The following is a 52687-nucleotide window of genomic DNA, read 5'->3' on the forward strand; positions in this document are numbered from 1 at the left end:
CCTAAGTACATGTATAAATTCATTAATAAGTACTAAGTACTGTACTTGTACCCCAGTTTGGGGCAAGTCATAGTCAAGTCAGCACACTGACACACTGACAGCTGTTGTTGACTGTTGGGCTGCAGTTTGCCATGTTATGATTTGAGCATATTTTTTATGCTAAATGCAGTACCTCTGAGGGTTTCTGGACAATATTTGTCATTGTTTTGTGTTGTTAATTGATTTCCATTAATAAATATATACATACATTTGCATAAAACAAGCATATTTGTCTATTCTCATGTTGATAAGAGTATTAAATACTTGATAAATCTCCCTTTAAGGCAAAAAATGTATGATTAATTTGATTTAATTAATCATGATTAACTATGGACAACGGACTATACGCACACTGACACACTGACAGCTGTTGTTGCTTGTTGGGCGTGAGTTTGCCATGTAAAGATTTTTTACGCTAAATGCAGTACCTGTGAGGGTTTCTCATTGTTTTGTGTTGTTAATTGATATCCAATAATAAATATATACATATAATTGCGTAAAGCAAGCATATTTGCCCACTCCCATGTTGATAGGAGTATTAAATACTTGACAAATTTCCCTTTAAAGAACTTTTTGAACAGATAAAAAATGTATGATTAATTTGCGATTAATCACGATTATCTATGGACAATCATGCGATTAATCGCAATTAAATATTTTAACCGACTGACAGCCCTAATCGGAACCTTTCGTTTAGGGACTTTTAGGACTAAATAACTTAAATATATTACATGTATAATATGTGTCTGTAACATCTTTATGTTTTGTGGTTTCGGAGTGCCACATCCTCAGGATAGAGTTTCTTGATGGGAAATAGCTCCGGTCATATGAGCAGTGTGTGGTATTTTTGTGAGCGTGACCACAGTCAGAGATGTAATTCCTCTTGGCTCTGCCTGACTGTCTGCCTTTTGAACAGGCTGAAATGCAGAGAAGTTGCCAAGCGCAACAGTAATGAACGAGGCTGTGATTAGTTTCCTAACACAGCTGCTGATAGGAAGCATGTAGGCTAGGACAAAAAGAGACATCCATAATGTATGCGTGTTTAAATTAAATTTCCTGTTTCATCGCTGAGAAGTTGCTCTTATTATGGATTTGATTTGCATATCTTGAGGTACTTAAGCACGAGGTGACAAGGAAAGGTAAGTGTGAGCATGAATCATTCCCACGACTGAAATTAAAACTTCACTTTGATGATAATGAAAAATAGACTCAGTGGCTCCATTTATTGCGTATACTTTCCTCACATTCAGTTCTCTTAAACGCATATGATTTTACCAGTTAGTTCCCTGCTATATTCCATCCAAGCTATCTGATACATTCATGTCCGACCCACGTCCCACATACACTCACAACTCAAATGTCATCCTATTCTGTCCTAAATGTCAGTGCAAATGAAAGTCCTTTCAAAAGTGGGGCTTCGAGACAGGAGACTGTCACTTGGCTGCCGTGTAAATCCCACGCTGGTATCAAATTCGTACATACATTTGCAGCCATAATCTTCACACTCTGCACCCACTGTGAAGACGTCTTGTGTATACAGTCACTGTGCACCCAGCAGGATGTCTTTGCCGTCATTCAATGTGGAGCCACGAAATAAATACCAGAATTGTCAGTGGAGCTAGAAATGATTTCATGACCTTGAAGTAGATGGAGAGGTTACAGAGAGATGGGATTTCTGCATGTCTGTTTCAGCAATTGTGGGTGAAAAAACACACTCAATTCATACATGTGGTTTACCAGAGCTCATTGATTTATTTGTTTGTTCTCTGGCGCTCCATTTAATCATTTTTACAGCGGAAAGGTTGTTCATTAAGTACACAGCAGTTAAAAAAAACACCACCTGCTCCTCTGGTGTTTCAGTCAGATGGCATACCATCAATAGTGTCAAAATAAATCAGAAACATAAACAAATGTCGCAGCAAATTATGTTACAGGCTCCCACAGGATGTCACACATTTATCTGTTTAGGAGCTCATCAAATTTAACCAACATCTAATTTGTTAAAATAGATCTGCAGTTCAGAAAGTTCTTTCTTTGAAACTTCTCCACATCTTGAACAGAGTTATGGGCAAGCAAGTCTGACGGAGATGTGCACTACTCATTTAAAGCAGACTGTCATCAGATAAGAGCAACCCCTAATCCGACTCGGCCGTTACAGTCAGCGCTGCAGTGGATTCATCCGTAGATAAAACACCTCTAATTGACAGGAATCTGATTGTGTCGTTCCACTGCACCATTTGTCTGCTTCTCAATGTAAGACAGTGAGTCAAAACTGATCCTAGTGGTAAAATAAAAGGATATACTAACATCGCTTTGTAATTCCTGCTGCTCATGAATCAAGGTGTAGGCTGAGGTGAACCAAACGGGTTTAAATAGGGATGAATAAAGTTATGAACAATTGAACTATTGACTTAAGTTTTAACTTAATGCTTTTATTTCTGTTATAGAGAGTGCTACAGGGATGACACATTTTAGTTGGCCAACCCGGAAGTTAGAATCGCACGTGTTCCCTCGACAAAAAGATAAATGGATTTTTAATTTATACTAATACTACTTCTACTTTATTGTCCTACCAACATCAACAACATAACGTAAATAGATTGTATTTAGGATCAAATATACCCTTGTTTAGTCTAGAATATATTTACATACAACATATATTTATATTTTTTTACCCCTATCAGGAGCTTTAGCCCCATAATTTATTATATCTTCAACTGTGCAATACTGACTTAACAGTACAATAATTTAGTGCATTCATTCAGTTTTATTTCATTTATTGTCATTTATTTAAATGACTTTTTGTTGTTGTTTGTTGTTATTTTTCTTGTTCCTGTTTGTTTTTTTTGTTTTTTTTCATTTTCTTTTTTCTGTAGCTGCTTGCCAATTCTGTATTGATTAGTACATGGACATTTGTGATTATATACAGTATATATATCTATATCTATATATAGATATAGATATATTTTACTCTATTGGTGATCTATCAATTTGTAACCTCACCCTATATAATTTTGCTTAAACACCAATAAAAAATTGATCACAAAAAAATAATTTAGTGCATTCATTCAGTTTTGCAATAATCTGGTTTACTCCGGCATTAACACTGCATTTATTTATACAGAACATTTAAACTAATATTCTTATTTTACACTATCCTTTAATTTTTATAAATGCGTGCAGTAATATCATTTGCATAGATCCTATTTTTTATTATTATTATTTGCACTGCTGTTATATATATTTCTTATTTATATTTTCTTATGATTTCTCTTTTTTTATTATATATTTATATTTATATTCTAGAACTCAATTTCCCCCCGGGGATCAATAAAGTATTTCTGATTCTGATATTTATTTCCTTGCAGGAGAGAGGGAAGTTCGTCCCAAAGTGGCTGCTGTATTGATACTCCATCATCTGAAAGAAGGGTGCTTCATTGAGCTGTGAGTGAGTGACTACAGACGGAGTGGGAGGGTGCACGGACCGGATGGAATTGGGCCTTAACGTTCTAAACAGTAACCGGAAGTTCTGCAGTGCAATTAGCGCGTGGATAAAAATGTTTGGAGAGTGTCAGCCTCAGTGACGTCATGTTGAGCTAGAAGTAGTTTCCTCATGAAACATCATTGAGCTTCACTATAGTTGAGAAACAGTAGGAACTCTATAGTCTAAACAGTTATTGAAGTTTCTCTGCAGGAGCCTCAACCAGAAGAGCTGCTTTCATCTTAATTAGTTGGGTAAGCTAAGCTAACTTTAGCTTCTCAGTTCTGTTCTGCTAGTTTTGTTCATCATTTTACTGTGGTTTGTGAATATCAAGTGTCTATAGTGCACTTGATTTTTAATCTGTAAGTTTCTTAGTAATATTCACCATATTACTAAAAGAGAAAACATGTGAATCATCTTCTAATGTGCAGTTCTTAATCACTTATTCCTCATGTTGTTAGAGATAATTAAAGGTCTCATATCATGCTCATTTTCAGGTTCATACTTGTATTTAATTTTTCTACTGGAACATGTTTACATGCTATAATGTTAAAAAAAAAAACATTTATTTTCCTCATACTGTCAGCCTGAATATACCTGTATTTACCCCTCTGTCTGAAACGCTCCGTTTTAGTGCATTTCAAATGAATTGCAACAGAATTGCAACAGAATTGCGTTACTAGGCAACAGTTTGGGTCCATGTTTACTTCCTGTCAGCTGATGTGTATGGTTTACATACACTGCAACAGGAAATAAACTGGGACACATTTAGAATGTTTATGTTTAAACCTGTGTAATGATCTATATATTGTATATTTGTGACATCACAAATGGACAGAAATCCTAACGGCTTGTTTCAAACGCACAATTTTCTGAATACGGGCTGTGTGTGTGTTTCTCCGTATATTGAGCGTTTTGATAGTTTAACAGTATTTATATAGCACTTAAACCTGTTTTATAATATAAAAGACCTGAAAAGCTCACTTTTTACAATATGGGACCTTTAAGTGATTTGTCAAGCAGTATTTTTGTTAAGAAATAGTGAACTACGAAATTTTGTTCTACTGTTACTGCTAAGAGTTTTTGCCAGAGTTATTGTGTTTACTCAATTGGTGAAACGGGTGCTGTGGTTCTACAGAAAAATACAATTTAGCTTTCACTGAGAGAGTAAGGTTTGTAGGTTTAATGTGTAAGATATATGTGTTTCATTGCTTACTCACATATTGGCTAATCTGAGACATTTTATTTTATATTTTCATGTTTGATAATTCTATTGTGTCAATACTGCATATGCTAAGCATATTTTGTTCGAACAAAATAATTATAATATTTGAGAATTTGGAAGTCCAACTAGAGAGTAACATAATCTTCAGTATGTTATTTACATTCAGTCAGCGCTGACTTTGATGTTGTTATGATCTAGTATGATATTGTACAACATAAGAGAAACTTTTATGAAATATGAAGGAAAGCAGAACAGAGACTATGAGCCTGTTTGTAAATATCTGCAGGTCTTTTTATTGAGTGAGAAGATCCAGTAAAGAAGATCTAATGATTCCAGTAGATGGCGAGCCTCACAGGTTGATTTCCAGGAACCCGGATCTACGTTGCCACTGAAACAGCCGGATAAACTATCTGCTTTGTGGTAGGATCGTGCCAGTCACACAGACTGGTACCAGCTTGAACACACAATATACTTAGAGAGTGCATTCTGACTCATCCGACACAGGACAGTTTTCTTTGGGTTTAAAGGGCCCAGTTTTTAATTTTTCATATCCAAGTAAATGTTGCATTTGTTTTGCTATTCATAGGCAAACTTTCAGTTAACTGAAGTCACTTGTGTTGTCGTGTTTATGGTTATTGCACTCAGAACTTAGCTCCTTCTGAACCTAGAGCAAAGAGTACCTACCCGGGAGTGGCTTACAAAATTATCAAACTTTATCGGCATAAATACTACTACAAACAACTGGATCATTGGTCTGGAGCAGTATTACACAATAAGCAGTGTAAGGAATTACAAATTCCTTTAAACAATCCGACCCACTATGGGAGGTTTGCTTGTTTGCTGTCTTACCAGGATGGTTGGATACAGTCAGTGGGCAGAGGACCTGGAGGTGTGGAGAGGCAGCTAACCTCCACCTAAAGAGTATGAATACATTTTCTGGTAGAAGTCCAAAGTTGTCTTATTTACATGTTGTGTCATCTTAGCTAAAATGCCAACATTAACATCCAGCTTCCAGAGTGCTGTTTGCAGTCACTGGGGGCTGTAGGCTGCTTTTTCAATCACAACATTTTCTATTTCTACATGTGTTAAATACAAAATATGTGACCTGTGGTACGGAGGCTTTGGAGCTGTTTAAAGGCAGATAGAAAGCAAATAGATCAGATAAATGTAACTAATTACTTCTGCTGCTATTACTTTTTCAATAAGTAATAAGTGAGTAATTGACTACATTTTTCCAGTAACTTGCCTAAGATTGTTCTATATCAGCGGCCAGCCTGATGTTGCCAATAAACAACAGCAAATGTGTAATATAAGTTTACCCAAAGAGATAATAATAATAATAATAAGATAAAATAATTGGTTGTAACGCTGTAACTGAGTCCGGTGATTTGTTTAGAAGACGAAACTGTTGGACGGAAATTCCTGGACTCTTTTTCACAGAGACCTCTTTGACATGTCACAGGCAGAAAAGCACAGGTGTAAATAATAAAATTTAATGATGGCTGAATTCCATTTAGCTGCTCCTGGTGCTGAGCATGCTGGCTCCCTGTCATGGCTTACAGGGACACTAATAGAACAGAGCCGTCGTTAATGTTGCTAGTAACACCCGTGCTGTGTGTGTGAGGAACGAGATGATGAAACCGGTGCATTCAGACATATTTTGGCAGTGATGTGAGTGTTTGGAGCACACTGAACATACAGTGGAGAAGTGAGTTATGCTGCAGGAGTGGAGAAGGAGTATTTAGAATAAATCTGTATTGTCATTGTGCTTAGAACAATGAAAATCTGTTTAGCGTTTCTTCAGCAGCGTGCCAAGTAGATAAAGTAATTCAACAAATAAAAATGAAAGCAGTACACATACCAAGACAAGCTGTGAAAACGAGATAAAATTACCAGTGCAATGTTGGTTAAGTAGCAGCATATACGGTGGTATATGCACTACTGCAGTATGTGTAATATGATAGTGAAGTGTGTAGTACGTAATGAGTGTTGGGGGTTGGGTCGGTGGGGTAATTGCTCACAGCAGTCAGTCTTTGGCAGTGGAGGGTGAACAGAGGTTTTTCATACTGTGGTGTAGTATTGACTAATGTTGCAGCGGGGGAGAAACTTTAAAAGGTTGATGTCTCAAAACCTGAAAGTAAAACTAAAAACTAACTGGTTAGTGAGAAGATACATGTTTGGGATCTGACCGCTTGTGTGGTTGCACTGAGGAAAAACACATGATGTAGTATGTTAATGTGTGTGTGAGACTGGCTCAGAGGTTGGAGTGTTAGGTGTTTGCTGGACTTGGCCTCCACCAGGCATCGTGACGTGCCCGACACCTGACCTAAAGGTCGCAGGCCAGACTTCTCCTTTCCTGCGATGAGCTGTTAACTGACCTCAGGGGCAGTTGGTCAGGCTAGAAGAGTGTGTTTCTCTCAGTGTGTGTGTCTGTGTTTGTGTGTTTGAACCTCAGTACCTGTGATCTGATTCACCCTGACAAGGCAACAGGACCGAGCAATAAAAATGTCTATTTTCTCTCTCTCTCGTTCGCTCCCTGGCTGCATGCTTCAGGCGAAAAGGGGGAGATGATTAAACAGAACAAACCCACTGGAAGAATGACATTCCCAAAGAGTATTATTAGGAGTCTAAATCCCCCTTTTGTATGTTATACTCATAATAATTCGTCAGGAACAGTTTGGTGCCGTTTGGCTCAGAGTGCTGCAGCAAGATCATTCACCCAGTAGATGAATGCATATAACCAAAATTCAAGCATTTCAACATCGTCTGTACGTGGTAGAGTAGATTTTTACAATCTTAATGACCACCTATGGGATTGGCCTCCAGCTTTTGACATGCTAACCCCATATGAGCTTGAGGAGACCGCGCCTCGACTCTGGAGAAAGCTGTTGGAGTAGATCAGGCAAGCTAGGTCCTTATATTTGTTTGAATCGAAGAAGAGAGAACGTTTTATTCTTTCTATTCTTTGTCTCTTTTTGCCCTGATTTGTGTCTTGTGTATTTCATACATTGTCATTATATTGAAGTGTCAGGGCTAAGCTTCTGTTTTTCTGAAAGCTAAATCCCTGTCGATCTTTGTTAATCCCAGAAAATCTAAAGTTTAACAACACAAAGAATATACTGTCCTGACCTGACCCTGTCAGATGGTTCGTTACACAGAACCATCTGAGAAGCCGTCATTGGAAAAGGGCAGGCACTTTCAAAAAATACTTGGCAGGTGATTGGATGAACTATCTGTCAATCAAACTAGATGAAAACATAGCCTCCAGTACCTGCTCTTCTGTCAATGAAGAGATACTCTCCAGTTCTGATATAACTGATTGCTGTTGCAGCATCCACACTAACCTCTTTAGGAGCCACCATTGTTGTTTAGTCGCCTCTCTGTGTCGTCGATTGTCTCACGAGGGTTTCACATACATGCCTGATCCACACCCGTAGCTGCAGTGGTTCCTCATAGGGCGCTGATTGGTCCGTCTCTGACTTTGCCGGACACAAACTAATTACTTGAAGCCAGCCAAGATGGATTTTCATGTGACATTTGATCCTGCAACTCTGATCTTGTGACATCGTGAGAATCCAGCTGCTGTGCAAGGTAATTCTGTCCACCAAGTATAAAAATATATAATAATGTTGTTGGGAAATGGGTTAAAAAGAAAGTTCATCTTGCAGCAGACAAAATATTTTTTTATCCAGATGGACAGAAGGTTCTTTTAGGATTCTAGAGCCATGCTAGCTAGGCTATGTCGCATTTATTGCATTTGTTTTAATTCCATTTGTTAAATTGCATTTTATCGAATCTGATTTATCTTTATTAATTCAACTGTAATCTTAACATTTCTTGGTTTTGTCTTTTGTAAAGCATTTTATATCTTGTGTTCTAATTATTATTATTTATTTTCCTCTCTTCTAGGCTCAAAATGCAATTATCTCCCTCTCCTGTTTTTCCACCTCCTGAATCGCTGCTCTCAGTCTCTCCGTTTTTCTTCCTGCCTGGATGTTTAGAGAGACTCCCTAAGCCGTACGCCCGGCAGCCCACTGAATTGTGAATCCAAACAGCCGGAGCAGCAGCAGATAGACAGTGACTGAGAAGAGGGAGGGAGGGAGGTAGTGAGAGATAAAGAGCGAGAGAGCAGGGAGAGGGAGAGAGAGAGAGAGATGAAAAGCATGCTAAGCGAGAGAGAGGCGCTCACACTGAAGGAGGCAGAGGCAACAGCTACAGCAACAGCACGCTCCTTCCCCATCCTCCCTCTCCTCTCTCATAATCCCACATCCACGCCAGGGGAGATGGAGGGCGCCCTGACCCGCTGAGGAGCACTGTTTGAAGGAGAGGAAAATCTCACATGAGCCCCCCCTCCTGTGAGTGCCAGGATCATATTTTTGGGACAATAACCAACAAGGAGTGAAAGGAGTTGTGTACACAAACGAGCCTGCCGGCGGGAGGGAGGGAGGGGGATGAGTGGCAGGTTTGGTACAGCTGCTGATGCCAGGGTCTGAGAGTGAGACGGAGACGGACTGAGGAGCGGAGGGGCTGGCACGTGTGGAGCAGTGTCGGCAACTTGTGGGCCAGGAGGAGAGGAAAATAGATTCGCATACGCACACAGCTGGACAGATGAGGAGGCATCAGGGACCACGCTTCAGTCCTGGGTATGTCCACTTACATCACATACACTCATACATGTACATTTCATCCTCAATGTCGCTGCGTTTTTACCAATAGAGCTCAGAAACACTTGAAACGCAACAGTGCGTGTTTGCAGATCTTCAGGGTTGACGACTACCCACCCTGACAAGTCTCCCTACTTGCCCTCAGATACTTGCAGCAAAGGAAGGAGGGTGAGGAGGAGAGATTATGTGTGTGTGCGCCTGGTCATGCTTTCTTACCATCTACATCCTGTTATAGCATTATTGTATAGCACTGGAGGCATTTCATAATGGGTTTCGTAAGCTGTCAGAGTGATGCATGTAAATAAACCTCCACTGGTGGAATGCTGCCATGTTTCACGTCACCCCACAAATTAAACAATCGCTCTCATCTCAACACTTGTTTTTCGTGGCTGCAACATCGCTCATTACATTAACTTTTCAATGTGAGTTATTTGCAGTCATAAATAGTACACAGTAAAAAATCTGATAGGTGTAACTTGTTAAATCTGAAGCCAGGACTTGTTGTGCACTCTGCTCCGAGACATGTATTGCTCTGCTTACCCATGCTGCACTGCAGGATGCCATGTGTGGTAACATGACATGCCATGTGTCATGTCACGTTGTGGCAGAGTGCATATGGCTTATGGCAGTAGGTTTGCATGAGGTGTATCAGCCCTCTCTGTCTCTCTCTTCCTCTTTTTCCACCATCTTCCTCTTTTTTCTGTTTCCAATTATAGGCTGTCACCTCTCTCCCTTTCCTCCTGATCCTATCTGCTGTTTCATTCTCTTGCTAAGCAATTACCTTTACCTGACTCTGCCCCTCCGGACAGCATGGCTGGCTAGTTTCCTGTCCGCCTTTTCAACAATCAGAGTGAAGGATGGGTGGTGATTTCATGGCCATTTTCTTATGGTCGGCCCAACCTGAGCAAAGAGCGACCTCAGTTAAGCCTGAACACGACAGCCACTTCATATTATTGCTGCTCTCATAGATCCAGTAAAGATATGTAAATAGGAAATAGCTGTGGGGGCTTTCCAGTGTGCAGAAGAATTATGCCTCTAATCATGCAATCAGCTCATTATTTCCTGCTCCTCATTAACTTGTTTGGGTTTCTAACTTTATCGCTGCTCACAGTCTCGTCTTCCTGAAAACAAAGCAAAAAAAAACTCGCCCAGACAGAGCTGGCGGGCACATCGCTCCCAGCATATGGGCAAACTTGCTGTTGGTGTCTGAGAGAGGAAAGACTTGCCAGAGAGCTCAAACCCGTCCAATCACAACTTTTCTTCCCCACTGATTCTTTCCACTCCTTTATGTATCCAAACCTCTGTCTCTCTGGCTTTATCTGTTTATTTTTCTCTATCTACTTTCCTTAAACCTCACTTGTTATGATCCCACTTTATAACCTCTTTACTACAACAATACATCTCCTACAGAAACACACATATTTACATAAAAACAGGCACACTCCCACACACCAGTATAACCCTTTTAGCGCAGCAGTGTGACAGCTACCTGAAGGATAGCAGCGCTGTCCTTTTTGCTGCCAAGCCTGTAAAATTGCGTGAAAAGACACAGATGGAGTTAGGGACTTGAAACAAGGTATTGTAGGATTACTGATGAGAAGGATGTGAGGAAGAGGACTTAATTAACAGAAAGAGGAAGATGGGATTGGTGACAGAATTAAATAAAAGAAGATTGAGGCGATAGTGAAATAAGATGAGGAGTCAAAGGGAAAGAGAGAGTTGGGACGGTGACTGAAAAATGGGAGAACGTGGGTGAAAATGTTTGGTCTCGGTGTTGACACATGCGGATTGCTGATATATTTTTGCTGTGAATGAACACTGTTGCAAAGTGATAGTTTTTAACCGCCCCCGGGAAAGAAGGTGAAGAAAGAAAGAGAGAGGAGAGATAGAGATCATCACAGGAAGCAGAGGGTGTTTGATTTATTCATAAAAGTATTCTGCTGCTTCTCCTTGAAAGAAAATTCTGGTTTATTGAGAACTACCTTTGCAAAGGTGCACCATATTTGTCTGAACTTTTCTGAATTTTCCGAACTAATTTCCTTTCTGGTCAAGGTCACCGTGGCCTCACGTCTGTCCCATTCTACAGATATCTCAGGAACGCCTGGAGCGAATTTCTTCAAATTTGGCACAAACGTCCACTTGGACTGTTGAACTGATTTGATTTTGGTGGTCAAAGGTCAAGGTCACTGTGACCTCACAAAACATGTTTTGGCCATAACTCAATAATTCATATGCTAATTATAACAATTTCATACAAAGGATAAGGATAAAATTATGAAGTGATGACATTTTGGACAGACATGGATGTAAACCGCAACTTGACTGATTGGCGAAGGCATTTTTGTTCTGCATTGTGGCTCTTTCCTGTAACAAATCAGAGCTAGCTTAACACAGACTGAATTCAAAATCTTGGCAAAATTCAATCTTGGCACAGCTTGAGATACATAACATTTGATGGGCATAAATGCATATTTAAAACTGCTCTGATCAATATTTTTCTATTAATAATGTATCACACGACTATGTGTAATGTAATAGGTGTCTTTCGCATTGATGAATCCAACAGAGCATTATCCCCAACAAAACGTTTTAGTGTCTCTCAGCACATTGTTTGGTTTTACGGCCCGAGCAAAGTAGAGATTTCTGGCACAACTTCACCTACTTCCCAAGGTGCATGGAGAAGAGATAAAGTCTCCAGCAACACTTGTAAGACAGGTGCGTTTCAGTTTTAGGCCTTCATCAGGGTCATCTCTTTGGTCTCATGGTCCGCAACTAAGCTCTAAAAAACAATTGTAACACCAAACAGCAGACAGACACAGTTAGCAACTAACTGGTGAATATAGTGGAGTATTTAGCAGCTACAGAGTTGGGCTGTCCCCTCTTATTCGATTAGTCAACTAATCGGTTGTTTTGGTCTTAGTCGACTAAGATTTCTTTAGTCGATTAGTTGTTTTTTATGCTTTTTTCATGCTGAATGACAAAAAAACGTATGAGCACTTCTCTGCTACACACAAGATTTAAAGTGGTGCTTTTGTGTGATTCCTTGTGGAGAATCTCACAACTAATCGATTAGTCGAGAAAATCGTATGAGTGTTAGTCGACTAAAAATATCTTTGAAGAATGTGATGTCATGTGTACCAAAACATGACTCCAAATGAATGATAGCGTTTATGCAGAGCTCTGTGTTGTTGTACTGTTTGTAATGAGCACCAAATGTTTATATGAACTGCTTAATGTCACAGACAGCTCATGGACATTTAGGATTTGACAGTATATTTAACGTGTGACTCAACAAATGGTTCCATTAGGTTAAAATTGAACCATAAAGCCCATCTATAAACCGTGATGAATGTTTACAACAGACATTCACAATAATTTCACATTTTGCTTTTGTTTTCTCTTCCAAAAATGTTTTTCTAATGTGGAAGTTTGTTTAAAATCTACTGCAACTACGTCTAGTATCAAGAGCACAAACATTTCAAGATTCAAGAGATTCAATATAGATACAGATATTGTTTGTCACATATACATACAAGTACGTATAGTGAAATGTGGTGTCAAACTCTCAGGCAGTGCACAGTGCGAGTACAAGAAATTATAAAAGCTAAATAAACAAAATTCAAGATAAAAATATACCGAAATGAGCAAAATTGACAAAATAGCAAACATATACAAGATAGTTATTAAAAGATGTTTAGTTGTTCCACATTGTTAATTCTATTCAAAAACCTGTGTGATCATTTGAGTGCTTGTGACTCTTGCCCTGTGTTATTTCTTTTTAGCAATGTTAAATTGGTGAGTACCGTTTTATTAGAACTGAAAGGAATGACGGTCAAATCTATGAAAAACGCATGAAACCTGAATTAAACGCCTCAGCAGAGTGAGGAGTTCAGGAAACATGCGAGATCCTGAAACACAGAAGGTTAAGACCTCGGGGAGAAAAAATGTGAAGGTGATGGGAGGGTAGAAGGAGCTGTGATGGGCTGCGTAGTGAGAGGATTTGATTGGGAAGGTGACCGGAGGTATGTGGGCGTGTTGAAGGGGCTTTTGATCTCAGTGTGGCATGTGCACACGTGTATGTGTGTGAGGATGATGGTTGACCTTGAGTAAAATGCTGTAAGGGTCTTAAAGGATGTCCTCTGTGTAGGATTGCTGCTATTAGATTGCTGGATGGTGGTTGAGGTGCATGCGTGGACAAAGGCACAACGCCCACGGCTGTCTACCAACACACACACACACACACACACACAATAAAACACAAGTCTTTATTAAACTGTGGAGTTACAGTACAGAGCGTTGTGGTTGCCTCAGAGGTCGCTCACAAAACTGAATTTAATGGTCTTGCTTCCAGTATCATTCAGCACAGCATCACGAGTGTGTCCAGAGAACGATTTTGAAATTGAAATTATTTTGACTGATATTGCATTTACAATATGATTTTTGATATTAGAGGGAATGATAATTTTTACATCATTATTCTCATTTTCATTGAAAAACATATTAGAATGATTGTGGCGTGATTTTTGCGGAGATCTGTACCAAACATAGATGTTTTCTTTAGTCTGTAGAATATGATGTGTAGGCCTGAAGCACAACAATATTTCATTTAAAATGGTAGTTTGACACATTTCACCTTTAACAAATATTGCAACTCCTGCAATTGGAAAATTGCTATAGGCCATATTGCAATTTTGATAAAACTTCGGTTAAATGTGCAGCCCTTCACAGAGGTTATCAGGCTTTTAAAGTGCTGTGCCGCTGGTGTTGTCGCACATGTACAGTGTGGAATAAAGGGCACGATCCCAGTCAATAATGAACAAGTGGGCTTCTGTCTCAGGGCAAATAACTAGCAGCTGGGAACTACGAGTATTCTGCAGTCTCACCGCTCTATTACGACCTCCTGACCTCCTTCTCCACCTCCTCTTCCTCTCGACGTTTTCTCTTCATTTCACTCCTTCCCTCACTATAAATTATTCTCTCTCGCACTTTCCCTGTTTTCCTAATTCTGCCCTTTCACTTTCCATTTCGCTTACTTTAATTTACTTTCCCGGCTGCATTTTCTCAGACGTGACCCCCCTGCCTTGAGATCCCATTGTTCATTCTTCCGCTCACTGTCTGTCTGTCGGCCTGCCTAACTTTCCCTCTTCATCTCTCTCTCTCTCTCTCTCGGCTGCGGGAGTCTGATAGGAGAGTTTTAAGGTCACCTGGTATCTCTCGCCTAACGCTCGTAATAAATTAGCATTTAGCTTTGCTTCATTATTCAGTCTGACACAACCATCCCTGGAGTCATTCTCAATCTCGTTCAAATAAACTCTCAAATTGAATTTGGTGATGATTGAATCTTTCCTTTCAAATTACTAAAATGCTACCTGCTCAGAGACACAAAGTCCTTCCCATTTTCCTGTTAAAGAGCTCAACACCACTGTGACCAGAGACTGCTCAGCCAGGTAAAGATTCATTTAAAAGGGTCTCAACTCACTGATTTTCAATCTGATATCCTTTTTAAAAAACGTTTTAATTTAATTGGCTACAGTTACACCATGGCTTTGTCTAATTCAGAAGAAAGCTTCTTACTTTGACACCTCACTCTGAGCCTTCCTAATAAGGTTTCTTATTCAACTGCAGAAAGCAGAAAAATAAACTATTTGAATAAACATAACTGCAGTTAATGTTATACTCTGCCAACAGCCATTATTATCAAACTGCCTCTACAAAGCAGAGTAAAAAAAGTCATGGAAATACACTGGCTTAGTGAAAAATCCAGTTTGGTTCTTACAATGGAGACAACAGAGCAGGCAATTTATTGACCTTCATGCTCTGCCTTGAACAGACACTGCTATGTTGTTGCAAGCTGGCAAGACTACTCTGATTCCCTGTTCAATCAGTAAATGTAATTTCACTGGTTTTCAAGCAGCAGATGATGGCGCTAAAATAAGTTGATCAATACTATTTACTATCTTAACAAAAATGTGAAGAGGCATGCTGTTTTTGGACCAACAGGGACCAATCTCACAGCCATACTTCTGTCTTCTCTTTCATTATACGGAAAATGGATAACTCAGTGTGTCTAAATCTGAATATCTCCAGACCTCTAATGGTTGTGACCTCTTCCCAGGCTATGCTGTGACCAGTTTTGGTCTGGCAGTCACAGACATTCGGAACACAAGATTTCTGCATACTTGCCAACCCTCCGTATTTTCCCGAGAGACTCACGTTTTTCATTGCCTCCCGGGGGCACAATTCTCCTGTATTTCTCCCGATTCATGGCAAATTTCCACACCTTTTTTTTTCCTTTTCATTATCTCAACATGCCTCTGGCATTGTACAGTGTGCATCTGTTTCCACCCGGACGGCAACAGAGCTACACCTATGTCTTTTCTCGGCGAAGGAGAGCTGCTCGCGACACCACAGCGCGGTTTGAGCTGCGCTCACTACCCGTCACAGCATCACAGCAAAGTCGTCATGGTGTGGCGCAAGCCATTGGAAATAAGAGCACAGTGGTGCAGTTGTCGCATTGTGTCTGAAAGGGCCTTCAGTGAGTGAGAGAAGAAGAGAGAAATAGAGAGAACTAAGAGAAAGAAATACTCAAGCGGGGGCAACAAAAAATTAATGAATGAATGAAAACTGATGAATATTAGTTTATACCAGAGATTCACACAGTTCATGTCAAAGGGGCAAATTATTCTGTTTTCTTCCCTGTGAATTAAAAGTAGGCCTTAAATAGGCCTATGCCTATTTAACATAACATTCTGTTGCAGTGTACTTGGGACTATTATTATAGTATTACGATACTATTTTCATTCTTTAAAAGTCACCAGAATGCAGGAAACTCTCAAAAACTCAAATTCTTGCTAAACATGAGAATCATGTAACTTGAAAAGTCTCACTTCCTACCGCAAAATGTGACCTAAATTAAAAGCTTATTAGAGTTAGAGAGAAAGAACCTTTTCCTCTTAAAATGATCTGATTATGGGTGTTGGCACAGTAGCCTGGATGATAAATGTCTATAGAAAAGGTGAGAGTGTGTTACAGTAATTATATCTACCTCTCGTCACCTGTTGCAATGAGAGGAGTCAGGTCCAACAACTTTGTGTGTGTGCGTGCGTGCGTGCGTGCGTGCGTGCGTGCGTGTCAGACCTCTCATTACCTGCCCTGCTTGAATTAAGGGTCATGTTCCTCAGACTTCATTAAATGTTGATGTGGGTCATGAAGTTTGTGGCTCTGCTCACCTGTGCTTCTTCCCGTCCCTCCGCAGATGTTAATGCAGGTCAGTGAGATTACCCTTTATATATGTGTGTGTGCGTGTGCGTGTGCGTGTGCGTGTGTGTGTGTGTGTGTGTGAGAAAGTGAGTGAGAGTGAACCCGTGCCCATATCTGCTACTGTTAATTGAATGTTAATGCAGGTTAAGTAGTATCACCTTACGTTTTAATAATGCAACTCAATTAATGACCACACGCAGGATGCAGGAGTTCTACTTTCTTCACTCTACTTTCACTTTTTCTCTTCCGCTGTGTGTGTACACACACCTTAATGTGTGTTAGGGATGTTGATACCACGTTAAAAACAAATTACCTTTGCATACAAATTTTTTGCTCTTTTAATCCCTGATGATCTGCTTTAAGATTACATTTGAACACATCATGATAACGTTATAATTTACCTTTGCCTAATACTATTTTTTACTGAAAAGAGCTTGAACGCATCATAATGTTAGCTGTTGTTAAATAATGTTAGCTGTTAGCTCCGTTATTTAGCCAAGCAGGACTGTGCTGCTCACCAGCTGCTAACAGCTAACGTTACTCGCTGTCCTCCTGACGATTTCAACACGGATGTGTTGTTCCCAATGTAGCATCATCAGGGGAATGTTCTAGCTTCCCCGTGATGACATTAATCTCTAGCCTTGCTCCCCGGTACCTGCATTACTGTAGAAAAACGAGTGCCTTCACATTTTCAGACTTTTGGCATTGACTTGGTACCGAAATATCGGTTCTTGTGACATTCCTAGTGTGTGTGTGTGTGTGTACACGTGTGTCTGTGTGTGTGTGTGTGTGTGTGTGTGTGTGTGTGTGTGTGTGTGTGATAGAAAACTTGTAGTAATTTCGATGGTGGTTTGGTTTGAATTGGTGTGATAACCTACTGTAGTTTTTTTAATCTTAATACACTTAAATTTGCTTTTATTTAAATGATGGTCCTGATGGCATGAGTATGTAAATGTGTGTGTGTGTGTGTGTGTGTGTGTGTGTGTGTGTGTGTGTGTGTGTGTGTGTATTGCCATCTAATGCCATCTGTAGAACAGACCTTTAGGGCAGGGGGGACGTTATTCATTAACTTTAGCTGCATGACTTCTAGGCAAGAGCAGTACCAAAGTGTGTGTGTGTGTATGTGTGTGTATATGCGTGTGTGTGTGTGTGTGTGTGCTCTTTACACACACAAGGTCAATCAGTCTCACTTGTACGCTTCACTTTTTCTCCCCTCCTCTCTCTTGTATTTCTCTCCGTCGCTCTCTTTCGCTGTTTCAACTGTGATTCTGAGTGGATGAACAGCTTTCTGATCCGTAAGGACTCTGTTAATGAATGCTGTATTGCTATTGATTTCTTCTCTGATCCCTCAGTTTGTTTTCAGACGCAATACAAACCACGTACGTATGTGGAGAGGAGGGCTCAGCTGATAGCTGTGATGGAGTGTTGTGACCCGGTCCTGCAAATTGGATTTTAATGATTCAAGTATCATTTTCTTGAACACTGCTCTCTGCTCCCCGCAGAAATTATAATGTGCTGCCCTCTATGAAAAATGGAGAGAAAGGGTCAGGAAAGAAATGTTTTGGCATTCGAGCTGAAATGATGTTAAAATACATTAAAGGCCATTTTACATCCCTGTGATAAAATTGCTTATTTTGGCATTAAAGTTACATCACATGGATGCTTAAAACCGTGGCTCTCAAATGTCAGTACACTGCTGCTGTAGCATCTTTATAGTTTGTATTTCCTTACACAAAAGGTGGGGGAGGGAATTCAACTCGACTTTAACAGATCCTCAAATCCAATGATTGTCAGTGTAAGATTTATTTAATTTTAATCTGGTTATACATTCCTTCGTTAAACATCCTCCACTCTGCTGTGGGAATAATTTGTTTGGGTGAATGTAGATGGACAGACTGTAATGTCCTTCAGCACTGACCCCCTATTCTATACATGCACACACACAATCACAGACTCACACACACACATTTCGCTCCGAGGGAGCACAGATTCAGACATTATTTCTGCCTCACTGCTACACAAACAGGCTTGCAGAAGCCCGGGGACGGTTCACCATTGGTGTGTGTGTGTGTACACACACATGGACACACATAGGCACACATGTGCGTCACCCTCCCTGCAGGACTGGAGGCATGTGGAAGTCACTTGGGGATGCCAGCACAAATTTGTCGCTTTGTCCTTTATATGTGTCACATATAACAAAGAGGCCCGGAGTCGAGTGACTGTATAAATGTATACAGTGTCTGTTAAGGCTCTAAAGGTTAGTCGCCTCTTTAAAATGAAATCACTCTTTGCTTGGCTTCTCCTCTCGTTTATACAGAAAAACTCACTCGAATCATGTGCTCCATTGCGTGTTGACCTCTTGTGTTTTGCACCAGTTAAATTGGTCGGAGACTTGTTGCCCCTTAGCAAGGCAGTCGGGGTATTTTTATAGCATTTGAAAACAAATTGCAGAGAAGAGAGGCTGCATCAACGGAGAACTTCCTATTTCGCCGGAAACGTAAAACAAAGACGGAGAAGGAGGGCTGCGTTATTAATGTGCATTCACAGACATAAGTGGATGAACTTGCGTGACTTGACTGCGTGGAGTCGTGTGTCCCCTGACTCAGTGTGTTTCAGCTGCTTGTTAAAGTGACTATTTGTTTAGAGAGGACAAAAGCCTGTGGCAAGCTGCTTTTCTTCGTCGCTGTCTTCTTGTCCCTACTTCTGTTATTTTCTGGTACCTTGTTTTCTGCACACTAACTGTATTGACCCGTTTTTAAGACGACCCCTTCCAGCAGCTGTTTTTGGAAAAAGTTTTTGAGGATAAGAAACAGCTTATTATACGAGTCCTGTTGGGAAAGATTCCCCGAGATACTATTACGCCAGAGGAGAAGATAGTCCTCATTCCTAAAACCTTTTCTCCTGTAAAAGTGAAACATGCAATACTTCCATTTAAAGGTTCTCTGTACAATATTCAGAGCATTAATATAGCGTCAAACAACTATTTGCTATGTAAAGATATAGAGGAGTAGTAAGGTGTCACTCTCCCTCTGTATGTGTTGTAATCCGAGCTTCTTCTTGCTCTGTTGATTGCCGCTCGTGCCTTTTGGCATGTTTGTGCATGTGAGCATGCCTCTCTGGCTAGCTCACGGCCGCCGTCAATGTGCTCATACGGCGGTTACAGCTGATCACTGCGTCCAGACGGACGACGCCGTTTTGAAAGCGTAGCACCCACACTCCGGTTCCCCCCCAGGGCCGCCATGTTGAGAGCCGTGCGGAGGCAATAGAAATGCTCCCAATCTCATATTTAGCACATTTAAGTACAATGTGTGCTCTCACATTCTCCTGTCAGACTCTTGAATCGGTCATAATCATTTTCTCTGGTTGTTGACATTTTTTGTTGTTGTTTTGAGCTCCTCATCATGATGATCTGTGACGGTGGTAATTCTTGCTTATTCGACAGATGATTCGGTCTCAGCCCATTTTTGACGTGAAGATACTTTTGACTTGTTTTCACTTATCAGGAATTTATTGCCTTTGTGAGCTTTAAGAAACTCCCACTGGTTAGAATGGACTAGCTAGATATACTATAGGCTAAATGCACTTGAAGAAACTTGCTAGCCTATAGCAACATTAAGGCTACAAGTAACCCATAATGCAACACTGTGTCTCATTCAAGAAGAATATGTGATTTTGTGAATACATAAATGTCTACTCCCCGAATGTGAAATATGATCTCATATCTGTGCCAGTACAATATTCATCAACTTTTGATTCACTCTTCTCCTCTTTGGTTTCGCTTGCAGCCTGTCAGCTTCACTCTCAGCTGATCCCGGGTTAATATGCTGCGTCAGCTGCACCTTCATGTGTGTGTGGATTTTTACCGAGAAGCTACTTTAACGCATTTATCTCCGTTTTCCATTTGAGAGTTTCTATTTCCTCGATCTCCTGTTTCATCCTTGTTTAACACTTCCCGGCACTCTCAACCTGACCTCATCCCTCCACCTTCTCCCGCCTCCATCCCCTCCTCCGTCTATTCCTCCCTCCTTTTAAACATCGAGTCATGAATTTATTATGTGAATCAAAATAGAGCAATGACTCTTTGTCCCCATCCCTGCATGTCATTGGTCTAGAATGAATAATTCAGCCACTGTGGTTGAAGTTGGGATCAGGGAAAAAAAAAGGGAATTATTTTGGAGCCGCACTATTCAGGCTATTTTCGAACGGCGAGCTGTCAGCGCCTTTCCTGCAGCGCTCACTCTTTCTTCTCCCTCTCTTGTTGCTCTCTATCATTCCTCCCACCAGTTCACTCGCTATCACAAGAAGATAGATCGCATTCTTCTCTGTCTTCTCTGTCCTTGGGAAGGACTGCGTACTAAGCAGATAGGATGGGATTGGCATTGGATAAAGTCAGCCTAGTTCTTTGTGGGCTTGTTCCTTTTGTATCTAAACAGTGTGTGTACATTTGTTGTGCTTTTTTTTTTCTTGGCTGTCTTTACAATATGTTTGTTGAAAGGTTTGTGCATTTTCCAGTACCCATCCTGCAGGTTGTTTGTCAGTATGTAAGTGGTGATTACGGATGCTGTTCTGCAGTTTTTTGCTGAATAGCTTTGATGGCATAACATGCAACAGACAGTTTATTTCACCAGCTTTCAACTCAAAGGCAGCCATTGATCTCGTTACGGAGAGCTTGCCGTCTCACTCTCTTTGACTCGCTTTCGATGTTTGCCGTTTTTAGATGTGGAGTGACACTTATTGAATGCCCCAAAAGGAGTTCCACAAGCTCTCAGTTTGCATTTTGCGAAGAGGAAATCACAGGGGGGAGGCTAAAGTGCTTATCGCTTCACATCAGACGGCCTGTTTGGGATGCAAAATGGTGCCGCAGGGGATCTGAGGACCCTGCGACGGTGCAACAGAGGCCACCAAACGGTCAACCACCTACACGTCCATACATGATCTTCACATGGACAACAAGCCCGACACATGTGGTGCACAACAATCACGCGCCTGGATACACACACATGGATGCAGATGCACACTTGGATGATTATTCTTGGCCTCCTGGGGCATCATTGAAACTTTTCAGCCGTGACCTCGCTAAGAGGGAGAGAGGGAGCGAGATGAGCATTAGAGGGAGCGAAAATGAGAGTCCTTGAATTTTAACCGGATGCTCCCTGGGGAGAACTCCCATCATCTCTGTGTGTCTTCAATGCCAGAGTCCCACAGCAGGCAAGGACCCTGACTGCTCCGGTATTCTGTCAGGGAGGCTCGTCTGCCATCGTTCACTTTCTAGCTGCTTTTTGGGAGAAAAATCATTTGATGAATCAGTAGCAAAGGGTTTCTCTTATCCGGTTTTAGCGCTGGATAATGACATTCCTCCAGCGGTAGCCAATTCTTCCAAAGCAGAGGATGTACCAGAGGATAAATGTCACTATCAGTTATCAGTAATGTGATCAGGGCTCCAGCTACATCATCCCACTGGTAGTGTGTGTGTTTTAAAGGGGATTTCTTGCAATGTGGGGTTTTATTTTAGTAGTTCTGGCCACCCTTTCTGTCAGTTCTGATAACATTGCACTCACCCAGGTAATTGTTGAGATCTGAGAACAAAGCGACATCGCTATCTTGAAGACAAATAAAGTAACAAATCTGCCAGATTAACTGTCTAGTAACATCAGCACCGAGGCTTGAGGCTGTACCAGCTGCTCACAGGACGTACTATATGCTTCAACATATATGAAGCACCACCATGCGGGCCTTGTCTGAGCCCCAGGCAGTTCAGCTCATCATCCAGTTGCGTAATTTGACTTGAGCTGGGTGGTGGGAGGTCGTGGGGGCCTGTGTCCTCTAGCACTGCACACAGCTTGCCATTACACAGACAGAAACTAAACATTATAATCCAGTAATAATGTAACTCGACCTCACACAAATTCCAACAAAGGCTATTTTACTTGTATCGTACCCCTAAAGGTATCCTGCTTGACATACAACAAGTGTTAATGAATAATCCAAAAGGGAAAGTCCTGAATTCTGGGAAATTCAAAATGGCAGCCATCCACCCCAGTGACAATGATTATATAATATTTGAAAGGGTTACAATCAGAGATGGGCAGTATTTCTGTTACTTGTATTTAAAATACAATTAGTTTGGAGTATTTTGGAATTGGTATTTGACAGGGCTGTATTGGACCAGATCTGGGTAGAATCAGACCAAACCCATTCTCATCACTGATATACTGTATGTGTTTTGTTTTTTGTTTGTTTTGCTTTTATGGAAAAAATACAGGATGGTCAAGTCTAGCACACACAACAATGTGAGCTTGTACGGTCACCGAAATTTGCCTAAAAAGGCGTTTTTAGTAGGATCATATTTAGGTGATCTTCAAAACGTTCCCTTCATACAATTCCTTAGGACGTTTTTTTCTCTCATTCAGAACATACAGAGGACACAAAATCTATTGAGTTTGTTTATGCTGCAGTTTGTGTGAGGTTCATCCACCTTTTTTAGGTAAAATGCGTGGACTATAAAGCTACTTTAGGGATGTGGCAAACATTCATTGTCCTTCAGGATCCCAACAAAAAGAGTTGTCCGCTATTTTGCAGGACATTTGTGCGTTTGAGATTGAAAGTTCATCCTTGACCTTGGAAACTGTGGCTGACAAAGTAATCTCATTAGTAGCTGTTCTGGAGCTTTGGGTTGTATCACTTGATCTTCCAGTTCATTCTTGACCTTGGAAAAGTTGTTTTTCCCCTTTCATTCTCAATTTTTAAGTTACTCCCTACCTGGGAGTTTGTTTAAAGCCTGTCTGATTGGGGCTGCTCTGGTGGCCTAGAGGTTAAGGCATCACCGTGAACGCAATGTCTCCAGTTTGAGTCCGTCGGGGAACCTTTGTTGCATATTGTTCTCTATCTCTCTAAATCTAAGCAATTACTTTGGTGAGCACGATGCTATTTTTACCGATAGTAATAGTGTCGACCAAAACTATGAAAATACAATCCAGATTATATAAACTCGGAAAGTGTGTGAACACATATATGTAAGCGCAGACATGGACAGGCTAATAGAGGCTGTCACAGTGCAGATAGTCTGCTGTCAATCAACAAAACGACCCTGAACTCTCCCCAAACCTGGCCCCCCTTCTCTTTCTACCTCTCTCTTCCTCTAACTCGTCATCCCTTTTATTTCCAGCTCTCGTCTATTTTCCCATCTTGTGTTTATCATTTTACCTTCTTCTCACTCCTCCAACATCCCTTATTTGTTCTACCGCTTTTATGACCTTTCCAGAAACTTCCTCCCCTGTGATCCCACTTCTCCTCCTCCTCCTCCTCCTCCTCCTCCTCACAATGATCTGTTTCTTATCATCACCTTGCTCTGCAGTGTTTACAAAGCCTTCACAACCATATGTGTGCATACAAACGTGTGTATATTTGGACTCGTGTATCCTCCTCTGGGATCTCTGGTGAGAAGAGGATCCAGGAAATGTGATGATCACCTAATGTCCTGTGAAGCACCATCTTCTTACACACACATAGCTGCACAGCACAAACACGCACAAACACACGGACGCACACATATGCTCTGTTGGTGTTGTACAACCACAAGCCGAACGGTTTTATCAGTGCTCAGGGATTGTCGCCTTTGTTTCCTCAGCACAAAGGATTCAGCTTTCTCCTGCCTTCTTTTATTCTGCATCTCCATCCTTGTCACTCTCCATTTCTCTCCCCACGTCATCCATTCCCATTTTTTTTCCGCCTTCACCTCTATTTCTCTGTGTTTCACACCCCCACCCCCTCTTTCTGCCCCTTCATCCCCACATCTGAAACGGTAGCGACCGCTCCTATTGGTTGCGCCGACAGAATCAGAGAAACGGGCAGCCAATAAGCTTTCGGGCTAACAGGGTCACTATTATCCATGAAGCACTGCAATTACTCTGCTGCCTACATCCCTGCCATGTATGCATATGCAATGCTCTCCCCGTCCTTGTACCTATATTATACATATTGCACATTTCTACTGTACATGAACATCCTTCTTGGTTTATTTACAACAGCTTGACTGAGAGTGAAAGGTCATTTTGATATGCTGGGGGAGCATTTGATGTCAAGTTATTCCATTTTCCACATTTTTTTTGTGCATTTTTTGACAAGATGCAATTTTAGAAAATAGAACGAGAAACTGCGTTAGAGTCTGAGTGTGATTTAACATACATTTGCAATCAGTTTATGCATTCAGGTCAAAGCTATGTACATATTCATTGTCAATTCTCCCCCATGTGAATCCGGCACCCTGCTGCTCTTCAAAGACTGGGGATGGGAAGCTGTCACACTCCTCCCCTCCCCCTTCTTTCTCCAACTCATTCCTTTTCTCCCTGTTTACTTGCCACTCAGACAGTTATATATTTGTACCAGTCAGTCAGACAGAAGGAGGCTGCGTTCTGCTGTGCAAATTACGCAAGTTTTCCTCCTTTCTTCTTTGGACAGATGTGGCCTTTTCACTCAGTAAAATGCCACTGACGTCTTCTTGCGTTATAAACTGAGAATATTGAAAATTTCTCACTGTTTGTTATTGCGCAACATCAGGATTCCAGGGCCTCTCTTCTGGCGTCTGACTGAGCGTCAGACCTAATTTGCATCATTAGATTCTCTCAACTGTGGAATAGCTTTGACCTTCCTCCATCATTAGTGACAGAGTGAGACGGACCGAATGTCCCTCTTACCTCCCCCTCCCCGCTCGCTCTTTCCCTCCTTTTTCATTCATTTCACTCACTTCTCTCCTGTCCTCCATGTCCATCATCTCCTCCCCTGATACCCAAATCTATCACTCGCTCACATCGTGGTCATATTGTGCAGCGCTGCACTTATCTATTTCAATCTCCTCCCTTCAATTTCTTTTCATCACACTTCTTCCTGCAGTCGTCCTATTCGCGGCGGTATATCGAGGAGGCGTTGGCTGTCTTGGTTTTAAATTCCCTGTTTGGCTTTCACCTATCTAACGAGCTGGAGAATTGAATTCATTTCTTTTCTTCTCAATACTGAAGGGATATAAAAACACACTCCCACAACTCATAGACACTCACAAACACGCGCACACACACACTCTGAGATGTACAGGGTGAAAAGGAGGCCGTTGCCTTTCAGGTGAGATGTCTCCAGGGAAATGTTTTCCTTAGCAGCAATCGCCCGGCTATCATCGCAATCTGCGGCTGCTCCGTTGGCCCCGAGAAGAAGACGTGATTTCACTTCCCAATGACCAACCCTTGGGATTACCCCTCCATTTTGTCATCCGGAAATTCATTAGCCTTTAGAAAGGAAATGACACCAGAAATGAACTCCCTTCATATCCCGTCTAGAAGCCCGGTAATCAGTACTGCGATGACGGTCTTCCTGTTTGCGTGAAGGAGAGGTTTGTCTTCTTTGGCAACGATATGAGACCTCATTTATCAGCATGACCCACACGATACTCCGCTGACATGTACAAATTAATATTCTGCGAGCATTTCACAAACGTGAGGAAATACCGTCATATAGAGCTCGCGGCTGTGACCAAGCTTTTTGGAAGCACGTGTCAGATAATTAATGAGTCATTTCAATCCACGCCAGTAATAAGGCCACAGATCCCCAAAGGGCAAGACTATTTCAAGGCTGTTCAGCCGCTTGTCAGACTGTGTGCCACTCAAAATGACTGGTGTCTGCATGTGTGAAGGTGTTTTTTTTCTTTCTCAGAGACAGGTCACGTTTGATTAAATGATTTTATCCCCCTGCTATTCTTAACTCTTTCTCTCTAACTTGCACTCTAGCTAATAGTGTAATATAATGTGTAGTGTAGTATAATCTGTGCACTTGTTGGTTAATTACACCTCTGGATGAACAATTGACGCTCTAAATGCTTTTCCTGAATACACTTTGAAAAAGCCATGTAAACACAAGCTTATTCGCGTGCGCGCACAGGCACAATTTGTGCAGCTTTGTGTAGCTTCAGTAGTGCACGTACCCGACTTAATGACTTGTAATTCTTCTATCTGCCTACCAGCTGGCGGTCGTCCAAACGTCTGATCTGCAGAGCGAGCTCATCGTCGTTCCTGAAAAGACATTATGGTGCACATATAGCACCGTATCACACAGACCGGCACACATGCCATTTCAACACATCACAGCGACGCTGCTCGGATCTGAACCGAGAACAAAAAGATGATTTTGTACATGTTTCAGGATGTGGTAATGGGCTCCGTAGTTACTCCAGCCTGCTCGCTAATGAGGCAAAGTCCCATCCTGGATAACAGGACTACACTTGTAGTGACATACTGTAACTGCTGAATGCAGATGAATGAGACAAGCAAAATCCCTTAAATCCCTACTTGTGAGCCGTATCACAGACAACTTTCCATGGTCTTGTGATAGATAGTTTTTCTCATTCACTCTTAAACCCAAAAGCGTGTGTCCATGTATGTATGCTTTGAGTGTGTATATACATGTGAGTCAGACCTGCCTGTGAAATAAGTGAATGTATGTTTGAAGCCTAAACAGACCTAAATTTAGTGATGATGTGTGGGAGCCTTTTGTTGGGATGTAAACCAATCTGTTCCCCTTTTAGCCCTGGCATTTCACTAATGTCTGCCGACTAAGACGAAATGGAGATTTATGATAACGACGTAACCCCTGAACCTCCAGATCACATGACTTCATTAAGAGTTGGAGGGGTGAAAGTGACGTCACATGGTAGAAATAACGTACGTAGGTGTGCTAGAACTGAAAACTTATTGACGTAACACCTGAGCAGAGACCATATGGTTGCAGGCAAGGTTACCCATCTAATGAGCTGGAGTCCTGGGCCGCCCTCTGTTGTTTGTTTACTACACTATATGTATCTGCCTGTGTGTGTGTGTGTGTATGTGTGTGTGTGTGTTCCTGTGTCTCTTCTCATGTGTCTGTGCTCTCAGTGTGTGTAGCCATGTGCTCAGGTTTGAGCCAGAGAAAAGCAGGTCAAAACACTGCAGGGTGTGAGAATCATCAGAACAGCTACCGCTAATTAAACGTGCCAGGCCTTCGAGTAAAACAAAAGGATCCATGTTGTGATCCACTATATGTGAGCGCTGAGTGAAATGCTCTTTGTTTCCAACATAGTACGAGTTAAGATGGTCAGAGTAACTATTAACCCCTTCAGACCCACTGTCTGCTGTAGACAGACGTCAAATATTTATTGGTCTCCACCAATGAAAATGGTCACATACTCCAGACTAAAATATCTCAAAAACTATCAGATGGATTGCTGTGAAATTTTGTACAGACATTCATGGTCCCCAGAGGATGCATCCTTAGGACTTTGGTGATCCTCTAATATTTTTTCCTCTAGCGCCACCATCACGTTCATATTTCTAGTGAAATGTCGCGACAACACAAAATTTTAATTTGCCCAAAACTGATATTTCAATCAGCATCAGCTCTACTTTATGTTTAGTGCTAATTACCAGAGTTAGCATGCTAACACGCTGAACTGGTGAACAATTGGATGGTAAAAATGATACCTGCTAAACATGATGTTAGCATATGTCACTGTGAGCATGTTAGCATATGTCGATGCAACACTGTGCCCTAAGTATAGCCTTACAGAGCCGCTAGCATGGCTGTAGACTCTGTAGACAGTTTAGTTGGGGTTTAACAGTATATTGATCTGGATTGATTCAGTGATCAATGATCCAATATCATCGATGCAAAATGAAAACATCGATACATATCGTCATCTTTAAAGATACACCTTAATTCTGAAATTCCCATGACACGTCTGTGTCGCCATTTCCGTCCAAGCGTACTTCCTTCCTACAGAGCCCAGTGATCCAATTGTCAAATAATATTTTAGTTGAATTTTGGAGTTGATATAAATGTAACTGATTGTGTTAAATGGGCATAATGACATCGTCTAATATCAGTCGCAGGCCCCTGAATTGAATCAAATCGCAATCGTATTGTGTCAGACTTTGTGATATCAGCAAATATCGTATTGATGTCCAAAGAATCGATGTAATATTGTATCGTGATGAAATTTATGATTTACACCCCTACTGTTTAGATCAGTTACTGTAATAAATGCTTCTTGAATTACTGTAATATTACTGTAAAAAAATGTAATTCATCATATTAAAAGTTATTGTTGATGTTTTTAATATGGAGAATGCAGGATTTCGTCAATTGTACATCCCACTGGACATCGCAGTTGGCTGATGATAGAATTATTCTGATGGTTTATGTAGTTACTACGATCATTTCAAACACAAAACAAGATTTTTATACCATGTTAATGTTCATGTTGTCAATAGTGGTGAGGTTCATTAGCTGATTGTAAATCAAAAACTTTCACCTTAAGCACTTTGATTTGGGGAATGAGAAGGAAAATTCTGGCAGGACTAGATTAATTTAGACACAAGTCTGGATGGGTTTAACTTCAGGTCTGCGTCGCTCCTTTGTTGACACCTGTTGTGTGTATATGAATCACTGGGAAAACAATATAAATATGTGTATTTTAAAGTGTCTAATAATCTTTTTCTTTATTTATGTCAGCGTGTGTTTGTTCCATAAGGGTCAGTAATGCAAGATTGCAACAGAAAGGCAACAGATGGGACACAACAGGGTTATAGATAAATTCATAGATGTTTGTTCTACTTTAGAAGAGAACAAACAGCGTTTGAAGTGATTCATTGGATGCTGCAGTGTTTTGTTTTTGTTTTTCCCTTTAATCCCACCATCCCTCCGTGTATATTCATCACAACTGTCAAACACAAGACTCCCTTCAGCTGTCAGATTACACCCAGAAAGAAAAAGAGATAACAAAGACGGAGGGAGAGAGAGAGAGAGAGAGTGTAGGATTCCAGTTTAATCTATTTTGGGTGCACAGGGGATTTCACATAAAGGTTGAAATACCAATGCTGTGAAAGCTGAGACACTGAGAACTATCTAGCACTTAGTTTTGTGATCGCGAATACTTTCTACCAATTTTCATTTTTGACAATTGTCAGTTATTACTGTAATGTGACTGACTACACAGGATCAGCTGCAACAGAATAGATGGTTGTTTCGAGAGGTGGATGGTTTAGCGAAGCGTTCACTGAGTTTCTCTTTCTGGTCTCGTTCGCAGTGAGCACAGAGAAAAATAATTACAGCAGAAAAAAAACAGATATAAAGATACAGTCACTTCAGAGGATTGAAACATGCCCACACACACACGCACACACACACTCTCCATTGATGTTTGTCATGGATTTGATGCTCTGGACTGCACAGCACTGTTGCTCATTATGACAGAGAGGAAAATAACAAAGCCAGTATTGAGTGGGTGCAAAATCAAGCAGGGAACAAAGTAACACAAGACATCAAAGAAGTGAAGCAAAAATATTGGATCTTTCTGTATTTGCATGTTCTCAGTGACACATTTGATGCGACATCTTACCCGCTGGATTATGATAGGAACAGCGAGAACAGCAAGATCTCGATACCAATCAAGTGTGCATCACATATTGACTTGCTGGTTATACTGGCTGAAGAAAACAAGGGAGTGAAACACAGAGACATTCAAAACCAGTTAACAGAAGTTAACTTCTGTCTTATAATTTATTCAAATTGAGTTTGTTCTCTCCAAAACGTAAGTATTGACCTTGCATTTGTAGATTTCATCATCCATCATTGTCAGCAAATCTAATTTATTTCACATTTCTTATCACGTGTTTAAGGTGTTATTGACCTGAGACCACATTCATAGACCGTACGTAATATTACAGGAAGATAAACATTTTGAGTGTGTTTCTATGTACAGTACAGAGCGGTCTCACTCATGGTAGGCTAATTATACAGTGTTCATGCTAATATTCAAGTCATGGCCATTTATGAGTAAATTGAATATTCCAGATGGTTTACTGCAGTGATACCACAAACCGCAATACATTTAGAGCTGCAACGATTAATCGATTAGTTGTCAACTATTATATTAATTGCCTATTAACTATTTTGATAAATGATTAATCGGCTTGAACATTTTTCTCATAAAAAAAGTCAAAATTCTCTGATTTCAGCTTCTTAAATATGAATATTTTCTATTTGTTTGTTTTTTTCTTAAATTTGAGGATGTCATCTTGTGCTTTGGGTAACACTGATCAATACTTTTCACAATTTTTCTTGAATTTTATAGACCAAACAACAATCGTTTAATCGAGAAAATAATCAACAATGAAAATAATCGTTAGCTGCAGCCGTAAATACAGTGTATAAAAATTTCTACATAGATAAGATAGATAGATGACCCTCGGACAGCCCATACCCCCCACCAAGGCAACACCGTCTGCCTTATTTGTTATTTCAATAATCAAATGTGTTTTTATTAGCATCTAAATATATGTAGTTTCAGTGCAGCTCTACATTTACTTATAGTGATAGACAATCATGGAAAGCATGTGCCACTTCCTTTCATTCCAGTAACTGAGTATTTGGTGAGAAAATTGCATGGATCGATAAACGTAACTCCAGCGTCCCTGGTTTGATTCTGTCTGGGAACCTTTAAAAGGAAATTGCAAAAAAATTATCATAAATGCCAATTTCAAGAAATCCCTTAAATAATTCCTGATTGCACAGTGGGATTCAGGTCTGCACTAAAAACTCACTTTGGTAAATGTCATGATTTAATCTTGTGCCAAGTCTCATGTTTGAAATGTTCTGCTGACTAACAACACATTCGTGGTACACGCTGTATCTGCAGGTCTTAGTATTTTAAAAGCATTGAATTCAGTTCCCTCAAAAAAGGCCTTTGTTTAAGATGAAATTGACAAAAGTGTTGAATATTTTCTCTCGCTTGCCGAGGGCAGTAGTGGTTATTAAATATTTTTGTGTCCTATTACGAGCTGTACTTTCAGTCAGTACCATCACACCTTTTTTTCCGTTTTTACGGATCAGCTGCTTGTGACTAATCGCTTTGAGTAACTTTCTGCTGCTCTGAATGAAACTGATACAGACTGAAGCTATCGGTGTCATGGGATTTGCCAGTCAGACTCCTTGCTGTGCCCGGCGCCCCTCACTGAGGTATCAGCGTTGATGAAGTTCAAAGTGAAAACATGTGACAAGTGACACACACACACACCCACACACCACACACACACACACACACAGGGATGAAACAACCTTTTGGGCTCGTCTCCCTTCTAATCCACTTAGCGTTGTCTACCTTCTGCCCACACACCAACCCAGACAGCTCCTGTCTGAATGCAGGGACATTTATAGTGTGTGTGTTAGAGTATTATTCAACAAACAGTCATTGCAACATAAGTATTTTTAGCATGATGAGGTAAATAGTTTGGGTGGGAGGGGGTGAGGGTGTGACGTTGTTGAAGAAGTCATTTGAGGATTGTGAGAGATTCTTTCCCTCCTTAACGAACAAGCAGCACATAGTGTTTTTATTTTTTGTCTTGTGGGGTTTTATCTTGGCTTGTTTTAGCTCTTGTTTGTTGTGTTGTTGTTCCTTTGTGGCTGTCAGGCATTGTTCTTGATGCACTGTGCATCCTCGCCGATGTTCAGTTTCAATGTGATTTTGGCTGACTTTGAAGCAGTTGGAGAACACAGGCTGGAGTTTGGCTTCTTCAGCTCATGCCAGTTTTCGCTAACTAACTCTCGGTGTTGGTGTCGTGTCACTTTGCTGTGCTTCTCAGGAAAGATGCAAACAGACAAACATCAGCTCAGAGAAGTATTTTTGGGATCACCCGGTTAGAGGGGAAACCGTACAGTAGGATGAGTCAGAAAGCGTCTCTGGTTTCGTGAAACATCATTCCCTGTACGAGGAGACAGTCATCGGCAGAGGGGCGATGCTTCCCCAAAGGATGATGAAGTGTGTGTGTACTTGGTTAGGTGTGTGTGTGTGTGTGTGCTGTGAGCCTCCTGCTTTGCTGCAGACTCAAGTTCTCAGGAGCATGGGAGAGGATTGAGACTGACGGTGTGGATAGGATATGTTACCTTGCATCCTCAGCTCAGAAGCCCTTCTACTCAGTGTACATGCATGCAACGGCTGTGTGAAAGTGTGTGGGACCTGGGCCCATTTATAAAACCTCAAATAACAATTACAATTCTTTGAAGAACCACCTTTGTAGTAAAATTGTAGTGCTTTTTTTTTTGCTAAAAGTGAAGAACAAGACAAATATATTGATCAACTTACTCCGACTTGCAGCAACCAGTGGTAGAAGAAGTACTCAGATATTTTACCTATGTAAACGTGCTAATACCACAGTATAGAAAGCCTTTAAGTTGCTCTTTAAGAGCAGCTCTCACATCTTCAGTCACACATATGTTCAGAGCAGGACTAGCCAATCAGAAGACAGTATTTACCCTCATCTGCCCCTTTGTTCATGGGTACTTTTTGAACTACAGATAACTTCTTTAAGTGATTGTTTAAATACTGGATATACCTTTAGTCTGCCCAATGAAACACTTCTGCAGCAGTCAAGTTGAAAGTTTGTGTTTTTGCTGTAATCAGATAAAGGTCAAACCAGGCAGCATGTCAGTCTCAATCAGTTCACACTCGCTGCCTCAGTGACTCAGAGTTCTTAGAGGAAGAGGATACAGCTACAGTAGGATTGCATGGCGCCTTCATGAGCATCCTCTCTTTGCAAACTCAAAACAACTGCAGTGTCCTTCACATCGCACACTGTAGTTCACTGAACTGCTGTCCGCTTTGAAAATGCTCTGTTTTCTTTGTGAACATTGAGAGCTGTGGTTTATGGTCACTGGGTGTCGTTGTAATGAAGTCCAGGATGTAGACAAGCGAACAAGACTTTGTGAATGCTCACCAAGCGTTCGTATTCTGTTGATTCTTTCTGTTCCAGTTTTTAAGCCTAGGCAGCGGCAGCGGCGACAACTTTGGCCGGAGGCATTATGTTTTCGGATTGTCCGTGTCTTTGGTGGTCAAAGGTCAAGGTCACTTTGACCTGACGTCCGTCCCATCCTCGTGATATCTCAGGAACGCCTGGATGGAATTTCTTCAAATATGTCTTACTTACTTACTTGGACTCGAGGATGAATTGCTTAGAATTTCGTGGTCAAAGGTCAAGGTCACTGTGACCTCACAAAAGATGTTTTTGGCCATAACTCAAGAATTCATATGCTTATTATGACAATTTCACACAAACGGTTAGTAGGATAAAATGATGAAGCAAAGACATTTTGGACAGACATGGATATACACTGCAACTTGACTTATTGGCGGAGGAATACAACCCATTAGGCGATAATTCTAGTTCATTCATATTTTATCTTTGTGTTCCCACTACAGGCACTGTACGCCTCGTCACTGTGGGGATCCTGCTCAGTGAGCCACCACCCAGGGCTTCTTCCATTTTTTCCGCCTAATTATGTTTTGATGACAGTTTTCCTTTGTTATCACCGAGGGTCTAAGTTTGGGCGTTATTGTTTTTGTTTTTCCACTGACTAGATTACAATGTGGGCTTTGTGAAACCTTTTGAGACTCAAACTTTGATTAGAGGAGACACAAATAAACTTGATTTGACTTTTCAGACTTACAAAAGAAACTTTCATGTTGACTTGGACTAGTTGATATTGCTTGTAGATTAATGTAACCAAACTGAGAATTTCCAGACTTTAATGAAATCATAAATCTCTGCTTTGAACTAATTTACCACAGTTGTCTTCCGTCCCTTCCCCTTCTCTCCCCCCCATTCAGTGCAGCTGTATTAGAGAACTGCTAAGCTGTACTCCACACTTGACTTGGGCTTAAGATGGAGTGACTAAGCACAGATTTAATATTGGACTTATAGCTACTTAGCAGTGGAAAGCACAAACTGTCAGCTTTCCTGTGAAAAGTAAAAACTTGTCAAGTTTGCACCTCGGTTGCTTTGCAACAATAAAATGTGAAAGCTCTCTCTAATAACCTGCTGACTGCTCGATTGCGCCTACATCACTGATGCTAAAAGGAGAGAGGTTTTTATTTAGTGTGTGTGTGTGTGTGTGTTGGTGCTGGGGTCAGTGTGTGTGTGATGAGAGGAAGCAAAAAAGCCAGACAAGCTTAGGAAGGAGGGATACAAGGGTTGAGGAGATCCACGCTCTGCTGGCCGAATACAAAGGCTTATAAAGGCTACCAGGAAACATGGATGACCTATTTACTGTCAGACACACTAACACACAAACACACACCAGACAATGACCACAACCCTTTTTTTCTCCACAGTTATTTGGGAAGCGTCTTTCCTTGGCAACATGGTGTTTTTAATCAGGCTTTCCCGCCTGTGTAAATCAGGTGAAAGAACCAGTGTTCGAGACATCTGGCTACAGTCCGTGCAGGCTGATGATGTATGTGTGATTGGGCAGGGATGTTGTTCCCCAACATCTGTTCATTAGGTCAGCTATCTAAAAGTTGGTTATTTTTAGCTTCTGGACAGATTTTCCTCCCATTCTTCTCCGTCTTTCTCCCTAGACAGCTGGCCTATGGCAGAGTCTGTCAGGATAGTTGTTGGATTTGCCACTGCTGGTGCCCTAACATCTGGCAAATGTTAATTTACAGTTTGTGGTGTGGATTTGAGGACTCCTTGTGTGATTTTATGTGTGCTGGCTGCCCAGGTGCAGGACCAAGCTGTAAGATTTACAGTGAGCTCTTTTGAAGCAGAGTAAAGACACAGGCTGCTGATAAAACCACCTGCAACAATAGCAGAGGAGCTACATCCTCAGTATTTGCCATGGGAGTGAGAGTAATGTATTTATTCGTCTGCACACCGGACTCCTCTGGGTCCATGTGTTTGATGAAGTGTGTGTGTTTTAAAGATTCCTGCCTGTCCTTGAGTCCAGCAGTGTGGACCTTGTCTGCCTCCACGATGTCAGCTCACTGATTCATGCTGCGACTCTGCCACTGATCCGTAGGATGACTCTCGCGGGGGCTGTGGAGACAGGCTACATCCATCACGCTGCCTAAGAGCTGGGCAGATGTGCACTGACACAGACACTATATGCACTCAGAATATAGGACACAGAGTCTGTCAAAATCGCATACGCACATACTATTCATGCTAAGTATGACGTAAAACTGGGTATGTAGTGCATTCCAACTGCATAGTACGTGGATTTTTGAGTATGCGATACAGTTGGGCCGATGTAAACATTTTCAAACTTGTCACTAAAATGAGAACAGCTGGTCCACCTTAAAGGTCAGCCCACCTTAAGTGACCTTGGGTCGAAGTTGTCGCTAACTTCGGGGCTAACCCCCTTCACTTTAATCAGAAGGTGATTAAATGGACGCGAGGTATCTTAGTTTAGCATGTTAGCATGCGAACAATTACCAAATTAGCAATATACACCTGAAAGTATTGACCTGTAGAAAACTCTGGTTATCACCAAAGTCAATAGGATTCACCCTCTGGGGACCATGAGTAGTGAAGTAAAAGGTGCAAGAAGAGGAATTAGTATCATGTCAGTGCCACAAAAATGATCTAGCAGGTGCAGGGATGCAGATGTTGATTTTGTTTGATTTTGTCTTATAAATAGCTCGTTATTTCAGAACATCTGTATACTGGTGTTTGTTTTTCAGATGTCTCTGTTACTCTCCTGGGCTCTGCTCCACGGAGACTCTGAGGTTTGCCGCTCTGTTGTTGTGGTCATGGTGAGTTGTTACTGGTTGATCGTGCGAGGCTGAGTTGCTGCTGAGAACTGGGTCAGCAGCTTCCCTCTGCCTGCGTTTTGTCTCCCAGCGAATGGAAAAGAAAATGTGCCAGATTTCAACCAGATATCCTTCAGATATGGGATCTGTTAACTGAGTGTTTTTTCCAGACCTGTCAAAAAATGGTGGGACTTATCCACCCTGAGGCTTAGTAGATGAGACACAATCTCTGGGTTTTTACTGCAGCTTGTGTGTGTGATCATGTATGAACATATGAGTGTTGTGCATGTGTCTGCCATCATTTAAATTTAGCTTAAATCCCATTTCATCCTGTTTGATCCAATTGATGCCAAAGCATTGAAACAGTCAGATACGGTTACGCATTCAAGCGGCTGTTTTCTAAATCCAACTTATTAGAAAGAGACGAGGCAAAGCCCAGCAAAGAGAGACTGGCAACTAACTCTTTTAACTGTGCGACTCGCCCTCTGAGCACTGCCCATTAAGCACAAACCAACCCATATTTTATTAATCTGTTTGGCCTGATCTGCCGTCCTCCACTGCCAGCATCAGAGGGCATTTTAACATGATACTCCCTGGTGATCATGATATAATTCTCTCTTATTTCCACTTCATCTGAAAAACAATACAAGCAAATAGTGGAGAGTTTAACATCTGGGGTTTCTTGTGAGCATCTCTAAGCATGAGAGCAAAACATTTTCTTGTTTCCACTCTCAAGTTTTTGTCCTCAAGTATAAAAGTATTACCACTTACTGCTAACTAGATGGACACAGAGCTGTGTTCCAGATCTGATGCCAGGTGCTCTTTGACTGTCTCTGAGTTGAAAGCAGTGTGTGGGAGAGATGACAGGTTGCCTGAAGGAATGTTAAAGCACAAGTGATTCATCTCATCCCCGCGCAAGGACCAAAACGATTTTTAATTCATACCCAGCAAAATGCCACGTCCTACGCATACATGCATCAGCACATACCTGATCAAACACATTATGTGACTCGAGCAACACAGCCACTCAAACACCTCTTTGTCTTCACATTTCGTAGCCGCTGCTGCGGCGTGCGTGGCTTCCGGGCATAATGTGAGTGTTGAGGAGCTCGGTCTGTGTTTATGCGTGGTGATAATAAATTCATTGTGTTTGTCAAAATGGAGCAGACGGTCTCGGTGCTGCAAGGAGAGCTGAGGAGATGCAACATGCATGAATTCAGCTGAAGCTCCATCGCATGGCTCCCAGTGTCCCAGTTCTCCAGCTGAAACCATAGATGAATTAGTGAAAGGACAAATTATCTTAAATATCTTACACAGATCCGTGTTCCTGTAATGGGGTCTCATCAGTTGTATTTTAATGCCGTGTCATGATATGTCTCAAATCTCCGCAGCTTTCGGTACAATATTACTTAAACTGCAGGAAACATCGATAATTTACAGCCATGTGAATGTAATATTTATGAGCCTGGGAGATGATATCTTTCTCTAGTATCATTCATTCTTCTCATATTTTTTCTATTTCTCCACTCCCTCTTCTGTCCTGTTCCCTTCCTCCCTCTGTCTCATCTTGCAGGTGTATGGTGCACTGACCCTGCCTGCGACAGGCGAGGAGTCAGAGGACCAGGGCCATGAATGGCTCTCCTGGCCCTGGTGGGCGTGCCTTAGTGCCATGGCCGAGGATGTGGCGATGGGTCCTGGCTTCTTCTTTGGTTGCCGTAATAACCTTGACGCTGCCAGGAAGTAGCCAGGCCTGTCCGCCACGGTGCGAGTGCTCGGCTCAGCTGAGGTCAGTGTCGTGCCAGCGGCGGCGGCTCACCAACATCCCAGAGGGGATCCCCACCGAGACACAACTTCTGGACCTCAGCAAGAACCGGCTCCGCTGGGTGCAAGCAGGTGACCTGGCGCCGTACCCGCGGCTGGAGGAAGTGGACCTCAGTGAGAACCTTATCGCCACATTAGAGCCCAATGCCTTCGCCACCCTGCAGAGTCTTAAAGTGCTGAAGTTAAGAGGAAACCAGCTAAAGTTAGTGCCCATGGGGGCTTTCGCTAAGCTGGGCAATCTGACCAGTTTAGACCTGAGCGAGAACAAGATGGTGATTTTATTGGACTACACCTTCCAGGATCTGAGGAGTCTGAAACATTTGGAGGTGGGAGACAACGACCTGGTTTATATCTCCCACAAGGTAAGCTCTCCAGCATCCTGTCTGTATCATCACTGTGTTACTAACGAAGAACAATTACATTTTTACAAACCCAGGAAATTAGATCCCAGACATTCACACTTTCATATTGATAGTAGTGGAATATTCTCTGGTTCTAATTAAATAGTAATATGTTGTTCAATATTTGGGGAAATGGGCTTATTCGCTTTCTGGCCAAGAGTTAGATAAGAGGATCGATGCAACTCTCATATCTGTATGCTAAATATGACGCTACAGCCAGCGGCTGGTAAGACTGGAAACGTGAATAATTAACATGTTATATCTTATTTGTCAAATCCGCAGAAAAACTGAAGTGGAAACATGACAAATTGTGGTTTTATGGGGGGTTAGGTGCGAGGCTATTTCTTGTTTGGGTGCAGTGACTTTGTGGAATTTTTACTGGTTGCCTGACAACAAGACTCCTGGTAGGCAGATTTTCTGAGCTTTCCAATACCCATACTACCATACTATTTAGTATGCCAGAAAAAGATTTAGTGTGTCCTAATACATAGTATGTCAAATGCAGTATTGCAAAAATACCAGGATGTCCTACTGCATCCGGTTGCATTTTGCAGTTTGCAAGCCAACATGCTTTTCTTGATATTCTGACTCACAATCTTCTGTGCAGTGGATATATGAGCAAGACGGTCAAAGTTCAAGGCACAATGTTAAGATAAAGTAGTATGCCCCAATTGTATGCATTCAACAGTACATTCTTTGTGGGCACCTGCAGTAAGTACTAAAAGTAAAAAGAAAAAGTATGTGATTTGGAATGTATCCTTAGTTTCCTTTTGACAGAGCTGGCTGTTTCCCCTTGTTTCCAGTCTGTATGCTAAGTAACTTTATATTTAAATGTTGAACTATTCCTTTAACAAAGGAAGATGATGTATATCATGAAAAAGATGAACATTAAAAGAGTCTGTTGGCACTTTTTACAGTACTCAAGGCACCACAAACTCCCAGAATTTCTGAGGAGAAACAAAATATATACTTGCAAAATATGTATTTGCTCTTATCATTGTAATGGACCTTTCAGTTTTTGTCACCAGTTAGGTGCGAATACACCGTCTTTCTATTGTTGGTTTAACATCAAAATTGAACATTCGCTGTTGGCCATCATGCTTATATGTAAAATAAATAAATCTTATTTTAGGTTTTAAAACCCTTTTATCTATCTGACTCCCAGGCGTTCTCAGGGCTGCTGGGGCTGGAAGATCTCACAATAGAGCGCTGCAACCTGACATCCATCTCTGGCCAGACGTTGTCTTACCTGCGCAGCCTGGTCACCCTTCGCCTCCGTCACCTCAGCATCATTGCCCTGGAGGACCAGAACTTCCGCAAGCTCTCCAACCTGCGGGGTCTGGACATCAATCACTGGCCGTACCTGGAGTACATCTCCCCTCTTAGTTTCCAGGGCCTGGACCTCCACTGGCTCTCCATCACCAACACCAACATCACCTCTGTCCCCTCCGCCTCCTTCAAGAACATGGTGCACCTCACCCACCTCAACTTGTCCTACAATCCCATCTCCTCGCTAGAGCCCTGGGCCTTCAGGGACCTGCTGAGGCTGAAGGAGCTCATCATGGTAAGCACAGGGTTGATGACGGTGGAGCTCCATGCCCTCGGAGGCCTTCGACAGATCCGGGTCCTCAACTTCTCCTCCAACGACCTGCAGACTCTTGAAGAGGGCTCCTTCCACTCTGTCAACAGCCTGGAGACCCTCAGAGTGGATGGGAACCCCCTGCTATGTGACTGCCGTCTGTTGTGGATCCTGCAGAGACGCAAGACCCTCAACTTTGACGGCAGAGTGCCGGTGTGTGCGGGGCCGGTGGAGGTGCAAGGCGTCAGCCTCAGCTCCTTCACCGACTCTGCACTCTTCGATCACTTTACATGCCAGAAACCTAAGATACGCAACCGTAAGCTGCAGCAGGTAATGAAGATGATTACATCTAGGTTAATATTTAGCAAAACATTAATAAATGTTTATGGTTTGATTACTGAGGTTATTCTAATTGCTTCTACATGCACAAAATAATATATTCTGTAACACTGCCGGGTTTTGTTGTGTACATATTCTGCTATGTTTTTCTGAAACGTTTTTCTCTCCTGCTTTTATTAGTTTGCACTCCTTTCCTCCGTCTCCTGCAGGTGGTCGCTCGCGAGGGCCAGCCCGTGAGTTTTCTGTGTCGAGCTGAAGGAGAACCTCCGCCTGCTATTGTCTGGATTTCCCCACAGCGCAGACGGATCACAGCTAAGAGCTCAGGGCGCATTACTGTTCTCCCCAGTGGCACCCTGGAGATCCGCTACGCCCAGCTTACTGACAGCGGAACATACATCTGCATCGCCAGTAACGCCGGAGGCAATGACACCTACTTTGCCACACTCACAGTGCGTGGCCAGCCGCTAGACGCCGCCTCAGCCTTCTTTCTCAACCGCTCGCTGTACAGCGGCGAGTTCTTCAACGACACAAATCTTAACAGCACGCGCGTTTTCCTCAAGTTCACCTTGGACCTGACCACCATCTTGGTCTCCACGGCAATGGGTTGCATCACCTTCCTGGGGGTAGTCCTCTTCTGTTTTCTGCTGTTGTTCGTGTGGAGCCGGGGACGCGGCCAGCGCAAGAACAACTTCACAGTGGAGTACTCCTTCCGGAAATCTGAACCCGTCACCGGCAGCTCCTCAGGAGGGACCAGGAAGTTCAATATGAAGATGATATGAAACAACGCAGCCAGGGGTCCCTCGGGGGAGGCATGAGCACGTCCCAAAAACGTGTTTGACACACGCAAACGCACACAGCCACTGACTCACAAAGAAGTGTGAAAGCACAATATAAGTTCCTGTCTATTGGCTCTATTAAAAATTGAGCGCCCACATCAAAAGCGGAGCCACGACACGATTTGGTTTGATTTGTGAATGAAATCAAAATGACCCTGATCTCTCTGCCTCTCAGCAATTTAATTCAGCTTTTGGTGAAAAACATGTTTAAATGATACTGTAAAGAACTACAGTATTGATAGATTTGAAAGAGCTACTTTTCGCCCATGTTTGATAAGAATAATAGAGTTAAGAATATAGCAGATAAGTTTTTGAAATTGGCATGATTACTGAGCTGCGGGATACCGGTAGCCCTGTTTCTCTGTTACATTAATGAGATCATGAAAAAGATGTGCTCTTTCATTTAAATTCCCCTTTACTGTATTCTGTGCAGTCAGGGATTTTTAAAAGAAATGTGATGCAGGGAGACCTGGCTACCATCCATTTAAAGCATTTGTAGCTACGCTCCTCTAAAGTCTGCCTTGTTAAGATTCATGCATGTAGAAATGCAGTTAAGTTGTAAGTTCACACCACCGAATAAAACAAATTGTTTTAAAAGACAGTTTGAATATGTTTTTCTATAGAACAGCCTCCTTTATCTATTCTGACCACGGCTGAACAGTGAGGAGGGTTCTTCATTATCGCCTTATGTCAAACTTAATGGCTGTAAAATCTGATCTGATCACAATATCTGATAAGATTTGGATCATTCACATAAAAGACAAATAGACAAAAGATTTCTTCTTTGTGAGATTTTTGCGACAACTTTAGCTGTGTGAGTTTGGGACGAGCGCACTGGCCGAGAGCTGCCGTGGCTGCCCGTGGCCCGGAGGGTTTGGTAAGGAAGTCAAGCCCACCAGACACGGGCAGCCACAGTAACCATAGCAACCAACACAATAGAGAGCAATGGGGACCGGGCTGGCGGCCGCAGGAGGGTCGCTGGGTAGAAGGGGAAAGGCCGTCTCTGCCCTCTGCTGTGTTGGTGGACGCCTGACCTTCCCAGCGCTGCCCGGGGGGAGCAGCCCGGAGAGTTGGGTCATACTCAGAGGCAGACAGAGGACACACAGTAACACTGTCAGGGTCTTCAAATAAACACTCTAGTAGTGGAGAACACACACAGCAACATATGTATAGCACCTTTTCTCAGGAAAAGTGAAACAACTAGCCTACGGAGTGAGCATAACCACACATACATGCTCTGTTTATATATATATGACATTCCAGCAATACTGTATGTAGAGCCATAAAGCCAAAATTCATTCTCTAAGAGAGATGATGTAAATGTTTGAGTGAAGAATCAAAGCCATAGTATGTGTAGGTTGTTTTTTTTATACTGTAGCGTGTGCATGATTCAGTTATATAATAATAATTATTGCTACTGCCATCGTACAAGCTGGTGTGATGATCACAAGACCATCTGCTGTCGCTGGGCTTGCATAAAGTTGCACCCCATAACACACACACACACACACACACAGAGGTGGTAAAACCTCATCAAGGTTTCTTGGATTGATAGGAACAACAATCACAGTTACACATGAATAAACATACAAATTGATGAAGCGCCACAGCAAAGTGTGACACTGACTGCCCTCTCTCTGCCTCTGAGACGGTCGGTGTGCGAATGTCTCTGCCCCCCTAGCCCAGTGCATCCCCCCTCCTCACCCCCACCCCCCCCACACACCCCCACTGGGTCCTCCTTTGGGAGGGGTCCCTGGCTGGAGATCGAGGATTTAAAAATGTAAATGAAGTCGTGTTAACCCTACCCACGCCATGTGCATCGTATAGTGGAGAGTAGTACTGTGGTTTAAAAAAAAAAAAAAAAAAAAACTTTATTTGAAGTGTTCTGTTGCTTCTTGTTTGTCCTTTATTTTTAATTTCCTCAGTTTTTGTTGTTCCCCGTGACCTCTTGGCTGTTTACCGTTTTAAAGTTCCCCGTCCTCCGTGTGAGACTGTTCTGTTCTCAACACCTCATAAAGTTCCCCCACACTAGACAGTGCCTGTTTGCATCTCAGTGCGCATATCGACAGGAACCAGGCATCAAGAAACGAGACGAAATCTAAAGCAGTGGTTCCCAAACCTTTTCACATCAAGGACCCCTAAACTGACACAAATTAGACCACAAACCCCCATTTGATAAGATTTTGTCACAGGGTCCCCCATCTGATAGGATTTTTGGCTTTTAGATGTTTTATTACAGAAAGTGTTTCTACACACATGACCAAAACAGTCATACATTCTGTCATTGTGTTAATTATGGATGGAATTAGTGAAGATAAATTATTCCCCTTTTGCTGGAAACCACTGATCTAAAGCAGTGGTTCCTAACCTAGTTAGGATAGTTGGAATATGGTCGATATATCTGACCTGACACTTGATCAAATTATAATGTAAACTGGGAATATTTTACCCAATATCTCTCAAATTACAAAACATTATGCTAATGATGTAATGTAAGCATTATCAAATATTTTGAATAATTTTTAAACTGCTTACTACCACTACTACTACTACTAAACTACTACTAACTCTGAAACCAATTGGCGTAAATATCAGAGTTGCAACCGGTGCAGCTGCACAGGTAGCCAGACAAATTGCTGGGCCCTCTTGTGCATCAACCGTTTCACTGAGTCTTCTGGGTAACTATTCAGCAATAATACTGGAAGTATTTGCAAATGTAATAGCTTTATATACCACCTCCCTGCTTTGTTTATAGCACTTACGGTTTCTGTCCGTGGTGCTGATCAAAGCCTGGTTGACAAGATGGGAGTTGCATGGTGACGTAGCAGTTGTTTGCTTTGCAACTGTCTGGTGTGGTTGTGTGTGTGTGCACTTAATTTTTGGGCTGAGGGGCCAAGAAAAAAATTTGCACTGGGGCCAATCACAACCATGTCACACTGCTGTCTGAAACACATTTCTATGTGTGCAGAAATATAACAAATCATACCATTAACAAAAGAACGGCAGTTCCGTTTAATATATTGTTTGGCATTTTGAAACTAGCTAGTAGTTAATAAGAACTTATGACACAAACTTAGTGACGGATTTACGAATAGCTTGTGGTATTAAACTCATTGACGTGTGCAACATGTCATGAGGAGTATTGCTTCATTTTTAAGGGTCATACTGTAAAAAAATTGGGAACCGCTGATCTACAGCACGCCTACAACACTTTATAAAGTTTACAGTTTTGAAATAATTTTCCCAGGTAAGAGAGAACCTCAAACTCTCAGAAACTTTTGCAAAAGAAATCCTGCAAACTCCCATTTCTGTCCCCTGTGAGGGATGGATGATGAAACCACGGCTTCTGTGTCAGGATGAATAACTCAACAGCCGTTAAAGATTCATGAGGCCGAATGAGAATAGAGAACAAATTGGCCTGGTTTTTTTACACCGCCGTTAACAGTGTCAGCGGCCATTTTTGTGTTGAGAACAGGACGTCGCCTTCACGGACGTCTCCTCTCCCTGAGCCGACCCTTTTGTGTTTCCATTCCCCCGGTATATTTCTCAGTGAAAACTAGGTTTAGAAGACAGTGAGAATGTCTGTAGTGATTGTCGATGGTGTTATTGTGCAAACATCAATCACAAATGTAAGCGTAGATGAGGGTGTGTTTCCGTTATATTATCTTCTTCTCCTTCTCCCCCTCTTTACCGACCTCCTCCCCTCTCCCTGTTCCCTGTCTTCTTAACATTTCCCACCCTCGTTGTCCCCGTTCACAGTATTAGGCTGGATTATGGTTGTGTGGTAGTAGACACGTGTTCTGTGTGATCGGTGAGTCAGTGTTGTCGTGCTATGATTTGTAGCTCCTCGTGATGCCATCGAACACGGAGCAGTGATTGGATCAGTGGAGACAAAAGACGAAAGGGGTGACCCAGGTTCCCTAAAAAAAAAAAAACATTGGTTCCCATTTCACGCCCTTCTCATTCCCTGAAAAAGCACTTCTGGAACTTTCCCGCTCTGGGATCTTTCTCTGGATATGAAAACCCACGGACTGTACTGTATGTATTTTCTCTGATAATATCTTGTCACACTTTAACTTACAAATGTAGAAAGGGGGGTTTTGTTGTTTAAATACCGTGACTATGAGCCTGCACTCACTTTCTGCCTACTGTGGTTCACTGAGTCATTTTGTCAAGGAAGCAGCCCATTCACTGAAAACACACATTTTTTGGTAAGGGATAAAAATTAGCGCTTGTATCTATTAAATACCCACAAGTCCTTGAAAGCTAGAGGAGGCTTTTTAAAGTAAATCCTGTCCCCTCTAGCTTCAATTTTCTGCCAGAAATACTTTATCAAAAGCTTTAGAAATAGGTTAAACATTTTAATTCATGGACACGTTGCCAAATAATTGTTCAGCAGCTCTTTTCTTTTTGCCAGTAGACGCCGCTTTGCAGCCAAACCATTGCATCAGTCTGGCTGACAGATTCTCCGTGTTTGTAGATACCAGTGGAGCTTGAGCTTGATTCATCTCCTCCGCCGTGATTCTTGAGAAAGTAGGCTGAGCGATCCCCTCCTCCCTCCTCTGGTTCGCCCTTGCCTGGGGTTGGTGTACTGTTAGTCTAGACGCCCCATTTACAGCAACAGCAGCAGCAGCAACCTCACTATTAGGATACCTTCCAATAGGGAAGTCCTCAACAAAATAAGATGGTTTCCATTCTATTTCTCTATTAAAGGACCAATCTTAGCTGTTTTCCCACTATTTGACCATGAAAACTGCATTTACACATGCATTTTCTGTCATTTCTGACTCCACATTAGCTCTAAAATGAATCCATCTCCTGCTCCATCTCCTACAGCTGCTGTTTTTCGATTGGATTAGACTCGAGTTGATTCATCAGAGCTGAGTGGAGCAGTAATGGGATGACGGAGAAGTGAGCTCGGCTGATTGGGTGATTACTTGGCTTATTAGTCTCATTTCCATAAAGGACCCCTCATAACAGTGTGTCATACAAATACCGGAGGCTGAATTCATGGTGTTATTTTTACACATCTGTTAGATAGAAATATTACAAACAGTAGTTTCATCTAATTGGACAAAGACATGGTAACACAATCATTGTTAACTGACATTCAGGTTTAATTGGGTATGTGACAGCAGAGCATTGCTGAAGGATTGTTTAAAGCACCTTGAACAGACGACTGCTTCATCTTAACCTTGACCAGACAATTGCGACTGCCCCCCTTTCTATGTGGCAATACTGACCCCAAGTGGTCGACGTGAGTAACAGCAACAAATGGGACCACACTGCTGAAGCTGATGTGCCAGTATTATTGTACGTGGTGGGAAAATAAGACAACAGCTCTGGGTCTCATGCAGTGAAACGCAAAAGAGAGCAAATTGACTGTTAGATCCATAAGTCAGTCCTTCGCTGATTTTTCTTATAGCCATAGCGTTGACCTCCTCTCCGCTGTGGGTGTCTGGGGGCGTTTGTTCGCTCTCAGCTCACCTGTGAGGGAGTGATGAGGAGAGGCCTCCATCTGATCAAAAACAACAGTTCTGACCTGGTTTGCTGGGACTCAGTCTGTAAGATTAGACGAATACTTTCTGACGCCCCCGCCAGTTTCACCACCTTCACAGCTAACAATAACACACCATGATAAAAAAAAAAAGTCACAGCATCATTCTTTCTCTGAGCTGATCGGCAAACGGTCGGCTCCTTTCTAGAGAAAAAAACGTTCTTTCTTGTGGTCTTAGCAGGTTTAATCTATGCATGCCTTTTGTATACAGTGATTGGTCTTGCCAAACTCTCACCTACACTTGTACGGAGAGAGCTATGGGTGCCATTGTTGCTCTCCATGGGACTGGTTGAAACAGACTTCTACTGTATGAGCAGGTGAGACCATTAAAAGTGTTTCTAATCTGGTACAAATCAAAGCCAGGGGGGCGAATAATCACCTGCATTCACGGATATTTAAAGAAGTGTGCATCTTCACAAATGAAGCATTTGTTTACTTGGGATGATTGTACTTTTACACATATCTATATCCACACACGGAGAGGATGTGTAAGCTGTAGATAAAATGATTGATATTCCAAGCAGGATGGTGGGACTGATCAATGCTGTATGGGGATAGGATTATTAATGGCATACTTTCATTGATCTATCTTGAACCTTGCCACTCTCCCAGAATCCCTCTGAAGTAGGAGGAGGCGTACAGAGCTCTTATTATAGACCTGGTTGGCACTCATTCCTAGGTTTCCACATTACCTTTTAAGATGATTTTTAGAACGAGATGGTGCCAGATTTTGACTTATTTCCCAGGTCTAATCCGATATAACGCTCTCGTACCTCTCCCACTCTTCAGAGGAAGCTGTCACTATGGTATAGCTCTGTATTTGTTGGAGCCCTCTAATGGAAAATATAGATTATTTCTCAAATTTGGCTGGGATAAATATGTTATCTCTTTCTCTCTTTTCTCTCTCTGTCCTTTCTCTCTGTCTCTCTATCAACTTGGCGCCGACCTCGTGAAACATTACAGAACATTTTTCAATCGATCACTCTTAGTTTTTGTATATTTGTTCCGTGTTGACACGGTCGTTACTGACTCCTGAAACCTAGGAATGGGTGCTGAGCGCTCCAATCAAATGCAGAGCTAACGTAAAGACAAGTTGTTCAACTTGTCAGATTGAATGGTGATCAATCATTAAAGCATATGACAGGTTGTTATACAGATAGTACCAAATTTGGACTTTCGTTCTCTCTGGCTGCAAGAACATCTGATTGTACCGGAATTATAACATTTAAATTTTGCACCGCGATGTGTGGATCCTTGGATGTGAAGAACAGAAACTGTACATATTAGATCTATTAGCCATATCATGTCATTAAATCTGTAGACCTCCTTGCCATGTCTGACAGAGGAAAATGACTGTTGAACTGTAAATAGTGTAGGTAGAGTAAGATAGGATTTAACTGCTGCTTCTTTTCTCCAGGGATCACCCTCGTTTTGCTCAGTCCCATGGCTGCTTGGTCTCAAAAGGGAAGGATGAGACAATAATGTACTTGTCTATAAAACACATATGAGTTCTTTTTTTATTTCAATGTATGTTTTATATACTGTCTGTCTTGTAAATTAACTCCTTTTTCGTCATAAAAGCATGATGTGACTCTGTCAAAAGTGTCCTGTGTCTCTTCTCGTTACCTGCGTGTGTCACCTGGGGCTTAAAGCAATGAAACACTCGCACGCAAACAACACTACATGGTCAATATGATTGTTTAACATGTCATTCAAAAACATGGTCATTAATTAATCCACTGCTATAACAGGCTCCACTCTTCTGGAAGGATTCCCACAAGATTTATGACCTGACTGCAGGGATTTGCTCCCATTCAGCTGTCAGGCATTGATGTTGGCTTCAAATATGATATTAATCATATAAGATATTAAATAATTAAACGAAGAAATGTACCAAATATTTAAAGGTTCTCTGTACGATATCCAGGAGTATTAATATAGCAGCAAACAGTTATTTGCTATGTAAAGATGTACAGGAGTAATGTCTACCTGAGCAGAGAATGAAGTCTCTCCCTCTGTGTGTGTCGTAATCTGAGTTTCTCCCTTCTTTGTTGACATCGCTGGTCCGTCCACGCAGTTACAGCTGATAATGGCGTCTGGTCGCGGAAGCTAGCACTCATCCTCCGGTTCCCCCCTCAGGTAAACACTGTTAGCACCATTAGTTGTGAGCCACCGACTCAGCCGTTGCCATGTTGAGAGCTGTGCGGAGGCAATAGAAATGCTCCCAATCTCACATTTAGCACCTTTAAAGCTGCTATAATCAATTTGGAGTTGGTGGAGACCAAAACGGAGCTAAAAGATAGTGAATATTGGTTGTTGATTATTGCAGGTTTTATATAACAATAAAATTGTGAAATAATCTTTTAAAACTCTATTATGAAATATCATTCCACCCCGCTTCTTTTCACAAAAACAGTTTATTACATTTCAGGATTTTTTTATTTCATTAAAGCATCGTTCCCAAGACCGATATATTTCAGGATGCCAGTTTTCATCACAGAGTAAATTAAGAGAAACAGACCAGAGCCAGTTATGTGATTGGCTGTTGAATTAAGACTGAATGAATGGACAGCCAATCACATAAGTGGCTCTTCATTGACAAAGACTTTACGATAATAGACCTTTTTCATTCTGTACTAACTACTGGCTCTGAGAACTGAGCTGGTTTTGAGTTTGCAGTGTGTTCACAGTACTGAAAGCAGACAGCATGCATACTAAATACGGTCTATTTTTTGCTGTTATTGGTATATTCTCCCTCAATGCAATGCACAAAGTAGAGAGGAGAAGCTTAAAGCTGTATAAAGTGTGGGTGGTGGTGAAACAGCTCCAAAATATCTTGGAAAACGAAAGAGTAAATATTAAATCTTTGGAAAAACAAAGCTTTTCAAAGTGGCAGTTTGATTCACATCCAGCGTAACATGTATAAATAATTTCCTGTCGGTTAAAAAGGGTAAAGTAATGTTGATATTTTTGTATACTAACTGTCACAACAGTATGACTCTAAGTATATAGTACATGATGTACTAGTTAGGTTGGAGTATGGATTTGGGACACGGCTCTAGACTAATAACATTGATGAAGGCTCTGTTATGTTCAAGTGTCCCAGTGAATGTACCAGAACCCAGAAACTAAATTCAGCCAGCAGTCATTTTTTTTTTTACACCTGAGCTTTTCCTGCTGAGACGCGTCTAAATATACAAAGTGTGAAACACACTGTTTTCTAACATACAGTATATGCTGCACAGTCTTTACACTGAGATAACATCCTTGTATTTTTGCCAGGAGGTTTTAGAAACCTGTGGGGAGTTAAGAATAAAGAATACACTGAGTGGTATTTTATAGGTAGATTCAAATATTTTTAGACTATTTGACTATTTTTAGGTCGAAAAATAAATATATTAGGGATGCAAAACCGAGTGGTAAAAAAAACACCATTCAATGACGTGCAAACCGAACCGTGGGCTTGTTGTACCGCTGCACCACTATTAAATACAGGCCTGCTAATTATTTGATCAGTTTCCAGAGACATAGAAGAAGCAATTATCTGAACATAGACCTACTTGACCATTAAATATTCTGCTTTTTTTTTCATGTATTAATCAGTGTTATGGCTTCATATAATGTAGATATATCATTCATTACTATCATCAATCAATCTATTTAAATACTGTATGTATATTGGAGTTCAAATACATTAGAAATGGTTGTTTTTTTTCTCCCTAATGTGCAAAACAAACCAAAACCGTGAGCCAAAAACCGCAATACAAACTAAACTGTAGGCTTGTTGAACTGTTGCATCACTAACACATAAATACATAAAGGATTTAGCTTTTTCTTCACCAGAATGTCTTTCCTTTTTTTCTGTGAAAAGGGCTTTGAAACAAGCTTTCAGTAATTAAATTAAAGCCCCTGAAAACTTGATTCCAAATAAGTATTTTTTTTATAATATTAATACGCCATGACTAAATAAACAACAATCAAATTTACAGCTCAGAAATAAAGAATCCTTGGGTAGTAATTATGACAGTTAACTGAGTAAATAAAATATGACAAATCCAAAATAATAAATAAAAAGTACAGACCTTTTTGGTTTTGATCCACAGAGATTGGTGGTGTGAGGTTGCCTCTATGTTTCTGGCTAAGGCCCTTGATGCTGCACATTTTCTGGACAGGAGTGTCCACTTTTATTTCACACCACCAGATGGCAGCAGAGCACCACATTATAAGAAACCATCACACAGAAAATGAAGTAAGTCAGCCAATTGCTTGTTTCTTTATTTGTTTTTAGTCAAAACACAATTTTAACCATACTGGTTTTCACTCTGTGTAATATTTGTTCCAGTTATTACTTGAGTCTCCCTCCACAGGCAGAAGGCAGACCAACGTGACCGACAGACTCGCTGTGTTACTGGGAGACGGAGACCAGAAGAACGGCTCTCTGGGTGACGACTGTGTGTGTGTGTGTGTGTGTGTGTGTGCAGGCATTTGATCAACATCTTCGATTAGACGTCCACTTAACAAGTCAGATCCCTCCACCACCACCTCCATCGTGGCCGGGGGAGGGTCCCGGGTGCCTCAGCCCCCACCGTAAAGGTCACTCTGCAGAGGTTAAAGGTGACCAAACACACACACACACACACGCTGAGAGCCATCCTTCCTCCTCTCCTCCCATTTCTCCTGTCCAGTCATTTTCTCTGCCCTCCTCCATCGCTCTCTTTCTCTCTCCCTCCTTCTTTTCTTTTTTTTTTTTGTCTCTGCTCTATTTGAAATTGATTGTCTTCTACCATCACAAAGACACTTGGTTCTGATTGATTGATTGGTTGGTAAGGGAAGAGGGAGAGAACATCGACACTGGGGCTCCCAGAGCTCTGTCAGAAGGAAAAAGCAAATGACGCCATTTTGATGCACTGGAAGAAACCCGTATTTCAGCCGCCTGCCTGGCTGTCTGTTTGTTTATGCTTCTCCTATAAAGCGGACAAACACCCAGGCCCGATCGAATCTAGATTAAATACGGATGAGCTGAAATACAGGAACAAAACAGAGAAACTCACACACCTGTGTGATGAAACAAAGGGTAGATACAGATACAGACATGGAAGTGTGATTTCCACACAAAGGGAAGGGTTACAACAGGAGGAAAGACACACAGCGATGAAGCGTACAACTACACATTTTTTATACAAATACACAGACAGCACATGAAAGACACAGAGCTAAAAAAGAAACCAAAAACCCAGTTGTTTTTCCCTGTTTCTCCCCCTCTCCTCCACCTGTAGAGGTACAGTTCATCCTGCAGTTTATATACACTTATATAGTATCCATGCATAAAAGAATCGCTCATCCCAACCCTAATGACAGAGGTGCTTTGGTTGGTTCTCTTTTTTTTAATATGGGAATCACTTTAACACACATAGGAGACAATCATCAAACACAAAATAACCCAACGAGTGATGCAAAACAGAGATTAGTGCGTCCTTCATGTGTCATTTTCACCTTGATTTTTGACAATTCCTACGTCTTACTTTGTATTCACAATCATCCGTCACTGCTACATCATCATATATTATGTCCTTTTCTACCTGTTCAATTTCTCCTCCTTTACTCTTAACTCCAAAAAGAACGTGCAAACCTACAAACAATAGCTTAACCAACTGAAAAAGATGTCAAATCATAAGACGGCTTATACTGCACACGCTCCTTTAAATAAATTAAAAAAACGGAACAATCATTTCGCTGTGACTTTAATGTCACTCTCATTGCTAAACATTGTCATTATTGTTTCACTACATTAACCTTTACAATAAAGATTTGAGGTATATCAAGATGAATTGTCTACACATGCCTGCCTCGTTGTGATGCTACCCTGGACGAAGGGACCAGCG

The 52687-nt window shown here is 41.6% G+C and overlaps 1 protein-coding gene across 2 annotated transcripts; it reads left to right on the forward strand.

Annotated features, from left to right (window-relative positions):
- Nucleotides 1-8695: 8695 nt before the first annotated feature.
- Nucleotides 8696-42239, forward strand: LOC119498637 (leucine-rich repeat and immunoglobulin-like domain-containing nogo receptor-interacting protein 3). 2 transcript variants are annotated; one of them, XM_037787660.1, is made up of 4 exons: nucleotides 8696-9388; nucleotides 37846-38455; nucleotides 39660-40058; nucleotides 40622-42239. In XM_037787660.1, exons 2-4 carry the CDS (start codon nucleotides 37901-37903, stop codon nucleotides 41189-41191), a joined length of 1524 nt encoding a protein of 507 aa, XP_037643588.1. In that variant the 5' UTR covers nucleotides 8696-9388; nucleotides 37846-37900; the 3' UTR covers nucleotides 41192-42239. The 2 variants fall into 2 exon arrangements, with proteins under 2 accessions (XP_037643588.1, XP_037643587.1); XM_037787659.1 differs by having other exon boundaries at nucleotides 8701-9388; nucleotides 39660-40403.
- Nucleotides 42240-52687: the final 10448 nt, after the last annotated feature.

Source organism: Sebastes umbrosus, chromosome 12 (assembly GCF_015220745.1).
Source record: "Sebastes umbrosus isolate fSebUmb1 chromosome 12, fSebUmb1.pri, whole genome shotgun sequence".
Classification (NCBI taxonomy): Eukaryota; Metazoa; Chordata; class Actinopteri; order Perciformes; family Sebastidae; genus Sebastes; species Sebastes umbrosus.

Coding starts and splice junctions, on each gene's coding strand:
- LOC119498637 (XM_037787659.1), top strand. CDS start 37,901: ATGAATGGCTCTCCTGGCCCTGGTGGGCGTGCCTTAGTGCCATGGCCG. Junction 38,456..39,659: donor TGGTTTATATCTCCCACAAG/GTAAGCTCTCCA, acceptor TCTGACTCCCAG/GCGTTCTCAGGGCTGCTGGG. Junction 40,404..40,621: donor GCAACCGTAAGCTGCAGCAG/GTAATGAAGATG, acceptor CGTCTCCTGCAG/GTGGTCGCTCGCGAGGGCCA.